The sequence below is a fragment of the Sipha flava genome, unplaced genomic scaffold (assembly GCF_003268045.1).
Source record: "Sipha flava isolate LNK unplaced genomic scaffold, YSA_version1 3_pilon_pilon, whole genome shotgun sequence".
Lineage (NCBI taxonomy): Eukaryota > Metazoa > Arthropoda > Insecta > Hemiptera > Aphididae > Sipha > Sipha flava.
In genome coordinates, this window is record NW_020273108.1 from 1460083 (window position 1) to 1532171 (window position 72089).

Below are 72089 nucleotides of genomic sequence, written 5' to 3' on the forward strand. Positions count from 1 at the left end.
GTTAGTGAATACATATTTAACCGAAAACTGTCAAATATTTTTCTATTTATAAACAGAAAAAAATCAAGATATACGCTTTGAATCGAAATCGAGTAATATATAAATAGATGCAAAATAAAATGTTAACATAAAAAAACATAAAAACGATAATTTGGTACATCATATTACGTACGAACTATAATATGTATGTATTATGTATATAATGTGTGTATTATTCATATATTTCAACTCCAAAACGAGATTTTATTAAATTATTTAAAAGCAATAATCATAATAACTGGTAAAAATAAAAGTATAATATTTATAAATCAGTCACCAAACCCGGATTAAGGGGGGGGGGCAGAGAGGACCATGGCCCCGGGCACACAACGGATGTCAAACAATAATAGGCCCCTGGTGGATAGTAGGTTATTTTCGTTTTATAATTCTTTTTTTTAGCTTATATAAAAAACAAGTATAAAATAGTATATAGTTTTATGATTTTGTATTCAGAGAGTAATGTTTTAGAAATAATTAATAACGATGATATAATTAAAGGGTTTGCTTCCCAAAAAAAAGAAAAAATTATTTATACAAATAACATTTTCATTTTTTGTATTAAAAAAAAACAAGAAATAAATGTATAAATTGGAATATAATATTTTTGTCTGAAATATTATTATTGTGTGTGGGTCATCAATATTTTGATTATGGTTTTGAGCCCCTAAAATTGTTTGGCCCCGGACCCCAAATTATCATAATCTGGGCTTGTCAGTCACATTGTTATTTTCATATTATATATTATATTGCAACCACTAAATTCATAAAAATTGTTCTACCATTAAAATAATTCGTATAATTTTCTGACGTCTCGATTGTACTAGGTACACTTCAAATAATATTCCATGGGTTCTCGATTCTAGGTGTGTCTTTAATGTTTAAAAACCCACAATTAATAGTCAACATCTTATAATTTATATTGTAATAGATGAACTAAGGATCGTTATTTTAATACAAAAACAGGTACAATCACGTACATATTAATATATCTACACCACATAATATGGAACATTACAAAACTTATTTTGTAAAATGTATTTTTTTCTACCAGATTATATACTCGTTTACTCAAAAAAAAACCTAATTTACGCATGTTTTCCTTCTGAAGTATTAACACATACTTATACTATGAAATACTTAATCCGGTATATCAAACCCGTAGTGTCACAATCACAGTAAGTATAATTAACTAGATTGTCGGTTAACATAAAATTGTGCTGTTTCTTATATTTTTTTTTTTAATTTTAAATTACAACAGAGCTATTTATTTCCCTAAAAGCACACGAAGTTTGATTCTTACCTACAATACTGAAACTTAAATATATAACATTACCATTGAATGTTCAATGTCCAAACTTGAAGTAACGTTAATGAAATAATCATTAAATATATTACAAATCTCAAAATTAGATTCACTAATAATACCATCTGTATTTATAATCTTATTTAATTTATATATATTTTTATTTGGTTTTCCTATGATATCATTTATAATATTCCAAATTTTAAATAAAACGATTCTCAAATTTAACTTGTCTTTCACAATAAGAAAATTGGTCTATTATATACAACCTTTATGAATTTTCTTATCATGCAATAATATTGTTTTGGTTGTGCATTTTAATTTATTTTAAAAAATAACACCCTCACTAGTCACTACAACAATAATTATATTTAACAAACAGTAATTTTTATATGTTATATTTAATAAATAACAAAAAATTTAAATAATAATCATTTAGCATTTTTGTTGTTCACCTAGACTGTAAAGTATAATATAATAAAATAAAATATTAAGTTATAGTTAATGCATAGATTACGTATGATTACGTATGATTTAATCTATTGTGAAAGTATGTAAGTAGAAACAAGTTGAGACAGTACAAATGTGTTGAAAAAAAACTGCGTACTGTCGTAGTGATGTACTAACTATATTATTAATATTATTATTATTATTATTATGCCGAGGCACAACAGCATAGCCTGGTTATGTTTTAGTAGAGTGCGCTCTGCAAGTGCTATCGATTATAAATTGTTCACTGCGCGTGCGTACGTCAAGTACGACAAAATTATAAACATTAAATCTTATTTCCTTCAAAAATTACTCAATAGTTAAAATATTTTTGATCTGAAAAACGACACCGATTCAAAAAAGTAATAACTATATACTGACGTTGAGTATTTTATTCGTATTTTGATAAGTAAAAAAAAAATATTCATGAAAAATCGATTTTCGTCTTAGAGTTAAATTAGAACCCTAATAATTAAAAAAATAAATTGTATATAAAAAATCGGCCAACGTAGGTATACCAAACAACATGTCTAGAATTTAAAGTTATAGATTCCTAACTAAATAACATAGGTAAACCAGTAGACAGGAACTCAAATGGCCAAATTTCAATTTTTAAACGCAATTTACTGACAAAAAATACACCAAAAGTTTTTTAAATAATTTTTAGTTTTATCTTTTACCTAGTTTTAACTATATGCAAACATAATTCGACAATAAATTAAAAAAAAAAAAATTATTAGATATTCCCCCTTGAGTAAATGGATGTTAAATGAGATGCTGAATATCACCATAAAAATATCATTGTGCAGTTACCTAGTATAAAATTCAAAGATGTTATATTATATGTATATATTAATCAACATCATCTACTTTGTCTATTCGTATAAATAACAATTATTAATGCCATTATTTAACTTCAGATTACAGCGTGAAATTGTTTTACACATAAAGCTATGTGCAAGTGTACGACAACGTGCTTACCCCTACTACCACACCTATTGGAAACTGCTGTTCTTAATGTACATCTTTGAGCGTGAAAGCACATTAATAATTGTTATTTTTTTTGACACGTGCCGCTGTGATTATTTTAAAAACAACAGCGTGTGTTCAACAAGTTCAGGAAGGAGGCCACCAGCTACCGCATAGGGGATCTATTCGCTATATCAAGAGGACACAGTTTCTACCAACCTCAAAGCTGTGCTGAAAGTTTTTAGGACCTTATAGGGTAATTGGACGTGAAGGTAATGAGCGTTATAAGGTACTCAAAATTGGAGCATAGGACGATCCCGAGCAAAGTTACTCCTGTGTAGAATATATGAAACTGTGGTGTTCCATCGATCAAGAACAATGTGAGGAGTCAAGCGAAGAAGATGCAGCTTCCGAGGCGGAAGCAGCTCAAGGTGGGAGAATGTGGGATGGTATCACTGACGATATCAAACCGGACCAAGGAAATGTGGTGACCAGTCTGATAAACACCAGTGATGTTTCGATGACTGACGGGTAACGAGCGAATGCGTTGTTGTTGTGGTTAGTTTGTAATTCGTTGTTATTTGTCAGTTATGTTAAAATATACTAAGTCTATTCGAGTTACGTTATTATTTTACATTAATCCCATTTACATACATAAGAAGATAATTTTATACTTGATTAACTGAATCTGAGTTTCATTATATGTATTCAGAGGCGAAGTGGGAACAAAATTCAGGCCGGGAAATTTAAATTTATCCAGGCCACCTACTCTTTACCAACTAAATCACCAAACATTTTTTTCTTCCTATGCTCGAATAATACATTTCTATTTGCTTATTTCAATAGAATTATAAAAATACATTTAATTTTATTTATAATAATATTTATACTTTCAATATAATAAAACTATAAAAATATTTCAATCACTATTTTGCTATTTCGTTTAACTTATAATATGTTACATTAATATTGGTACCACTAATACAGAAAAAATTTAATTAGTATAGTTGAAACTTGAAATAAACGCAATATTAATAATTATATATATATATTGTGTTTTAATGGTTCAGGTGTAGTTATTAGTAACAAATGTATTTATAATAAAGAAACAAATTAATTATAATTTATAATAAACAATACCTATAATAAATTATTAAAAATTATATAATAAGAAATATTTATACATTTATAACAATAATTTAGATAGAAGCTTAGATTTTTCACCAACTGCATTTATTATAGTATTGTTATCTATTTCGATCAGAATTGTATTCTTAATGGCCATCAGCATAAAATACTTAAGTCTTCAAGGTTGAAAATGACCTTTCACAAGCCACTTGAGTAACGGAGAGGGTTAAAATGTATTGATAGCTATAGTTAATGTAGGGTAAGCATTTGCAAATAAATTATATTTAACTAATACAATATAACAACATATTACACAATTTTTACAAGACTTATTACAAGGTTTCATTACATCCATAATTTCTAGGTCTTCATTTTCAGAGTCACTTATATATGTTCATTATAGTCCTCATCAATAGATTTTTTTTTACAAAATCAAAAGTTCACGTGTTAAATACGATTTACTATGAACATAATATTACAATTTAAGGCTAAATTTTTTTATTTTTTATATACCTAATATAAAATAATCTCAAAATCTATCCTAAAATTCCTAACCTATCAATTCATCATGTGTATCTCACTCAACTCCAGTATCAGCTCTTTTTTAAATTAAAAATGATCCCTACCATATATAGAACATTTTTCATATTACAGTGATAAGTGGGGGGCTTCACCCCACACTGAATACTAACTCTTATCAACTTTTTATAAAAAAAAACCTTTATACGAAAAATTGACAAATTGCGCGCGACTAACTAATGATTTCACGTAATAAAATAATATAGGTATAGATTATTTTAAATCCCTTCGACAAAGTAAATTATATTGTATTTCTAAATTGGACATATTTTTCAAGTTAATAGCACATTTTATATTTTCTAATGCACGATTAGTGTCCTACTACACCTTACAATAAAGCCTGCTATACAGTAAATGTTTATAAATTTTATAAATACTTATAAAAATTTGTATTTAAGTGGTTTTCAATTTATCCTTGGCTGGCTTATTCAAAAATATTTAAGGGCACTTTTTGTCTATACTGTGTTTTATTTCAGACGCATGTAGCTCATGGAGGTTTTCAAGGACAGTTTATAAATAAGCCTTTCCAACGTTATCAAAAGTTTTTAAAAAAAGCAAACAACTATTCAAAAACTCAATGGCATATTGAATCTTCTATACGTTTCAATGATTTTATAACTTTGATGAGTAAAAATTCTAGTGTACATCAGATGATAAATACAAACTACAAAAATAAAATTGATGCAAATAGCAATCAATTAATACCTATATTATAATCATTATATTTTTGTGCATTACATAATTTACCAATTAGGGGAAAGACGGATGATTCAGTTGTTTTTAATAAGTTATTACAATTCAGAATTGATGCCTGGCATAATATTTTAAAAGATCATTTGGAAAATGCCCCTAAAAATGTAACTTATACTTCTCACCGTACTTAAAATGAGATGTTAGAATTGATGTCAACATTAAAATCTATTATAACACAAGAAATTAATGAAGCTTCTTGTTTTTCTATTATTGCTGATGAAACAGTAGGTATAAGTGGTATTGAACAGCTATACATTTGTATACAATTTTTAAAAGATAAAAATTTGTATGAAGAATTTATTGGGTTTAAAAGAATTTGATGCCGAGTTAATTTCTAAAACAATATTAGTAGCATGTAGTCACATGAAATTAGATTTAAACGAATGCGTAGGTCAAGGCTATGATGGGTGTGCCACTATGGTTGGATGTATAAATGGAGTACAAAAGAGAATTAAGAATATTTATCCTAGAGCCCATTTTTTTCATTGCGCTAGTTATCGCCTTAATTTAATTATCAATGATTTAAATGTCATGCCCGAAGTTTGAAATTGTATTACTAAAGTAAAGGACACAATAATATTTTTCAAAGAAAGTGTAGTTTGCATGAATGTAATTAATAGTAGTAATTGTAAGTTAACCAAACTGTGTGAAACTAGATTTATAGAGAAGCATAAGAGTGTAAGACAATTTAATGAAAAGTTTATTGTTATTGTAGAAGGTTTAGAAGAAATGTCAACATCAAAATATTTGAACAGTAAAACGAAGCCTTGAAATTCTAAATGCAATTACTACTCCAAATTCTGTTATTTTATTATCAATTATAACAAAGTATTCTGCCAAATTTGAATTTATATCTACTATTCTTCAAGATGTAAATATTAATTTACAAGAAGCCACAAAACGCATTCGAGAGCTTTTACAATTTGTAAAAATTGATAGATGTAACAGTGAGTATCAATTTAATTTAATATTCAAAAAAGCAGAAGAAATTGCAATTAAAATTGATCTAGAGTTACAAATACCACGAAGAGCTATCAAACAAACACAACAAGATAATTATCCAAGTAATAATATTAATGACTTTTTTTAGACAATCTTTATTTACTCCCTACTTAAATCCCATAATAATTTCAATCAGTGATAGATTATCTGATGAAAATTTAAAATAATTTTCGTTATTTAATTTACACAAAAAAAAAATAATAATAAAAATTAATATTTTGAAGATCTATTCTTGATAATTTTGAAGAAGAAGCAATAACTTGGTATGAAATATAGCTAAGAAAACCATGTGATCCAAATACACAAATAATTGATTTATTAGAAGAATCTAAATATTATCCTGCTGTAAATACTGCTTTACAAATAGCAATTACATTACCAGCAACTTCCAGTTCAGTTGAAAGAACCTTTAGGTACCTAACATATTATAAATCATATTTTGTATTAATTATTTAATTTTAACTATAATTATTATCTATTTTAGTGCTTTGCATCATATCAAAACATGGGTAAGATCTATAATGTCTAATATGAAGTTAAGCAAACTGGCTCTATTTCACATTCACAAAAATAGATTTGACGATACATATTTTTTGAAAAACAAAAAACCGATGTTATGAATCATTTTGGTCTAAATGTCAGACGTTTATCATTACTATTTGATTCATAATTCATACAATATTATTAATAATTTATAATACATATACATTGTATTATAATTTATACTATTATATATTTTTTTGCAATAAATTTGGAGTTATGTTCATTATGTGGATTGTGTATATAATAATGTAAATATGCGACTGTGTAAATATATAACATAAATTTCATTTTGCACTCACTGAGTTGATTTTCTGCGGGCGCCCCCGCGTGTATGTATTATATAGAAATAAGTACATATTATAATACTTCAAATACAAATTATTCATTATTTACCTTTGAGAATTCGAGATAATTATTATAAGTTTTTATTCAATATAACTCTTGTTAACACTATCTTATATAGAAGTTGATACAGTTAACACTACATTAATGTTTTTAAATTTATCCCTCATTTCAACATATGTATATTGTAACAAATTAATACAGGAACTCGATAACATTCTCTTCTCCATCCTACCATCTTTTCCAGATATAATCTTATTTCTAAATCCCCGTTTTCCAACTGTTTTCTCACTCATTATTCCTTCCAAATTTGGTGCTGGAATTCTAGAATTAGCTGGAAGGTTTTCTTATATAATCATAAGAAAAACTGTAACACAAATTTACATAAATGTTCCATTTTTAAGTACCAATATCAAAGAAAAAAAAAATAATATACCTAAAAGTCAAATATGTATAAGTCTTCAGAATATAGTTAACAAACAAATTGTTTCCACATGTCTAAATGTCTGTATAAAATAATAATGAAAAATAGTACAACTCAATAATAAATATAACAGTTACTTTAAATTCACAAATTTGTATTTCAATACATCGTTTTAGTAAATTACAAGAACTATAAATTAATATTAATAACTTCAACGAATATATATATATAAACGTATAAAGCTATGGCATTTATGAATATATATATATATATATATAATATCAGTATTAATATAACTATTAACACATTTATGTAGGAGGAAATATAGCATACATACATTTCTAAACTAAAAGAATTTAATGATATTTATATAGTGGAGATTCATATTTATACTAAGATTAAAATATTTTTGATTATACAATGTAATTGTTTATCGTCATCCATAAAAAAAAAAAAAAAATACATTTCAAACAAGCTTGTCTTTTACAAATATTTAAATAGGTAACTACAATAATGGTTAATTTTATATTTGTATACAGACTAAGTAATTTTTTTCATGGCAATTAGAATTTAAATTAATTTTCATTATCAAACATTAAAAATTAAGAATTCACATATTATTGATATATACAAGAATTTGAAATAATTTTTTTTTTAAGAAAATAGTTTATGGTTTTTTGATTATGGGTTTCAAAAATTGTATATAAAAAAAACCACACTCATTTTTATCATGGTAAAAAATTAAAAATGGAGACAAATAATATTGATTTGTTGCAAGTGTTGATATAATTTACAAAAAAAAAAAAAATGTAACTATATGAAAATATAATTATGATAGAAACAACTAAACAAATTACAGCACAATATTTTGTAGTAAATATTAGATAATAACATAATAATTTTTATAAAATACTTAGAAAATATAATTGGTTGCTGATGATATATTTAGTTATTTCTATTAGGTGTATTAAAATTATACAATTTGAAAAAGAAAAATAATTGTTATTTTACTTACAATATTTTTATAAAATAACTAAGAACAGATTTAATATTTATATAGTCTTTCATTATTACATTATTTCTATTAAGAATATTATTATGAAACGTATGTAATTTCAACAATACAAAAAGGAACATTAAAAATTTAGTTTTTTAAACAAATTTATTTGTTGATTATTTTTTAACCATATTTTAATCCTATACATTTAATTTATGAATAGTGTAAATGAAGAAATAATGAGAATAACTTAATAATTTATAAATATGATCAGTCATTAAACAATAATATTTATCAATCATAATAGGAACAATATTATTAGTTGGGTTAAATTGACCTATATAGTGGATTATTTAATAGAATACAAATGTATTAATTTAGTCAAAGTTACGAATTAGGATAATTATATCAGAAATTTATCAAACAAAATTTTAATTAAAAAATATTTAAATTAGTAACTTTAAATTTAATTGCAAGTTGTGTAAGTGTTATAAATACATACAATCAATTTATATATATGAAGTCTTATTTCAATAAATTTAAATTTACACATGGTTGCAATTATTTTATTTTGAGAAAATCAGTGTTTATAATCAATGATAAATATTGCATAATTATAATAGACAGTTAAAAAAAAAGATAATTGATAATTAATAATTTTGTTATTAAATAAATATAGTTAAAGGGCACATTATATATTAAAAATATAAAGTAGTAATTTGTATGATAGAAATTATAATTATGTATCCATAGTTTATAAAATATATTATTTTGATTTTTCTACATGAAATTAATAAATATATATAACACACAATTATCCCAATATAAGTTATATTTGAAATAATATTATTTTGAATGTGTATCATATATATTTATATGTATAGATTAATAGTAAGAAAAGTTAAATATATTATGATTATAATGTTTGTTAATAAGTATAGTTAATTTATTTAAAAAATATTTTAAAAGTAATTTTTACAGACAATTGACAAATACAATAATTTAATAATACATTATAACTAATAAATAATACTATTTCATAAATTAGTAACATTAGTAACTAATTTAACTATTTTCGTTTTGTTAAACTAACCAGCAACTACTAACATTTTATAATTCATCTTTAAATATGTAGTGTCCTTCGCTGTCTGGAGAAATAAAATATTTATAACCCTCCAATATTTCATTGAAACTCAGCGTACCATCTCTATTTTTATCAGCCTTAAATAATAAATTTTCTGCTTCACTTTCTGCTGACATGCTGCAAAAAAAAAAAAAAAAAAAAAAAACGGTCTTAATATGGCTATATCATTCAATTAAATTAAATAAATTAAATTAAGATTGTTAATAATTTGAAATTTTATCTTTTAAGTATAGTTAATTTCTAAATCATTGTTTTTGTTCTACTTAGGTATAAATTAAATTTTATTTATTTCATATTTCTATAATTTATTGTTTTATATTACGATAAAATTATTGAAACAAAATGAATAGTAAATTTTTATCAACTTTTACCATACAATAGTGTAAAAACAGCAAGTATTATAAAAATAATTATTATATAATTGTATAATTATATTGTATATATATAAATATATTTATATTTATATTGTATTATATTATATTATATTTATATTGTATAATTATTATAAAAAATAAATGTGAACAAACATGTACTTATTCATTGGTAAAAACCATTGATATACTTCTTCTTCATCTAATACTCCATTTTTATCTGTATCAAGTTCAAGTGTAAATTTATAATTTTCTTGTTCCATCTCTTCTTCAGTAAGACCTTTTTCTAATTGAAAATATTTAATAATTTTAATGTTAAGGACTATGTCATAAAATATGTATTTATATTAAAATATATCTTACTCCTATAGTCAAGAAACTCATCAAATGTAATTTTTCCATCTTTATTGGAATCATATTGTCTCATCACACCAACCATTACTGCTGGTTTCATTTGAGGGTAATCTTCAGGTGTATAATAATATCGAAATTCTAATTGATTTAACTTTCCATCGTTGTCAATATCAGCAGCATAAAATAATGTTCTATCGTCCCTAAACTGCATTTAAATAATTGTTGTTAATAATTACAAATTATATTTATTAAAACATATAATATTTTACTAATCAAGTTGAAAAAACTTAGTTCAAGTATTTTTTTTTTTTTTTTAATGTAAAAATTTTTAAAGTGCATATCTAAATTATTGTACATAAAGTTTAAAATAATTACTTCAAGCTCCATATAAGCATCGCCCAAATATTCGTCCCATGTAATGAAGCCATTTTCATCAAGATCACTAGTTTCAAATTCGGAATCGGATTCACTAGCTGATAATTTTCTAATACAACAATATTATATTTTAATACATAATATTTATGTTTGAAAATTAAAAAATAAAATGTTTGGATTATAATTTATACTAATTTTTATTTGTATTTATTAAGAATTCATATTTATTTATTTATTTATTATTAAGAGGCGCATAATTTATATTTATATTTACATAAATGATTTAATCTACAAATAATCAATTGATAAACTTATTTAATTATTCTTTAATTATATTTGAATAAACAATGAAATATTTATCAGCAGAATTAAAATGAAAATTAATCAACCCTATGGGTATTACAATTTTAAGAATGAACGAAAATTAATTTTACATAATTATTTCTTAGTAATATATGAAACAAACATTATTTTATAATTATAAATTAATTATAAATTTTCAAATATTTCATTTATAGATTCTTTCGCAAAAAACACAATTATTATGTATACAAATTATAAAGTATTACAAGGCCTTTTGTCATAAATGGTGTTAATGTATTAAGTTATTAGTTTTCTATTAAATTGTTTATATATATTTGTTATATATTATTTGTTATATATAATTGTTTATATAATTGTTTATATTAACTGATACACAAATTATTTGCAACAAGTGTAATTTAACAAAGTAATTTACTACAATTATGTACCATATGTACTATATAGTATATTCAGTATTGTTAACTATTATTGAACTACGAACATAAAATATTTGTTTCATTTTGAAACCCATCAATTAAAATCATACATTTTATTTGTAATTATAACATTAAAAATATGTGCTAAAAATATGTATTAAAAATTTACTTAAAGTTAGAATAGATATTGTGTAAGTAAAGTATTTAAACATTTATTATTTGGACTTAATATTCAATTCAGTTCAAAGAAGCAAATATTTATTTTAATTGTACAAAATCCTATATGTTTTATAATATAAATATTTTTATGGATCAACTTAAAATATAATTAGTATTTATGTATAAGTAAAATAATATGTTATTTACTATTAAAGAAGCAATTGTTGTAAAGATTTTAAACACAACTTTATGATAGCAAAAAAATTTAAATTTTATTTATTCTAGTATATATTACCTATAACTTTCCATTAGTTTATCAGTTAGTTCTTTTTTATCAATATATCCATCTTTATTATGATCCATTTTTTCAAGAATATTAAATATGCGAGCCTTTATTTTAGAAGGTTCTGAATGCTTGATAGAGTCAATGTCATTGCTATCACCTGAAAAATATGTAGAAAATTATTTGCATTTGTTAAAATATCAATTTTCCACAGCATCAAAATAAATACGTATACAGTTTGTACAATGTACATGTATGCATATTAATGACATTATATACAAGATAATTTTTAAATAATAATTATACCATTCTGACGGGTCGATACTCTAATTGTGAAATACATTACGGTGGTCAGTATTCCAGATCGTTTGATTTCTACTGAATTCATCATCGAGAGTGTAAATAAGCAAAAAGTAACGGAAAAAATTGAAATGACTCGGATATTTAGGGGAGAAAGCATACACACTAGTTTCAGCAAATGTCACTCACTCAATATGCCGGCGTAACCAGGGTCGGTCCGGTGGTCGTGTGGAGTGACGCCTCTGAACCTAGATATGATCAGGTGCTCCTCGACTTCTCGATTGATGTCCGACAGGACGGCGGCTAACAGTGCGTCGGAGATCGCGAACAGAACGAGAGCGGTGCCGGCAAAACGCCTCATGCTGGAGCAGGTGCGACGGATCGTTGTCGACGCGAGAAAATCGTAAAAACCAACGAGACGGCTGGTGGTCAGAATCGGCGGCTGTCGACGAAGAGGGGGGATGCGGAGAAGAACGTCACGAGCGTCCGAGAACGGGGGAATCAATGCAGCTACAGCACTGTGCAAACGGAATGCAAACGCTACGGGGACGTTATCGGATCGATAGCACGGCGCCGGGACGCGAACGGTTTCGGACGACGCTCGGAACACTGATAACGGTGATAAGACCACGATGTGATAAGGGCATGCGCGGACCAACGGGCCAGCAGCGGCCATCGAAACACAGACTCTAGTAGTTGTATAGAATTTCGTGTAACGAAAGCCGAGCACGCGTGCCCGCACTGTCTCGGAAAAACTTCGTCAACTACTGCCAACTGCCGCCGTTCCTCCGCCTCTCCCTCACACGACCGAGCGAGCGGGCGCGCGCGCACGCACCGGCGCCCGCACGACGGTCGATAATAACGACGGCTGTGTCCCGGGCACCACAGTTCGTTCGCTGCCACCGTTCTCCGCGTCCGTACGCGTTTTGTGCCATCACTTTACCCGGCCGCGGGTCGCCATCGCCGTGCACACACACACACCGCAGCTCCCTTGTCTCCATAGTTTCCGGACGACGTGTTCAACGTCCAGCCGTCGCCGTCACGCACGCGCCGCCGCGTCCCTCACGGTACCGATCGTCGTTCGCACCGCCGTGCACGTACACGGCCGACAGTGTCTCTCCTGATCGCGTCTCGCACGCTCTACCCGTCCGTATCTCACCAGCCGCGTCCAGTCGTCCCTCTTTCTTCTCGTCACCCGTGCCGTCGTCGTCCAGCTCAACAAGATGTGCAAGCCAATCGATGCGGAGAAGCGCGTGTTAGCCGCCGAGACGTTCCTTCGCTCGTTCTACGGGTCCAGGGTAAGCATCGCGACCGTCCGCCGCGAACGGCCCGTCGTCCATGTACGGCCGGTCGTCCGCGAACGGCAACAATGGCGTCGTCACCGTCGGGACGCCATTTTTGTTCGCCGACCCGACCGCGTTCTCGTTCACTTGCTGTGACCGTTCTCATCGGTTTTCGCGTTTTCCCTTTTCTGGCACTCATCTCCCGTTCGTCTCGTTCCGTTTTTACTTCGCGTCCGCAACCGCATCGTTGCCGACTTAAAAGTTGACTGGTTCGTATAGCGTGGTTTACACGATCCGCCATGTCTCAACGGCACAACTGTTTTTTAGGTTAACATACAGTTTTTAGTTCATTTGCTAACCTAAAGAGTCTCGTCTGTTTTTCCATCATTTTTTTTGGTTACTTCCACTACAAATGATTTTGCTGCTCTAACAGACAAGTTTCCGAATATTTTACTTTGGTAAAATATTTTTGTAATTTGCATCTCCAACATTATAGACAATAGAGTTGTTCGGGACCTCTCGCGTATTAGATTTCCGTTATTCGCCGTCGAAAACAATCGAAGTTGACGACATTGTATCAATAAAATTAGCATTGGGTCGTCGCGATCTTTCGCATCTTGCAAACCTAACCATTTTCGTATAAACAAATTAAAACGACCTGTTGTCGAGCGTGGAAAACCGTACATTAACACTGCACATAAGAATATTTCTGTTATATTATCAATTTAAATTATTATATTATATTGTTATTAGTTTAGCCTGATTATCGTTCAATTAAAATTATACTTAATCCAAATGTAAGGATAAACTTATGATCTCTTTTTTAAAACACAATTTATATCATATATTTTATTAATGGTAATAAATATATTTCAGCTTATCTCACATAGTGTGATACGTTTCAAAACGCCAGTGAATATCAGTGAAATCAAAATTCTTTCGCCATCAAATTACCTGACCAATTCAAATGGAGGAATTATACTTGGGTAATAACTTAACACTAATATAAATTATAATAAAATGTGTACTTCAATTTTATTGTTTGTTCTACTGCTAGATTAGTTGTAAAAGTACGGATTAAAATTTATTAAATTACAGTTAATTTAACCTGATTTATTGTTACAGTAATGAATTTTTTTTATTTTTAGAGCTACAGAGCCAAATGAATTTTCTGTTCAATTTTTTTGCAATAATGTTTATCGCCAAAGCAGATTTGAGAACTTGGGTATTTTGGAGTACTCTGAAAATACTAATACAAAACTTCTATGCAACAATAATGTTAGTATTAAATATGGTTTTAAGTTATTTTCTAATAATGTTGTTATCATTAATAAATATATTTTATAGGTTTGGGCTGACAGATTGGTTATTTGCGGTAGATTCTTGGCTATAACTGTGGTTGTTTCTGGAACACCTGAAAATCCTGATGCTACTTCTGTCCAAAGAAGAGATAGAAGAATTAATTTGCCATTTCCTGATGCAGCTGGTGGAACAAATGAAATTCTGACTTTACCAGATGATTACTTTATGCATCCAAGTATTCAAGATATACTTGTAGAGTTACAGTCCGATTCTGAATCAGCTGCAGAAGATTCTCGTGAATCTCAGGAGTCCCAAGAATCCCATGATTCTCAAGAATCTCAGGATTCTGAGGGTTCTGAGGATTCTGATGATTCTGAGGAAACTGAGGATTCTGATGCCTCTGGGGATTCTCAGGATTCTCAGGATTCTCATGGTTCTCATGAATCTCGCGTTTCTCATGAATCTCGTGGTTCTCATAAATCTAATGGTTCTCATGATGAACTCCGTGGTGCTCATGAATCTCATGAATCTGAAGATTCATCATAGGCTCCTGAAGATTCCTGAATATTATTCCTTTTATTTTAACATAAGCATTTTATATTTTACGGATTTATAGATTTAATCAATTATTATTGCAGTTAATGGTATCATTATTAAAAGGGCAGAGTAGTCATCAGGCTTAATATTTTTTTTATTTATATATATAAAATTATATTCATGACTATTGTTTTTCAACGTCAACTAGTAAAATATTTTTTTAAGAAAGTTTATTTTATTTCATTTTTTATATAGATATTCTACACACTTCTTAAGACAATTACATTGATATGTAGTTCTTCAATTTGTTGAAATAAAATTTATTTATTTTGTCAAAAATGTTTCAGAAAAATAGTTTGCATGATATAATAAGTTATTTATTAGTTAATCATATAAATGTTTTTTTATGATTTTTTTTTTTTTTTAAGTTAATTAAATAATATTTCAATTTTTAATAAAATCAGGTACTAACTAGAAAATTTATTTCAAGTATTAAATTAATATTTAAATAAACTCCTTGACATAGTATTTATCCCTCTTCAGTCTTATAATGTGGTTGTCCATGTATCATTGCATATTTTTTCATGCTTATAACACCTTCACATCATCATGAATATGTCAGGCCAATTTAGCGAGAAGTCTAAAAATCCATTTATACTTGTAATTTCTTTGTTAGCATTTTAATGGTGTTCAAAATTATTAATAACAAACAATTTAATAATTTGTTTAATTATTATTTTTTATATAATTTCTTATATTTAAAATATTTTAGTTAAAATTTAAATTGAATTCATTTATATTTTATCAATTTTATAACCTGAGGTTTCTCTGCCCTGATTATTTTCATATTTGTATTGGTATTTATAATCACTTAAAACTTTATTTTCAATGTGAATGACAAAAACTTTTTCATTTTTAATATGTATGTGTGCGTGTGTGTGTATGTAATAGTTATATTATTAAGGCCAACATGTTTTGATAATTTCATAATTATACATATTGTCTTATTAACACGAGACATTTAATTTTAATTTATATAATTTAATATCTATTATAATATTATATAATTACTATATAACTATAAGTCTAAGAACAACATTACATTATATAATTTTTATGCAGACCACGCGGCCACTGAAACGTCTGTTGTTCTATATTCTCCATCACAGGAGGAACATACAGTCGCCGTGTCAAGGTTTGCTGAGTATAACTGTTGAATCTTGTTTGTTTCCGATAAATCGCTTATTCAAAACTACTGTTTCCGTTATATATATATTATATATTATTTTAAAATTATTATAATTTTTGTCAATTTTGTCACATAAGTAAATTATCTTATCATGATTTTTATGACAATTTATATTTTGATTATACATGCCATAGGTACAACCAAAACATGTAGTAAACTAAATGTCTGAAATTATTATAATTATTATTTACAATGATTAATTTAAATTTAGTGTTATGAATTTTCTTTGTAACTTTTTAGTTTAGCATAAACATTTTTAGTTTAATGGTAGTATTGGATAGAACTATAGAGTTATATTGCTTTATTTAAACAATATATTTAATTTCTATTGGAGATCACTGTTAATGCTTAATTTATTCTGTACGCCCATATGCATTTCAGCGGAAAAAAAACTTATGAAGATATATTTTATAATATGAACTTGTAGTTTTTAGAGACTTGGAGTTGAAAAAGTTAGACTACTGATAAATAAAAAATCGTAATCGGACCAATATATGTAAAATACTAAGACAATAAAAAAAACAAAAAAAAAGTGTGATACAACAATTGAATGGTTCCGCTGAATAAGGGCCTATGTCGGATTTTATCAAAAAAAAAATTTATGGAATAATGTCCTATATCATATGTAGAATGCGTTTCTATGGTTTTTAGTACTAAAAGAAGCTACGAGAACAAGTAATAAAACTTTTTGCTTCAATAATACCAATTAATATATGTTCAATGAATGAACAACTTCAACATACAAATACCTTTTTAGTACGCAATTATGAAATATATTATATATTTAATAATAAATTTAATTAACTAAAACGATCGTTTGAAAATTAAATTCTGTACATGACTTGGCAAAATTTATAATTCTAGTCAATTATTTTATAGCGTCAAATTTTCCAGATTTATGTACCTACATCTTGTTGTCTTTTATTGACAATACCAGTGACGGTTGCAAATGCAGAAAGATTTTCAAAATTTAAAATAATTAAAAACTATCTTTCGAAGTACAATGCCCCAAATTCGTTTGTCAAGTTTAGCTATATTATCAATAGAAAATAAAATTTCCAAATTAATTAACACATCAGATATAATTTCTTTCTTCAGCAAATAAGAAGTTCAGAAAAATGATTTAAGTTTATAGTCTTAATTGTTATTCATTACAACGGTAACTATTTACTGATTTTGTTGCACATCCATAACATTAAGTATTAGGGGAGACTGACTTAATATGACATACCAGGGCAACGACACTTTAATGTTTTGATAAGAAATACTGATGTTTAAGGACCAAGATACTTTCAAAAACACACAGATATGTACAAAAACATTACTTATAACCTCCTGTGAACGATAAGACATGATAGCAGCTGGCTTGTACCTTATCACAGATTGGTAATCAAAATTATATTTTGTGTGTTATCAACAATTTTTTTTATCACATTTAATATTTATTTTTTATATATTACATTTTGTTGTACTTGAAGTTTTTATATTTCAAGTTACACAAAAAAAGGTAAGCTATAATATAGTTCTATAGAAAATAAACTTATATTAGTACTTGTGCATTAAGAAACTTAAATAAAAATTGCACCATATCAGGAAAAATGTCATATTGGTATGTCATTTTGCCCTAGTTACAAACATTTTATAATATTTATATTGTTTTTAGTTAAGAATGGTATCCAATTATAGACGCAAGACCAATCGTGAAAAATATATGAGTGATGTAATATTGACAATAGAAAATAAAGAAATGGAATGGCTTCTATACGGTTTAATGTTCCACAAGCTACTCTTCGCCGTCACTGTCAAAATTAAAATAGCTTAAACATTGATTAAGAATAATGTTTTAGCATGCATTGTTTTTAAACATTTAAGATTTTGAGTGTGAATTATGTCAAAAAGACTGAGTTGTTATTATTAATTAAGTCCGAAATTTTATATGCAATTACTAACAAATAATTTTAATATTGTTTTATTGTTTTAATTTTAAATTTGTTGTAACTAATATATGATACAAATATTATAACTACAATATGTTCCTTCATTATTAGAGTGTTATAAATACTCAAGAAATTATATAACTGAACTATAAACAGGGATTAAGACTAAAGTATTTGTGTTATTTTTTAATATTCAAGATTTTTTTTTATGTATTAATAATTTTAATAATGTTTTTTTATTAATATACGTTTGTTTTAATAGCTGTTAAGTGTTGTTATTTAGCTAAGATGAGTTATCATAATGAAAAAATGTATTAAAATATTACAAAATTGAAATTATACTTATCATAAAATAGTCAAAATATATTATGATAACTTATACAAACAGTGTATGTCATTTTACCCATATTCTCGGGTAAAATGACATAGTTCATCTTTTTTTAAAAAAAGTGAATTTTTTTTTTTATTTAATAAATGTAGTATTTGACTAAAAATATGTATGTATAGTACTTGTACAAATAAGCAGATACATTTTCAGATGTTAACTAACAATACTTTTTTTTTATACATCCATTTTAAGAAATGGTATGTCGTATTAAGCCAGTCTCCCCTAAATTAATAATAAATATTTATTATTAATTAAATGATTCTGAAATAATAAGATGTATATTTACTATTTAAAAATGTATGTAATTGTATTAAAAAAAAAATTTTAAATAATTTTAATAAGGTGAATGCACCCTCACAGATATTCTTAATATTTACACCTGAATGAGGGGGGAGGGGTCCGCTGAAAAATTCGATCCCGGGCCAAAATTTTAAAGCTACGCCACTGATGTGGTGATCTTGCTGATAGGAGGGACCGTATATATATCGACAGGTAAAAGGCAAAAGGGGCTAAGTGACAATTTTACTATTTTTCAGGAGAGCAAAAACAAAATTTTCATATTTTCTTTGATGTTGGCGCTTTGGTATTTATTTAAGTATTAGGTATAAAGTTAGATTAGGTTAGGTATATATTTACATTCTATTACAAGTTATCTTGCTGGTCTGACGCTAATTACATTGAAATATTAAGTATATTTTTTATCATAACGAATTCAACTTAAACTTACCTTTTTTTGACGCTTAGCTCTATTTTTTTTATTTTTTTTTCGTGTTAGAAGTTGCTTATAAATTGTTCAGTAGACTTGTAACAATTGTGCAACGTAAGTATGTATACATAGTACGTATAAACAACTTTATTCATATAATCACTTTTATCAATATAAAAAATGGTTTAGTACTCATAAGTCATATTATTATTATTATTATTATAAAAGTTGATAACCAACAATCGTAGGGGCTAAGCGCCTTGAATTTGGCGTTTAGTCCATAACATTTTCAACAATTTCGCTTATACCTTTAAAAAAGGCGCTTGTCCCGTACTTTTATAATTGTTGTAATGGCTTTTCCCAAAAAATCTAAATACTTGTACTTACTGAATCTCTTTACTAAATGGTCAGAACAACACTAGCGTTAATGCGATCGAAAGATTTAACTGTCAGTTATGTCGATATGTCGTTACACTAATGAAAATACCACGTAACTACAGTTCGCCAATTGTTCAGGAGAGAGAAAAAACTGAATAAATATTAACAAATATTATACACCTCATATTTTTATCATGCTTAAATTTAAGTGTTGATTATTGAACATTGTTTTTAATAGTTCTTTAAATTTGGTTGCTGTTTAAAATTTAGTGTGGTTACTAGGTATTTAATATGTTTTTGTGAGATATGTGTTATTGAGCAGTGCTTTAACATGATTGAAATTTATAAATATACTAAATAATAATAATAATGTATGTATCCAATTTGGAGGGTAAATAATTTATTTTAGGCTATTGTACAGAAATACATTTTGTGGGCAAGGATATAACAAATAATTTGATACCAAATACTCATTTTATGTAAAATGTCAGAGACGTGGTATCGTCATTAGCAGTCTTGTAAAAAATACTTTTGAAAAAGTATTAAAATACTAATACTAGTATTCGAATAAAATAGTATTAAAAATACTTATAAAATACTACTATAAAAATCTATTTCACGAATACTCACTAAGTATTTGAATACAAATACAAGTATTTTTTTTTAATTTTATATTACAATTTTACATTATCTAATATATCTATCGTAGTAATATACTACGTTTATATGATAGCGTTAAAATGGTTTGAAATTTAACAGTTTTAAAATTAGTAATATTATAGTAGTATCTTATTATTTTATTACTTATTAGATTCATCAATAATAACCGAATATTATTCTTAGAAATAGGAACAATTATTACGATAGAGAATTATTATGATTATACAATTATTAAAACGAACTTTGTGGTATTTAAATACAAGTATTTACAAATTGTTAAAAATACTTTTAAAAAGTATTCAAAATACTTAAAAAATACTTCAAAAAGTATTTTAATACATGTATTCAAATACTTGTATTCGAATACTTTACAAGACTGGTCATTAGTGTAACGATATTTATGTTACGGGCAAAGTATACAATTTGGGCAATATAGATAACGGATGATATGATTTAATGAAATATGATAAATCGTAAAACATAGTTAAAATAAAGTCAAATTATTATCTGTATCTAGTTTTTTTGTTCTTATCATATTTTTACAATGGGGATGTCCGCTTGTCCACATATACGCATGTACGTGACATAATATATTACTATATTTACTGATTTATAAGTTATATTATATGAAGTAGTAGTGATTATCGTGCAGTCGACCTTTTACCTATTCTCAAAAATTAACTATTTAGTAACCGTGAATCGTTTGTATAGTGCAAATTAATTCATTCAGTGAGTACTTAACTACTTATTCGAATATGGAAAAGTTTAATGAAGATTTAAATAATTTGTTAAAAAAAAGGTTCAAATACTTCATTTTTTACCAAGTTAAAATTTGATCGATTAATTTTACATAAAAATCAATTAAAAAACAATTCAAAGGAAAAGGAACCAAATGATTATAAACTTTTAAAAAAATATGGCGTGTTAAAAGTTTCTAATGTTAATAAGTTAATTGTACCAGTATCTGAAAACAACGAAATGAAATATTATGTACATAATGAAGAGTTATTTGATGTTATACATAAGGTTCATTTATCGATTGGACATGGTGTACGAAACAGGATGGAACACGAGGTAAATACAAAAGATAAAAATATCACCAGAGATATGATTATGCTATACTTAAATAGTTGCGAATCATGTAAAAGAAAAGGAAGCACATTCAAGAAAGGATTAGTGGTGCAATCAATTATATCTACTGAGATGAATTAATCAATAATATAAATACATGTCATTATTTATTGATTTATCATATTTCATTAAATCATATCATCTGTTATCTATATTGCCTAATATACGAAGGGCATTTTATATACTGTCCGGACAATATATAAAATACCCAAATTGTATACTTTGCCCGTAACATATATATAAGTTATGCTTCATATTAATTATTCAATTATATTATAGGTCGTATAAATATATTATTTTGGTTATTAGTCAGTTTAATTGGTTTTAACGATGAAGGTATTTTTGTTTCCGTACAGGTATATCATCAGTTCAAACACAAATGATAATTAAAATTTCACAGGATATCCGTATTTTAACTTGTACAAAAGAAGAAAATAAAACACATCGTTTATAATTTTTAAACGAAAATTGATCATTTAGCCCTTCAGAGTACCATTCTTCTTTCAGGGGAAGGTTAATACTTACTATTTATAAACCACCGTGACTGCCGCGTACCAATCCACGTAGACTCGTTATCATTGCGGTATCTCGCGAGTCGCGCAATGCGTGAAGCTGGACAACACAAATGCATCATCCGCGGGACACGGCACACGCAATGTTTACACATAGTGTATTATAGAAAGTTATATTATATTTTTTTAAAACTATAATTAGGTATATAGTCCATATATGGGAGAAAAATTCAATCAGCAGGAGGGAGAGCTAAATACCCCCCCCCCCAGTGAGCATGCCTATGCATGTTTTTGTATTTCGTGTACTTGTTTGCGAATTGGAAATGATTATCACCAAGGCTCGGATTTTACAGCAATAAAAAGTACTGAAATATGCGCTATAATATGACAAAAATTTTTTTTTAAATATATCATATAATATGCCCTAAAAACATAAAAAAATTACAACAGAAAAAAGTATAATAATAAACGATTATAATTTATAAACGTAACCAAACGATACGTAGAATTGACTAACATTAAAATACGTATCCGTATGACAGATCGACAGTACATTCTACAATCTAAATAATAATAAATAAATGTAAATGAAACCAATGAGAAGTAATGAATGAATAATATTCGATATAATCGAGCTATTTAGAAATATATTACAATATCACTAATATCATATTATTTAGTATATTAATATTAAACGATGTAGTGGGTTTTTTTCTAATATATTTACAATAGATTTAATAGAATATAAATAAACGAAATTTTTTTTTCTAATTTTCATTCAATATAAACGAGATTTATGAAAAATGAAGCATCATATTATGCACATTAGCAAAAAGTAGCAACAAAACTTCAAAAAAATCTAAAATAATTAAAATATGCAATAAATAGCAATATAAAATTTAATATTTAAAGTTCCATGTACACAAAACAAATTTATAGCTTACTCTGCAATGTCTATATGTGTTCTATAATAATTAGCAAATGCTACGAAGTCCGAGCCCTGGTTATTACATTAAAATAATAATATTCAAAGTTGAGCGTTAAAAAAACAGTGGAATCTGCTAATTTATTTTAGTAGTAATATCGTTTTCAAATATGTCGACGAATATACAAAAACGAATAGCAAAAAAACAATGTTCGTTTTTTTTTCTTTTCATTGTAGTATTAAGTGAACGCATGGGCGTAACTTGGAAATTTATTAAAAGGAGACTACAGTCAATATAGTTAACTTTACATTACTTACTTGTAAATATGTATTAACATTACTTTTTGTTTTATATTAGTATATGGTGATCAATATTACTAAGTAATGAAATAAATCAAGCATAATAAAAAAACTTAAAGACATTAAAAACATAGACATTTTTAATATTTTATAACTTCTAATCAAAGACATCGCCTTACTACTTAATTAACTATATAAAATTATTCATTAATCATTATCTTACATTATCTAAGATAAGCTAAAATTAAAAATTAAGATTTAAAAAAAACTGTATAGTAGTGTAGTTGTAGCTATAACCAGCTGTTTTTTACTTATTTTAATACAAGGTATATTAAATATCAGAGAAGGCACTGTCCTCCTAATTTATTCTAGAGGGTTATTGCCCCCTTCCTCCTCATTTTACGCCTATGAGTAAGTGTTAACATGAAATTGGATTGTATTTTCGTCTTGAGAATGAAAAAAACCTATCAATTTCAAAACCATATCTATGAAGACCTATTTAATATTTCATTTAAATCTATTTAAGCCTAGGATAAATATATATTAATTTTTTTTTTTACTTTCAGACTCGTGACTTGCATAGTCCGTAGATATAAAACCTTATGATAAGGGAAATAATTTTCTTATATTTGACATGGACGGAAAATGTGAAGATACATTTTAATTGGTTTATGATTGATGTTGAGCAAAATCAAAAACTTATTGGTTTTACAATGAATTTATGTTTACTCATAAGAGTGCGAACGGGGTAGTCAGGGTAGGCATTTGTCTACTCTGTAAACCTTCCCTCCCTCACCAAAATATTCAATATCATCACAATAATAAATAACCACATTATGTTCGACTAACTCGAAACGTCCATAAACGGTAAATACATGTATTAATTAGAATATTGAAAAAATGTAATTATTAAGTTAAATAAAGTTATCTCATCCAAATTTGTTGTTAATATTTAATGTTAATGTGTTATGTATGACTACCTTGCCAGTAATGTCTGCGCACGCTTATGTACATATTTACCTTATATTAATGATAAACCAATCAAAATACAACAAACATAATCTTTTTCATAATTTTAATTTTATTGTTTTTAAAATGTATACAATACATTGTAATACATAAAAATGAATTAATTTTTTAAATCAAGTTCGAATATTTATTTAATAATGTTATTATTAAATTTAATGCAATTGCTGAACATTTTTATAACCATCTGAGTAATTATATAAGGTTTATTATAAATTATACTTAATTTATATTCACGATCGTTATAATAACTCGACATTTTATTGAAAAATTGAGAACATTTTTTAGCATATTGCATTATTAATTTTAATGTTAATTATTGTATTAATACCTTTAATTGATCATTAATAACAATAAATATAAATATTGAAGAGTAGAGTATATATATATTATATCTAAGTTCTACTTCTAAAAATATACTAACGAATGAATAGTAGATAATCTTACAACTTGCATGGGCGCGGTTAGTATTTCCAATAACGCCTATGTAAATTAGGATGTTGTTTGCAAGATTATCTTAGTATGCGTAGTATGAGTAGTCATCGCTATCGTCTTCTTCTTCATCACTCGAGTTTTCAATTACTAATTATTATATAATAATGGATAGTTACAAATAATCAAAATATTATTTTTATATTTAATTCTACTGTCAACAACCCATTTAAATTTTATACAACATTTTTTAATTTTTCTGAAGATGTATGCTCATATCCTTTCGGGTCCTCGTTTTATAGATGTAATAATATTTAATTCTGCTAATAAATAAAATTCTATTGATATTTAGTATCAATTTTCTCCTATTGAATTTGACAACACAGATGTTCAACAACCTGGTACCCATAGCATTCAAATGTTTAATGTTCATTATGAATATTTAGTCAATAAAACAAAAATATATAGAACCATGTAGTATTTGTTTCAAAATAAAGTTATACGCATTTAAAGATATTTCAATTAATTTCATGAATTTAAAGAGAAATTGGAAATGTTTTGTTAATCGATTAATTTTTATTTTTCGTTGAAAATTAATTACAGTTTTATTATAAAAATGCTGTCAAATAATCCTTATTTTGATACAAAAAAAAAAAATTATAAATGAAGAATAATAATTACAACTATCTACATTCACCACATTTATGAATTGTTCTTGAATGTTTATTGCATACTGTTTGTTACAATTCATACACGATTTTCGTGTTTTTCTGCGTTTTTTAGTTTCGCAGTTCAAACACATTTTACAACAGTCGTCAACTTTTATATATCCCGTGGAGGGTCTGATTAAGTAGTTTGTCGTTAGTAGACATGGTTTGGTTTTGGCTCCCCTACGATGTATTCGGAAAGAGAAGATTTCAGGAAGAAGTTCATAAAAAAACATATAGACATCGGACTTTTAGTATTTAGAGTTAAAGGTATTTCATAATCAATGGAATACTATACAACAGAAAAAAACATCTTCAAAATTATGATTCATCAAATATGTAAAAAAAAAATTATCTTGATTTACACGAATATTTTTCAAATAACTAACGCCAAATATTGGTTTAACCCGTTTATAAAAAGTTTTACTTTCTTGATTTCGAGGACGCAAAAGATTTCACTATTTAATTGAAAGAACTATTTTCTAGGCTATTTATTATGTTTATATACCTAGTTGTAATGAAACGTTGTCGTAAACATTTTATTTTTTATTGTATTTTCCTTCATATTCTGTATAAGAATAAAATTATTATATCATACAGTGAAAACTGTCTAAAGTGAAATCGCATGGGACCAACAAAAAATTCCGTTTTAAGCAGTTTTCCGCTTTATTCAATATAACGGAAAATTTCCGGATTATTCAATTCAAATAAATACCAAAGAATATTTTTTCAAATTTTTGTTTTAAATAATATACCTAATTCATTAAAATTTAACTAAAATATAGGTTTTAAAATTCATTAAATTCAAACTGAAATATAGGGTTTTTATTACATATTACATACTAAAGCAATTAAATATTACGTATAAACATTTAGAATTTTCAAAAATGATGAAGAGTTTTTTGTTTTGTAACGGTTGCTGCTATTTTTTCTTCCGTGTTATATTTTGGCATTTTAATATATAATATGATGAACGGAAGATAAAATTAAAGGTGTACTGTTGGTGTAAGACTATTTCACAGTTACAAAGAAGAAAGTTCGTATCGTTTTAGGCGATAATATGCATTGTATGTAAGAATATGTATAGAACAATTTGATCTTCTTTATCTATCACTATTGTAAACAATGTACATTGTACATACGCCTATCTAAATTGTATACCTTATTTTTGGTTTATAATACACACGCATGCGTCATATTTCCGGTTTATGCAAGGTTTTTACTTGCATGGGACTTACAAAATTGTTTCATTTCCGCGTTAAAAAGATTCCGTTTTATTGAGGCTCAGTGTCTACATAAAATTATAGAAACGTGCCGGGACAATAGAAAAATTCCGTATTGGATAGTTTTCCGTTTTATTCAGGATCCGCTTTAGACAGTTTTCACTGTATTATCAAAACAATGGTATGTGCTGAATACTGATACTTTTGGACAGTTAAAATCATAAAACTATTTAATTTAATTTATTTTTGAAGTATATATTATATATATATATATATATATTCAATCACGGCTTTTATGTTCATAAAAAAATTAATTTAATGCACCCAAAATTAACATTGTCCAATTAGTGCCCTAAGCTGTAGCCTACCCAGCCTATTGGTTAATTAGACCCTGGTCCCGTGGAATCTAGCTGTTTTGTTGGTACATTGGTTTCAGAAATTTGAGACGATTTAAAAAGTGATCTATAAATATTTTCAACTGCCATTTTAGTTGAAAATTATATCATAATTAGACAGATTTAAGACCGTTCTTGAATATGTGACATACACAGTTCCTCACTTAACGCAAGAATATTCGGCGTTGGCTGTTTCTTTGTGTATAATTATATTATTTTAATAATTAATTATGTAGGCTACAAGGTTAGCCACGTCAATGATATTAAAAAATATTCAAGAGGTCATCTATTTGTCTGTTATATGGTATAAAGTCTAAACATTTGATCTATCCTATCAATACCACCTTTAGTTCAGTTATAATACATTATGATTATACTAATTAATTACTAATTAATACTGTAATATATAGTAATTCGTTCATTGCTAACAAATAAAAGTACTAAAAAACAAACATAATTATAAAACCGAAATGTAGATATAAAATTGTTTTTAAGGCGTATTGGAGACGTTTAAAGTATCTGCAATCACACGGGTAATTGATTACTGAAATACAAATACTAATATAATGTACCTATATTAAAAATAAATTGCATAGTAAACGTTAATAAGGTATGAACTATACTTCATAATCGATTATTTTCGCTCGGTGACAAATATAATTTGGTAAATCACATTTACATTTAAATACATTTAAACCAAAATTCAATGATACACTCATATATCAATGGAAATAATATGGGATATACCCAGGTATCTGGTTATTTAATAACGTAGAAAATTTTGGTTGTTGACAGTACGGTTAAAATATTACCTCTGTAGCCGCCATCGCGCTCACGTTCTCTTGATATTCTTAGGTATTCATTTCTTCTATCAGGGTCCCCCGATTCAATCGATTTCAAAATGAATTCATTCAATTCCGCACAATTAGTCACAAATGATATCTCTTGTCGGCAAGTCGGACACTTAGAATTGCGTGACATCCATGTTCGTATGCACCAAGAACAAAACATATGATTGCAGCTTAGAACAGATGGCTGTAACAAAAATTTAAAAACAATTTTTACGATGAGCTTTAATTATTTTATTTGAATTTTAATAATGGGTTCATATTATTATTATCCAAGTTGTCAACATATATTTTTTCTGGGTTTGAAAAAATGCTAGGTTGTAAAAATGATTTATTTATCATTGTAATAAGTTTTTTTTTTATAAGACTCTTATATGTATATGTATTTATATATATAAATTATATATTAATTTATATAATAATATATTTATAAATTTTATAATAATTATATATTATTAATTATATTATATATAATTAATAATAATAATAAATCATTAAATTTCGCAATAGCACAAATACAACCCATAAATAATTTTTCCAGGTGTGATATCATTAATTTACAATAATTTAAGTTGTTTTTAATGCACAGTAAATATAAATGTTATATAATAAATTAATAAAGTTGTTACAACCTTGATGTAAATTTCCGTGCAAAACGTGCATCCTAAAAATTCTCCAAGTATGGGTTTAAGCCACATCCAATTTCTTAAGTCCAATTGTCTAAATTCTATTCGGAGTTTTTCAAGACTTTCTTCGACGTTACATAAGCGTTCTACTTCCGAGCGAAGTTTTTTTTCGCTCTTAGTTAACCGTGCTACTTCTAGTTCAAGCATTTCAATTTTGTATTCATAATAATCTTCATCCTTCTCCTCAAGATTTTCGTTGCCATCTTGTGTTTTCGGTTGCCTGAAATTAGATAAAACCGTTGAATAATAAAATAAATAAATTTTGTTGTACGCTCACTGATATCCATTTGTATTATTATTTGATGATGTACTAGTGCTGGCAATTTCAGTAATTTGAACTGAACTTGTTCCTGTTAAAGAGAAACACAAGTTGATTTCATGTAGGTCGTACTAAAATACTGTTGGCTAATTATAATTCAAATTAAATGTAATAATGTTATCATCAATTGCATTATTTATGTGCATTTCCATAAGGTGATTTAAAACAAATAATTCAGAGTTGCATCATAATTTGTTTCTAATGGCCAATGAGTGAATTATTTATCAAATTCATTTTTATTTACAATATCCGAAAATATTCTATGTTACATATACTTTAATGTATTAAATGTATTAAATTAATTTATAAGCATTTAATTTAAAATATGTTGGAATATTAGGAATATAAAAAAATAATGTTGGTACAGTTATAACATATGTCTCTAACCCAGCGGTTCCCAACCCATGGGCCGCGAACATAGTAGTACTGGGCCGTGAACCATATTATATTAAAATTACATATATTTTTAAAATATTAAATATGAGCAAGTGAAGATGATTCGTTTATTGAACTTTCATGTGATCAGACTCTAAAATCGTTTTTTTAAACTACACCATTATTAACATCCTAGTTGAGGGCTTGAAATCGATTTTTGATATCGATAAAAATCATTAAAAATCATTTAGAAAATCAAAATCGTTAATGGTTGGTAATGATTTTTGAAATTTTTATTGAAATTGAAAAAAGTTAAAATCGATATTTTATATCAAAATAATTTATATTTAAATAATTTTAATAATTAAAACGATTTTAAATCAAATTAATTTATAGTTCAACAGCCTACTGGTCTATTTATATTGTCAATTCGTATAAATTGCCATATATGGTAATAATATTGATTATACATAATAATAACTAGTACCTATTTTGTTTTCTTAGAATATTTACGATAAGGAATCAGCGTTCGACGAGCGATTGTTGTTTTTATACACACGATTTATTCCGTATAATATGCTATATATAGACATTTTAAGGTGTATTATGGATAAGATATTAATTTATAATACACCATTGGCTGTCACCCTTGAGTTATACTTTTAACCACGGCTATAGACAAGATATTATCTATATTATATATTATATCTATATTATCTATAGATAAGATATTAGATATTATCTAGATAATATCTTATCTATAGCTGTGCTTTTAACCAATAACATACAATCAAATAACCTAAAATAGTTTTATTTTGTAAGTTTGCAATCACTACAGCATACAAAACTATTATGTTGATGATGTACTAACATTTGAAAAATGATCATAAATTATGGATTATATTCTGTTGTGAACCCGAAATCGAAAAAAAATAAATACTGATTTCTGAGATCGAAACTGAAAAAAATAAATATCGATATTTGATATCAAAAACGAAATTGCAAAAAATAAATATCAATATTTGAAATCAAAATTGAAATTAAAAAAAAATTAATATCAATAATCAAAATTGAAATTAAAATCGAAATTTTTTATTTCGATTTCAAACCCTGTTCTAGTTAAATATTCGGCAAGACTTTCCAGCCATCTCTAAAATTACACTTAGAAACTTTATGGGCTATACAACCTGTGTGTCCGTGTGAACGAGATTTTTCTACGTTAAGTTTGTTAAAAAATAAATATAGGAATAAACTGAATTTTGAAATTGATTAAGGGCTAACACTTTTCTATTTTAATCTAGATATTGATTCTTTCGTGGGGGACAATCAAAAATCACATTAAATTGTTTAACTCTTGAATAATCTGGTTCAATGAAGATTTTTTTGATAAACAATTGTTTTTTAACAAATAAATTGCAATATTTGACGTACGTGCACATTATACATATATAACTATTGGAAATTCTCAAAGATTTTCTATGAAATTGGTGGTCAGCACTATTAAAAAGGTTGGGAACCGCTGCTATAGCCATCGATTTCAAACATTTTATAACAATTACTTCTATGAGCTGTTTATAAAAACTTTAATTTATGTTAACATTATCGGACAATATTAACCGTATCAGTTAAAACGATTTCGATAAGTACGATGATGATAATTCTATTATCAATTCAGTGAAATCAATAAAGTTGATTACAAATTGCATTATCGACAGGAATATCTGCTGAGAATGTTTTTGATGAGTCTCCGAAGAGAAATTTAACTGTTAACATATATTCATTAGTTTTTCCAACACAATAATTTTTTTGACATACCTATTCGTATATTTTAAATATGGTAGAGTTTAGAAAAATAATTATCGTGGATTTTAAATGTAAAAAAAATTTATTATATGTCAATAAGTAATCATGATTCATATAGGCATTTAAATAACTAATTGAGAAATGTTAAGTTTTACCAATTTCTGAGGCACATATAGCTGATGATGCGGTTATTTCTTGTTCAGTTTGCATGGAGCTGAAATTAAACAATATAACTCAATAATCAAACAATGAAAAATTAATCACGATATAAATAAAAATTATTTATAAAACGTACCTATTTTTACTCATATAAAATGGTTGTCTCAATCTAAGACCATTAAGAAGTCCATTAATGTGACCAGCTTGAATAAGAAATGATTCCCACAAAGAAAGTCCATGTAAAAGGAAATAAAAGTTATTTTATTAATTGATTTTATAAATAAATAGTATTGATTTATTTTAAAAATGTTGTTTTGTACCAGTAAGTAAAACCCAGTAAACACAGTACGTATAATACACTGTATTCCGTTCTCTGGTTACCTTAATAAATAGTTAGTGAAACACATTCCTATATTATAGGTAGGAGTAGCATGAAATAATATATTCGCCCAAAATACTTTCAAAAAGTTAAAACGTCAAGCTCAAAATTAGAACAATTATATTTTTGCTACGAAAAAAAAAACCTGTCCAAAAAATACACTGATATAATACTAATTTATTTTATTTAAACTCATTAAAGAACTTAATTTTACTATTAATATAACTAAGTGGGTTGTAGTGGTAAGGGGGGGGGGGTTAAGGGCACTAAAACATGATTTCGCCCAAGGCGCCAATACTTCTAGCGCCGGCTCTGTATGTACCTACTATTTTGTTATTTAATATTTACTTTGTGTCTATGGAGTGTTGTCTGTTCAACGTGTACTATGTGCTATTGCCTAAAACTACTGTACTAAATAAACTAGAAATATTGTCATAAATGTGAGTATTTAATTTTTATTTTATAGTGTTATAGTCAGTCATAGCGCTAGAACTTTCTTCCAGGGGATGAGGGGTGAAACAGATATATATCATGAATAGAGAGAGTGGATAGTAATGCGTTTATCATATTTTTCTATGAAATCCAAATTAAAGCGGAGTAGGATATAAATATGTTTCATTACTTAAAGAATTCAAATTCATCTTCTTCTTCTTAGGCTTGAAACAGACCATTTAGGTCTAATGCCGCTTCTACAATTCCTTTTCATTGCATTCTATCTACTGCCAAGTTGATGCTATAAGTAGGGTCCACTCGTGTTAAGTTTCTCTTCACCATATCAAACCATCTTTGACGTGGTCTCTCTATGGGTTTTTTCCGCTCAGATTTCCATCGAGTACTTTTCTTATAAGACATCTTTCTGCACGCCACACGCCACACGTGCCCAACTCATTCTAGTCTTTTGCTACTAAGAAATTTGCAAATGTTCAGTTTATTATAAAGTCTTTGTAAATCTTCATTTTTTCTTCTTTCGAAAACTCCTAAGTCTACATTAAACACGGGACCATAGATTCTCCTTAGTATTTTTCTTTCAAAGACTACCCTCATCACCCTTTGTGCTGGCCCATGTCTCACATACGTACGTCGCTATGGGACGCAAATAGGTTATGTATAACCTTACCTTTGTTCATCGTGACAGTAACTTCAACATGAACATCCCTTTCATTGCATAATAACTTTTGTTAGCCATCATCAGTCTGAGATTTATCTTATCATGCATATTATTTTTCTCATTAATATTCACCCCTAGATACTTTTACTTGTCCGAAAAAATATCAAATAATCAATTTAATTTCGCATATTTTACCATATTTGTTCGATTTTTACTTGTTTAATCATATTGTTATATTCACTATAATTTTAGTGCATACTTAAAGTTTTTCATAATATATTATGACAAATATTTCTAACCGATAATGTATAACAATGTATGATATTATATGATATTTTACAAAATGGGATAAACCTGCAGAGATAATTATTGATATCGTCTACTGTATACTTGGATTAATAAATACCACAAATAGAGTATTAGTGTAAATATCTATATTTCAGTTGGTGTTCTATCATTCCTTGTTCGGTCGTTTTGTTTTAAAATGAGTTTATTGTGTAAATATATATATATATATATATATTAGGGTGGTCCTTATTTATGCAGGCGGAATATTTTATTTCAAAAAGTTAACACAGTACCCCCCTTATTTGTTAAGTCATAAATATACATAACAAATAATGGGGGTACTGTGTTAACTTTTTGATGTAAAATATTCCACTTATAATAAGTCATATGTACATATTGTAAGTAAAATTTGGAAGATCTCACTCGACCCCTTCTGATGCCGCATTAGGATTGAAATATGGCAAAAGAGGGCAGTTTTCTGGTTTTTTTAAATTAATTCAGAATGTATAGGATTTAGCGTGAACATGCAAAGCACTTAATGATAGATTTTATTTATGTCTATAAAAAGTCATTCAATGCAAATTCTTCTAAGTCCATTGTTTTTTAAGAAAAATTAAAAAATATCAGAATATTGTATATATTTTTCGAAATTGGATTTTTTAAATTATATATATATATATATATATATTAGGGTGGTCCTTAATTATAGAAGAAGAAAAAAAATACTTGTATTTTCCATTTTATATATATTTATATATGATCCATTTTATTTGGTACTATAATACAATAATTTCTGAGAAATTTGGATATCATACCTCAACCTCTTCACGTGCCGCAAGAGGGTTGAAAAATTACCATAGGGGGTAGTTTTATATTTTTTCGATTTTAATTCAATAACTTATACTATTAAAATGTTAAGAACCTTTATTATAAAACACATTAATATCTATAAAAAGTATAATTATATATTTTGTCATAAATTCATTATTTTATATAAAAATTTATTTATTTGAAAAAATTATATAATTATAAATCGAAAATACAAAACATGGTGGAGAGTATTACTTATGTGTATTTATACTATAGTTTGTTCTTTTTCTTATTTTATAAATCCTAAATGATTGAAATATATATATATATTGTTACTAATAATTATGATTAGAATATATGTCACATATATTTTACCTTAAATTAAATATTATAAGCATTAAGATAAGCTCAGACGACGATAAAATTGTAAGTACAATAATACAGATAACCAATTATAATTAGAACATTGTTACTAAATAGTTTAAGAATATTCGAAATGCTAAAGTTAATTTAGATCTTGTTTTTCATTGATACAAATAAGTGCGTTTATTGAATTTTTAAGTGAAGTTGTTTAAAATGTCTAGACAACAAATTTATTTGGTTGGAACCATGAAAAATCAAATAACTGGTTCCAAGTTACCATCAAAAAGAAATTGTTTATCTGTTTTATTTTACAATATGCGATTTGTAAAATTAAATTTACACGATAGTTCACGTTTGGTAATTGAAGAATATTCAATTTTTTGGAAAAAAGCTCGAATTTCCACTCATGATTTTTCTTATTGCGTAAAAAAGTTGAAAAAATTATATGATGATTGGAGAAAAGTGGAGAAAAATCGAACAAGGGAAACAGATATACAGAATAAACTAATTTATTGAATTTCAAGATAATTTAGATAATTTATTTGATATTTCTCATGCCAACGCTCTAGATTTATTAAAAATTAAAGAAAATCAAGAAATTTTGTTAAAACAATGAAAAAAAAACGGCGTCCAGGTTGTATGCTCGGTGCAGATATAAAATTAACGGGTATTGAGAAACGAAAAGCTATTCTACAAGAAGGAGAAGATAGGCGGAAAAAAATACAGAAAATAGAAATATCAAAATCAACAAGTAATTCTATGTTATCTAATTCTAGTTCTAGTTCTGAAGATGAGGAAGTATATTATGAAGATATAGGTCATAAAATACCAGGGCCTTCAAATTCAAAAAGAGCAAAAATAAATTGTATGACATTTCGATTATCATCTGCTTTAAATAAGTGTAAATTAAGTGATAGGGATGCTGCTAATTTATTAACAGCAGTAGCAGAAAGCTTTCAAATAGATTATTCCAAATTCATAATAAATAGACCAGCTATAAAAAGATCTCGTGAACATTTTCGCAAACAAATATCCGAGAGTATAAAATCTAATTTTACTAACACACATTTAGATTATGTTGTTTTACATTGGGATTCTAAACTATTACCTGATTTAATGAGCAAAGAAAATATAAATCGTCTTCCTGTAATAGTAACGGCTCTTAACATAGAAAGACTTCTAGAAGTTCCTGCTTTATCATCGGGCACCAGAAAAGAAATTTCTTTTTCCGTACATAATCTTTTACAAGAATGGGGGTTAGTGGACAAAATTCAGGCATTTGTATTTGATATGACAGCATCAAATAGTGGTAGATTAAATGGAGCTTGTATACTTTTAGAAGAGTTATTAAATCGTGATATATTGTTTTTTGCATGTCGCCATCATATATTTAAACTTGTCTTACACGCAGTTTTTTCATACACGAAACTAACTGTCATGAATGGTCCTGATATTCCTTTATTTAAAAAATTTAAGAATAATTAAAAAAACCTAAATTTAAAAAAGTTAAAAATATATTCATCATTTTCTATCTCAAACAATAATTTAAAAGATATTACAAATGAAATTATCGTATTTTGTATAGACAAATTAAACGAACATTTTCCAAGAGGCGATTATGAAGAATTTTTAGAACGGGTCATTATATTTTTAGGAGGTTCACCACCTTATGGTATTCGATTTCATCAGCCAGGAGCCTATCATATAGCCAGATGGATGGCTAAAGCTATTTATTGCATTAAAATATTATACAGTAATCAATTCAGTATAACTATAAACGAACAAAATACACTAGAAGAAATATGTTGTTTTATAGTAAATGTTATACTCAAACATGGATTTCAGCTTCTGATACAATATATGCTCCAATAAATGATATAATATTTTTAAAAAAATTAATGAGCTACAATAACAAATTAGGAGAAGTAGTCTTGAAAAAAAGTATCAACCATTTATGGTATTCGACTGATGAATGTGTTGTTGTATTTTCCTTATTCGATGATCGTGTTGATATTAAAATGAAACTGAAAATGATCGTAAAAATTTTACAAGGCAAAGTTCTTCATGGTGAAGTAGAAGACGAAGATCCAAAGAAAAAACTAATATTGAAATTTGAGATGTGCCACAGTTTCTCAATAAAGATCTTCCATTTGATTTACTTACTAATAAATCGTGGAAAATATTTCAACATTTTTCAATTCCTGATAATTTTTTACAAGAAGATCCAAGTACATGGGAGAATATGGAAGAGTTTAAGGAAGCTAAAGAAATAATATCATATTTAAAAATAGTGAACGATGCAGCTGAAAGAGGCGTCAAATTAATGCAGGAATATAATGATAAATTCACGAAAAATGAAGACCAGAAGTAATTTACATTACAAGTAAATTAAATATTAAAAAATAATTAAGTTTAAGAAAATTTAATAATGTTTAATTTTTTCCAGGTTGTTCAAGAATATCGTAAAACATATCCAAGGTTTAGTCATGAAATTTAAAAAAAAAATTTTTATTATTAGGCAATCTGTCAATTGTTGTGTTTTTAGATTAAATTTGTTATTAATAAAATTAAAATTTAATGAATATTGTTATATAAATTAAGTGTGATAACTAACAATATCTTTTTAGAGATTTAAACCGAATTATTCACAACTTTTATAGGTATACCTACTTTTTTATATTTTTTTATAATTAATACTTTTTTTCTTAAAATATAATGGATATATGACAATAAATATAATTATACTTTTTATAGATAATAGTGTGTTCTATAATAAAGGTTCTTAACATTATTATGATAAGTGATTCGGTATTTAAATTAAATTCGAAAAACTATCAAACTACCCTCTTTAGTCATTTTTCAACCATCTTGAGGCATGGGAAAGAGTTTAGATAAGAAAACCAAATTTAACCCTAAGCATTGTCTTATGGTACCAAACAAAATGGGGGGGGGGTCCTAGGTAAAAATTTCATAAGTTGAAAAATAAGGACCACCCTAATATATATATATCAGATATTTATTTTAAAATACTGAAAAATTCGAAACTGTCAACTATTTTATATCTTACATTGTATACAATTTCTGTAAATAATAGTCAACAATTTTTAGTGGTTCAGCATATTAACTCAAACAAATATAAAAAATAAATCATATTCATCAGACAAGAAACAGCAATTTGTTTCAAACACTTCAAAAAAATCTTGAATGTTATTGCTATATTATTTATGCCTACTTATATTAATTGTTTAAATAAAGGTAATAGGTATAATATTATAATCCAGTAGCATGATAACGGGTGCGATTTATCTTATGTGATTGCGTCAGCCCTAAAAATGTATTCTGCCTATAATATTTTATGTGCTATTCTAGTATATATTATTTAACTATTTAGGCCAGGCTTGAGATTTTGTCTCCATGGTCACTGTGCATATCACTGTGTATAATAATTATAGTACCTATAGTATTTTATACTATATTTAATATTAGATATAATTTATTGGGAATTTATAAATATGTAAAGATTTTTAGAATATAACATTGTCATAAAAGCAATTATTAAAATACTTATTTAAAATATCCATTATTCATATTAATATATGGAGAATAGTAAGTTCCTACATGAGAGTAGTAGGTAGTCGATTACATAAGTTAGTTCCTACAAATGTGATGTGTTCATTCCTATACGAATATAAAATGATATGTGTAAGTTCCTAAAGGGTAAAAAAAGGTGCATATGTAAGTTCCTACCTGAGGAAAAACAGGTACATATGTTAGTTTCTATACTGCGAAAAAATTACTTTATGGTTATTGCAATAAAATATTATTGTATGGATTAGGCGTATTAACACGAGTATAATCACTCTTGTTTAAACCGTCATGGGTGATGCCTACACTTAATATTGTATGACGATAGACTATCGATAAAGCTAACATGTAAATTCAATTTTTCGACACACAAAATAATGTACATCTACTAATTTTTCTTAAAAGTATTGTTCGAAACATCCGTGTGTCCGTACATATTCATCTATATATCCATCTATGATATCATACATATTACATACATCTGGTATACTAATCCTAATTTACAAATTTACCATGAGCGAAAATGTTATATAAATATTATTCAGATTGGATGAAAAAGGCAAACAACTGTTAGTTTTAAATGATTTAAAATTTTTCAAACATCATACATCTAAAAAAAATGAAAATAAAAAAATGTGGCGTTGTGTTATAAATAAGTGTAGTGCAAAAGTTTATAATGGGGGTCAAAATGCCTAGTTGATAAATACAGATAAAGCGTGTTTTAACTACAGCCATACAAGTGATGACACATTAAAACGGCAACAAATTGGTAATTCTTGCAAAAGAAAAGCTGTAGACTCTATGATTGAAAACCTGTAAAAAATAATACGAAAATAATTATCTAAATATGCTAACGAGGGACTCACCCGATTTAAAACACATATCAAGAAATATTCACAATGCAAGAATTATTGAAATTCTCAAACTTTTTCAAGCAAATAAGTATGTCAAAATAAGAACTACAAACAGTAACAAAAAAAAAAAAAAATATATCAGTAAAAAATAAGCTGAAGTAGACGATTTTACAAATTACCAAATTTTAGATTAACAACAAACAAAATCAATAAACATCATACAATTTAAAATAATGCGATTTTTATTATATTTTACAGTCGTGACTCATAATATATTTATTTATAAAATCAATATATTATTCGATTTTTATTATTTTGTCGCTTAACCTATAATATAATATAAGTATAAACACCTTTTTTTTTATCGTGTAGAAACTTATGTATATATATAATTTTTTTCGTCGTATGGGAACTAACATAGACTAACCTGTTTTTTTCTTCTGCAGGAACTAACATTTTAAAATCAAAATTATTTTCAAAAAAGACTAAAACCAGACTATATACAGCAATAATAAGACCGACGCTCACCTATGGCTGTGAAGCATGGACTACTACCAGCACAACCGAAAGAAGACTTAGGACCTTTGAAAACAGAATTTGAAGGACAATTTGTGGACCAATTTATGATAGCGTCAATTGAACCTGGAGAAGAAAATACAACAAAGAACTACAAGACGAATTGGGAATCGCATCAGTTATCAGCTTTATAAGAATGCAAAGGATCCAATGGTTAGGACACGCGATGCAGAGAAGTGAGGATGATATAAGTAGAACAATCCTAAACTGGAAACCAATGGGAAAGAGACCGCGAGGAAGACCCAGGAAAAGGTGGTTGGATGTTGTGGAAGAAGACCTTGAAAGATTGGGAGTACAAGAGTGGAGGGAAGTAGTACAGGACCGTGAAAAATGGAGAGATATTGTGATGGCGGCCAAAACTCTTAGAGATTACTAAGTGCCAGAGGAAGAAGAAGGAACTAACATTTTATTTATCTCGTGTAGGAATTAACTTACGTAGTTGCTTTTTCTCATGTAGGAACTAATATATGCACCTTTTTTTTTATCGCGAGGAACTAACATATGTATTTTTTTACCTGCTAAGTCTCGTGTAGGAACTTACATTCGCTTAATTATGAAGAAAGCCATTTCCTACTTTGTCATTGTTTCCTCGGTTAACAATGAAAATATTCAAACAGTCATTCCAAAATCATGGATAATTAATAAGGAGTCAGGAAATCCTTTAGTTAGAAATATTTATGAATGGTATTGGCCAACTGAACACGGAACTAAAAAAGTGGATAAAAAATTTGGTCAGAAAAATTTGAGTTATAGTGTGAATGAAAACATTCAAATGGGTCGACGTAAGACCAAATGTAACTGTTAAAAAAATTTGTTAAATTTAATTTGATCTTACTAATATAATATAATGTTAATTTAATTTATATATTAATGTTAATAAGTAGTTAATAACTATTTTACTTTACTATTGACAGAAACACATGCATTAACAAAGAAAAAAATATTAAATTTCTGTTACACCCGCTCAACTGAAATAAAAGAAACAGAAAAATGTAGAAAACGTAGATTACACATTTTAATTAATCTAGCAGTAATGAAAGTCTCAATAATTACTTTCAAAAATGTAATACCCATATATGTAATCTTATGATTTTTATTATTACAAATATTGCCCATAGTTAAATACTTAAATTAGTTTATTTAACATAAACATATTCAGGTAAAAAATAAATCACAAAACAAAGGTATTCTAAAGTATTGATTCAAATTATAGTGATGAAAGTGATTCATTATTTAACACCAAATTTCAAAATGTTATAGATAAAATTTCGGAACCAACAGGTATTGTAAAAATGAATACCTACTTACCTATAACTTTGTAATAATTTACCATAAATTAATATAATTTGAAAATTAATTATTTACTTTTATGTTTTTAGATTAATTAAATTTATTCTAATGTGATAAATCTGATAATGAGTTAGAGTATTTATTAAGTTCATCGACTCAAATCAGTGTTTTAACAAAGATGAAAAAACAGTAAAAAACAGTTAGTCATTAACTATTCGTGGTAATAATCCAAGTTATCTTCACTCATCAATGAATCGTTATTAAATTTAATTTTTTAATTTATTCAACAACTACTTTTAACAACTTGAATACCTAATTACTATTTGCAGATGACACTGTATGAGACATTAGTTCTTAAATTTTAATGAATATTGTTCATGTCTTAAAAAGTGATTTAGATCAAAGTTTATATAGTATTTAATTTAAATACCTACATTTTATTTTAATAAGCTATTTTATCAGTTGGAGAACAGATAAATGTATTAAAGAAAGGATATTGAAACATTGAAATTTGACGTTGCTAAAAACTATATATTGCTTATTTAATTAGAATGTTAAATAGCAAGGAATTTAATAACGAGAATAAAAGCTATTTTGATTGATAAAATTATATATTATTATATTAATTATTATATTTTAATCAAATTATTAATTTTTATTATATTTTGATTTTGATAGACTTTAAAAATATCATTAAAAAATGTTGAAGAATCAAATGATGAACAAAAAAAAAAAAAAAAATTCTAGTAAGTTTAAGAAAAATAAAACATTATTATTTTATTGAAAAATTTAATTATAACAGGCTCAAATACTTCACAAAAATGGCAAATCATTTGATTCCAAGCGGACTACTAATCAAAAAATTAATATGTTAATGAACAATAGAGTAGTTGAACTTTAAAAAAAATAGTGTCCCCAAGACTTGTTAAGCGTTATAATTATAACGTAATAATAGTAGGGAGACGCTAAAATTAGTTGGAGTACTTTGCGTCCCCCCTTAAGTCAAGCACTGGGTTAATTACTAATTAATTTTATTAAAACAATATTATAATAATTAGTAATGATTGATCAATATCGAAACTATGAAACGTATTCAAGTTCGTTTCAATATAATAATTATTATTTATTAGATAATAAGAAAAAATATTGTTACATAAATATATATAGGTATTATATTGTTAATTATTATATTATTGTATTGTTATTTTTATTATATTATTCTTATATTGTTAATATAAAAATATTGTTCAGATATTTCTTGCATGTTAGTGGTATTAAATAAAGAATAATTTTATGATTATTTATATAGTATATTTACAGCTATAGTATACGCTATATTTGTGTAGTTACACAAACTATGTATAGAAAAATATACTTTATGTAGTATACATTTTCATGTCTATATAATTTTGTTATAGATAGTGTTAAACACTTATTTCCTAACGAACCTGTACCACTCACAAGAAACCAAATAAGTGACTGGTTAAAACAAGCACCAAGGAGAAAATGATAATATTTTTTTTTTTTTAATATATAAATATGATTTGAGGAATAATTTGCTGATTATAATATAATATAGTGAGATAGTTAGCATTAATAATAACACATTTTTTTATTTAAAAGTATCTCTTCTGTTTTAATTCCTCTATGTGTATCAGACATGTAATTTTACAGGGGTGGCCAACTTTTATAGACTTGTGATCGGTTTTTGAGTATTTTTTCGACTACTGGCGTGCTGTAGTGCTAGAGGATCTCATGAAATAAATAAAACATAAATATTTAATACGTTATTATTATACACGTAGAAATAATTATTTTTAAATAAGATATGTATTTTGGTTTTAAAAGTAAAATATAATATTTTTGAGATTTTTTAAGCAATTTAAGAATACAAATTTCAAAACTTATTATTTAAACATTTGTAATTCATTATTATAAACAAAAATAGTATTGTTACTTATTCATTTATAAGTTTTAATTTATTTACATAAGTTGTAAAAATGTACAAAAATAAAATCAGTAAACCACGCCGTGAAAAATTGGGAAACCTCGTTCCCATGCTTACATAGCTATTCGATCTCAGTGTATAATTTCATTTTTCATAGTTATTTATTACTATATATTAACTTTATGAATTGTTATTAATTTAATTTATTTATGTATATAGTTTGAATGATGATATAAAAATATACAAAAAAAAAAAAAAAACAATAAAAATTTTATTTGTTTTCTGAAAAAATGAAAGATAGTCGCGATCGACCTGTTGGCCACACCTGCTATATTGTATAGATACTATATACATATATTTACACACATACATTCCTATATTAATATATAACATTAATATAATATTAGTTACATGATTGGGTTTAAACCGTTTCGCCCAGACTAGTTTAAATACATTTGAAATAAAGTTGGCAATGATTGTTTTAAATTAAATAATATTATTATTATTAGTTATTATTGAGTGTTATTTAGAGAAAATCACGAAGAGGCAACACTCTTTGTTCTCAAAAAGAAAATATAGTTTTCAGTTCACAAAAATGGTAAATTTAACAAATTTAATAAATTTAGTCCAAAATAATTATTAAAACGCATTATTAAAAAATCAAATTTACTCAAATACTCCGCAATATTTATAAAAACATCAAATTTACAAAATTTTTTTTTCGGGCAAACAGCTACAGGACCATCAAACACAATATTTATAAAAAATATTTCGGTATGCGTTTTACAAGTTTAGCTAAGTCTATACTCGATAACGACCGGATTTCTTGGGTTTGACTATATGCAGTCGATTAGACCAACACCGTCGTTATCATTTTGTTGTTATCAAAAGTAAAATTGTTACCATAAATATAATTTTATCATCAATTATAAGTTAATAATAAACTAATTACATTATTTTATTTGTTACAATGTAATATTAAGATATAAATTCAAAACTGTATTGTTAAATAATGTAGGCAGTCAAGTTGTTCTCAATATTTATTGTTTTCCCTGTATATATTTATTTATAATTTAGAAGTGCTTTATCTTTTAATATAAGAATAGGTAGATATAGGAACATTGATGCGACCTGCAGTTAAAAGTAATAGTTGAGTAACAGTAGTACTATAAAGAATTAAAAAATGTAATATAGGTGCCTAAACAAAAAATTACAATTAATTTAGTATACATTTTTACTAGTTTTACTATACATTGTTTCTTATTTGTTTGTTTCAACTAATTAAGTGATTGTTTAAAATTTAAAATTTTAAAAATGATAAAAAATTAACTTATTAAGTTTTGTTGTTATTTTGTTTATTTTATTGATTGGTTTGGAGGATGTACATTGCATAACAACTTTGGTTGATCTTTATGTGTTTGTGATTTAATTGGGTTATCATTCTAAAATTTTGAATTCTTATTTATTAATGTGCTTTGTGAATTTGTGAATTTTAAAATATGCTTTAATGTACATATTGATGTATATTTGAATTACTAGATGAAAAAAGGGTCGGAAAATGAAACTATTAATAAGTGTCTGACATACTAAAAAATGGGGCAATATATCTCAGTCGCTCTGGGGCCCAAAAAATTGTAGTTGCGACACTGGTCAAACATATTTATAATAAACTTTCTACTGCTCAAAATATATTTTCTAAAAACAAAATAAAAAATTAGAATTGCAACATATATTTCATGTAAAGAGTGAAGATGTTATATCTTAATATTATAATGTAACAAATAAAATAAAGTAATTCATTTATTATAAGTTTATAACTGATGATAAAATTATATTTATGATAACAATTTTACTTTTGATAACACAAAATGATAACGACGGTGTTGGTCTAATTGACTGTGTATAGATAGACCCGAATTTCTTATGCGTTATCACTTATTTGCTATTGATTTTATATATTATTATTTATAAATTATTTTTATTTTGACTATAATTACTATAGGTTTTATTTTCGGGATCAGAACTTGTTGTCTGTAAAGCGCTTACCTACCAAATAAGCATCATTCTTTTTATTATTCGCTAAAATATAATAATTGACTACACCACCTTTGCCAACTTAATTTTAAATTTATTTAAACTAGTCTGGGCGAAACGGATGATTTTATAACAACAAAATTTGGATGAAACGGGTACAGCCTACATGATTTGATATAGTTAATATCCATTGTATATCTACACCAGTTTAAAACAAAAAATACACATGGTAAATATTTGTATCTAAACCAGTTACCTATATATACTAAAAATAAATGGAGGAAGTATTTATATTTATTAAACGTAGAATATTCGTGAAATATCTGTCTTTTTACCTAAATATATCCTATAATTAAACTGTTCTTCAACTAAATATGCACGTATAATGTACGTAATTTTAGTTTAAAACATACGTTTAATATACGTTTTATATCCGTGTATATGTTTACTGAGAAATAATCATGGTTCTTATATGCATTTAAATAACTATTTGAGAAATTATTATTTTTACCCATATCATCTATGGCATATTTATCTGATGATTCGGTTAATTCTTGTTCTGTTTGCGTGGCACTGAAATAGAATAATAAAAAATTAATCCTAATATAAATAATAATTATTATTTATTAAACGTACTTATTTATACGAAATTGTTGTTCCAGTCCGAGACCATTCATTTTACCAGCTTGAATATGATATGATTTACACAAAGAAGTTCCATATAACAGAAAATATAAGTTATTTTGAAAATTGATTTTATGTAGAAAATATTTTTTATTTATTTTAAGAATTTTTGTTATATATCAGTAAGTATAAGTAATTATGGTTTATATAAGAATTTAAATAATCAGTTGAGAAATAATTAGTCTTACCCATTCCTGAATTGTATATTGCATCTGATGATGCGCTTAGTGCTTGTCCTATTTGCATGGCGCTGAAATCAAACAATAAAAAATCAATCAAGATATAAATAATAATTATTTATAAGACGTACCTATTTGTATTCATAGGAAATGGTTGTTTCATTATAAGACCATTCATTTGACCAGCTTGAATAAGAAATAATTCACACAAAAAAATTCCATATTAAAAGAAATACAAATTATCTTATTAATTTATATTATATAGTAAATGTTATTGATTTATTTTGTTCAAAAATAAATCTAATGAAGTTATTCAACAGTTGTACTATTTTTGAAGTTGATAACAATTATTTTTAACAATCAATTTACATTTTAAGAAGAATGAATCGATAATAAATGACATATTAAGCTATTTCGAAAAAAGTTGCTAAATACAATAGCCCAAGGATAGTATGTGGTACTACTGACGACACGAGTTGTAATATTAAAGTAAGCATATTTAGTATACATATATGTATAAGTAGTAATTTGAGATATTAAATATTTTATAATCATACTTGGATATTGAATTGGAGGTCCAAATGCTGCGTTTAGTGGCACGAACTGGGGCCTTTATAATAATAATTTTAATTTAATTAACTTTTTATTATTCATTTTTATTTTTTTAAAAATTATTGTGATTTTAATAATTAAAATTTTAATTTGTAAAACCTACCATGGAAGTCCATAGATACTATGAAAATGCATTTGCATAGATCTCGGTTGAATCATTTCATTAAAAGCTTGAGTTGAAGTTGATAAAAAAGCTTGAGTAGATGTAGATGTACCTGGAGTCATGTCCACTAAAACAAAATACAAATAGATTTTATTATTTATTTTTTAAATGTAAATTTTTTCTTATGTTTTGTAATCACCAATGATATTAACATAATAATAACAGTGAAATACAATTATTTATGTAATAATTAGTTATAAATTAAATTGTAATATATTTTAATTATCTATTGTTATAGAAAAAACCAAGACATAAAAGGTTATTAAACGTGGTTTGGAACATTTTCTTATTTGTTTTTCATAGGACTGTACGATATGATATAATGCATAAAATACATTCGAATAAAGTTCTCGACCTTTTAGATATTGCTGTTTTAAATGAATTTGAAAAGAGGAAACCAAAGGGCATGCTATACGCTTGCATTTTTAATGATATCTTGCTTTTGAAAATCGTTCTGCTTCAATTTGAAATTAATATGCATATTATTTTTTTTAATTTTATTTATTTATATTGCCTTTGTTAATAAACATTACAGCAATCTTATTAGATTAGTTAAGCATAAATATTGATAGTTAACAATTAGCTAAAAATAATTGAGTATAAATTAAATAAGGAAGCCAGAGGAATTGATGAAATTAATAATGGAATGAATAATAGGAATGAAGCGGGAGCTAAGGAGAAGATTAGAGTCGAGAGTTATATAACCAAGAGAAGATAAGAATGAGAAAAGAAGTTGTCAGCTAGAAAGAAAGGAAGGACAGTTAAATATAATGTGATTAAAATCACATATTGAATCCCCATGAGGACTAGTGCAGAGCGGAAAAGAATTAAGAGAAAGCTTGAAAGAATTATGGGGAAGGAAGCTGTGCCTAATACGGAGGCGGGTAAATACTAGAAATTGTACAGTATGTCCCATAAGCCCCGTATCACCCTTAATATCTGCGCGGGAAATCAATATATTTAAACGCGGTTTTTTTTTTTACAATACTTAGTATAGATATTCTGATTGAATGACATAAAATTCAATTTTTTTTTTAAAAAAAATTCAAAAATTCAAAAAAAAATATTTAAGCACTTAAGAATTTTCAATTTTTAAGATAGCATATTTTTTAAAACAGTTAAAAAAAAATATTAAATTTGAATAAAAATTGACCAAGTTAGAGCAAGTTATGTTTTTGAAAAATTATAATAATAGTTGTTACCTAGCAAAACATGAATTGCTCGATTTAATCAATCTCAATTGGAACGATGATTTTTTATGGCAATCTGTAAATATCTAATTATTAGTGGAGCTTTTAGGAAACATTAAAATTAAAATTCATATAATATTTTTAATCTTGATTGTTATAGAAAAAAAAATATTTTATTACATACAAACGAAAACAATGCATTAAATTTTTTTTTATAAATGTTCGAAGTGACCTACATTCTTTGTAACACAGAGCTGAAGTTTTTGGACCTAAGCGTTCTTAACATTTTTTAATGTCTCAGGTAAAATATTTTGAATATTTTGTTCAATTTTGTCACGGAGATCAGAACACGACGGATACACAAGATTTTTCAAATAACACCATAAAAAAAATCCATTGGTGTTAAGTCGGGCGACCTAGGTGGCTAACGCTTTGGATTATTGAAATGTTAAACAATTAATATTTTTGTTATAATTATTCAAAAATATAACTTGCTCTAACTTGGTCAATTTTTCATCAATTTTAATATATTTTTTTTTAACTGTTTAAAAAAATATGCTCAAGAAAATGGCTATCTAAAAAATTGAAAATTCTTAAATGTATAAAAAATTTGAATTTTTGAATTTTTGAAAAAAAAATTGAATTTTATGCCATTCAATCAGAATTTCTATACTGAGTATTGTAAAAAAACCGCATTTAAATATATTCATTTCCCGTGAAGATATTACGGGTGATACGGGACTTATGGGACATACTCTATATTATAATTAAATATTTAAATTACCTGGTACTTTATGCATTTATATTACTATGATAAATTCAAAAATTGTTATTTACTCTATTGCTTCATTATCATCGGAATAATTTTCCAAAATGCATAGAAAATAAATAAATTGTATTTTCTATATGAGTGCACCGATTTCATAATAATTTACAAAAATAAATCAATGATGCTCAGGCCATGCCTGTTAAGTAATTATTTTAGCTATATATAGACTTGGGTAAAATACATTTCAAGAGTATTTGAAATAAATACACGAACACTTGTGAAAAACAATTCAAATTATTTAGAATACTGTAAAAAAATTCTATATTTTTCTTCAAATATTTTTAAAAAAGATATACCTACTAAAGATCTGCAAGGGCCATCAACTTACGGCCCAACCCGGACCAACATTTTTTTTTCTAAAGCTCAAAAAATGTTTGTGAATAAAAGTCCAAGCCAAGCCCAAAAATCATCAAAAGCTCTTAAAAAGCCTTTTCTAATCCAAAGATATTTTTTAATAAAAAAAGCCCTGTCCAGTCCAAAATATTATGTAAAAAAAATCCCAGGTCCGGCCTGACAATCATCATAAGCTCTTAAAAAGCCCGGTCTGGTCCAGTTCAAAATATTTTGTAAAAAAAAGACTAGGCCTGGCTCGAAAATAATTCCAAGCTATTAAAAACATTTGGTTCTGTCTGAGATATATTTTTATCCCTAGAACATCATATTTAACAAATAACTATATTGTTATGGGCTACCATGTATGGTCTAAATAATTAAATAATTAAGTAATTGACTAATTGACTAATTAAGTAATTAGTAAATATATATTATAAGAATGTAATTAATTAATTGGTCTGAAGCCGAGTAATAATCGGAAGGAATGTTAATCTATATATCTAGAATATAATAAGAATATATTAAGAACAAGGGCTATCGCTGGATACTGCTAAACAACAAGTCCTATGACGTCAATTGAGCAATATAAAAGAGAGACCGAAATGACCACAATTCAGATGAGATCTAGTCACGAAACTGCAAGCAACTTCACGTCACTCTATCCTAAAATTTGTTAAACACTTTGAATGTTAAAATAAATGTAAAAAGTTAAAGTCTTATGTCTAATTAATACAATTTAAATACATATTCGACTGCTCTATTTGAAATTGAGCCGGTAGCATGTAACAATATCATAAAAATTTTTGAGAGTAATAATTGTTCATGTACAAAAATGTGATCCACCCTGTGGCGTGATTTGGAATTGGTTTTGGGGTGGAATTGGGATATAAATTTATACTATCATTCTAGTAGGGCTATGCCCCCCATACCCCCTTTAAACATTAAATCTCATATATCTCAATATTATATTAATTTATTATTATAAATTAAATGGTATAATAATGATTGTAAAAAATGTTAATTTTTAATTATTAACTTTTTCTAACTTTGTACTTACAGGTTGTTCTACAGAAATCATTGAACTAATTCTTTGTTTTTCCTAAGAAAATATCCTTGTGTTATTGATTTTTAAATTTATGGATATGGGTATGTCATAATAATTACATAGAAATAAGAAACACATAAATGTATGAAGATTTAGATTATTTCAAAAAATAGTTCAACTTTATTACGACAAATTTTTTGCTAGGTTGGTCTTGATCTGAATTAAATTTTGACAAGCTGTTTTCTTGATCAGTTTATTTAAATTTTTTTGAAAAAAAGAAATAAAAGCATTCGACTGCCTTTTCATTTTTCATTTAATAATTGAATATGTAATTTAGTAATATATTAAATTTACATTATCGCACAATAGACACACATCCACAGTTACAGAAAAAATAATATTATTTTATTACTCATTTTATTATATATAATATAAATAATAATAGACATTGGTGTTGAACTATTGCTGATCGTTTACAATCGTTTACATCGTTTACTGATAGTTAATACCAGTGTTGCCAGTTATAATTTTTTTAAAAAGCTACGAGTACTATCACAAAAGGCCGGAAATCAGCTAAAAAAAAAAAAACGATTAATAACAAACATATTAACGCAAAAATAAAAATATTAATACCATTAAAATTGTTGGCAATTTCCATTTATTTCTTTAGTAAAGCTATTAATCTTTTTATCATATTTTTCAAGTAAATAATATTATTAGAACATTAAATATAATAAATAAAGATATTAAATAATCATAATTCATAGTTTATTAAATTTTAATGTTCTGAGCAGTCCAACATTATAACAACAAACAAGGAAATAAAATAATAAGTATTAAAAATAAAAAAACAAAATTAATAGGTAATACTTAAAAAAATGTTAAAATAGTGAATTAAAGTCTTTCGAATCACAAATCTACAATCCTGAAACGAACTAAGATATACTAGTCCGAGGTGTAAAGTGATAACTATTAACTAGGTATGAATATAAATCCGATTCGTAGTAAACAACCACCACAGATAAATATAATTTGTTTTGATAACAACCATAAATATGGTTTATCATATGGAGTGATAACGAAAACGAAGGGAAAAACTCATAATATCAATGTCGTTGTGTAATATTATACTTATATACACAAACAAGTAATTAAAATATACTATATATAACTTAAATCAGAATTAAGCTAGTTAAAAACAATTAATGGCTAGAAAAAAAACTAGGAGCAAGATCGTGTATTTTTTCAGTCAGATTGAAATGAAAAAGACCAGATTTAGCCTTAAAAAGGTCAGATTTGGACTTAAAAAGGCCAACATGGCATCACTGGTTAATACCTTATACCATTGAATAGAATAATATAATGATACATTATTTGTCGACGTCGTCAAAAGCAATTTCCTAGGAAAATAAACCAAGTTTTGCTATAATGCTATAAATAGTTGAAAACAAGACCCAATATATATATAGTATAATATAGTTATTATAGTAATATGTCAACCACTGTACTTATTTCATTAATATTAATGATTATAATAAGAACTTTTAGATTATATAATAAATAATTGATAAATAACTAACATTAATATTTGTTTTAGAAAAAATTTCAATGTTTCACGTTTTTGTGAAATATTGCATGCTTTAAGCACTAAACAAGAGTGGTAAATTGTAGATTTATCAGTTATATATTATATTTTTACTCTGAGCTATACAATTTTCTTGTCATATTTTATAATTGTTGAACTATCGGAGTTTTATATTAGTAAAATAAAAAAAATCTCAACTATGATAATATCCATGTATTCTTATTTCTTATCTTAAAATATTTTAAAGCTTAGTGCTTACGGAGATTTAATTATAATTATTCTTAAAAAAAAGCGTCTGGGGGGATATATCCCCATATCCCCCCCAAAATTACGCCACTGGATCCACCCCTCCCTAAACATTATCAAATGATGCCACTGGAGTTTGATGAAAACAAACTAAATCAAACAGAAAGTACTTAAATTTCTTATTGAAAACCAAACACTTAATATGAAAAATAACCAGTAACCACATAAAGTACATCTAAAAATAATCAAAAATGTTTAAAATTTAAAATAGGAAGTGGGTTACACATTTAAATTGGAAATAATATGTCAACTTTTGTCCTGAATGGATGAATTACAATTTTTAACACTTATTAAAACCTTTATTTTTTATAAATCATAAATATTAGACTAAGTAGTAGCATTGATTAAATATACATGTATATTTAATCAATGGTAGTAAGTAGTAAGTACTAGGTAAGAGTTAAATTCAATGTTTGGATTTAAAAACTTATGTGGACACTGGGCGCTGTGCAATAAAGTGTTAAATAAATATTAAGTATACAAGTGTCAAGTAGGTACCTATACTTTAAAATGAGTAATATACATAATATAATAATATAATATTTCTAAAAATTATAATATAGGTAATCAAATAAAAAAATAATATTTAAAAGCAGTCACTGTTTATTATTCATCAATATTATTTAATCACCCATTCATTATAATCTTAAAAACAAATTGTTGTGATATCTATCACCTAGATAATTCTTTTAACAAATAATTAAAACAATAAATTGATTATTACATTATTTTTAGAAAGGTGAAATAAATCTGCATGTATAGTGTATATTTTAAAAAGCAATAGGTGCCTCAACAGTTTTTTCTTTCATGTTATTACTTTTTACATAATAAATACTGATAAATTAGTCAAGTGAAAAAAAATATAAATTTATATTAAATACGTAGGTAACATTAAAAAACTTACCTTATACTATTGATTCAAACAAACAAATGTAGGTACGCAAAATATGTTCAATGGTACACTAACGTAGAATATTAAAACTAGGCAGCTGAAACCGGCTATAGTATAGTATCCTATAATAGTGTTAACAATATCCATAGTCAAACACAATGGATTTTCTTTAAATACTAATTACCGTTTCTATTTTATATTGGTACTTGGTACTATGATACTATAGAAATAATAATCTCGCTAATAAACAAGTACCTCTACCCCGCTAATAGTATACTATATTTTGGTAGTGTTGTTACTTATTAATGACACATTTATGAATTATATATAAATAATTTTATTATACCCATTACTCAGTACCCACGTTCCACGAATAACATAATATTCGTGATTATTTATGCGTCGTAATGAGAATTTATCATTTTTATTTTAAATAACAATTATTTGTCATACAAAAAAAAATCCATATAATGTCCAAGCGCGGCCAGATGTAAAAGTCCTTAAGCCCAACCCAACCCGAAAAGTTTTACAAAAAAAAAGCTCGATTCATCCTTGGTTTTATTATTTTGAGAGTCCGGCCCGGCTCGGCCTGAAAAATTTTACCAAAAAAGCCCAGCCCGGCCCGGCCTGAAAATTTTTTCGAAAACGAAAGTCCGATCTAGCCCTCATTATTTTTTTTAAGGTCCAGTCCGGTCCAGTCTCAGTACGAGCCGGGCTTTTTGAGCACCGGGACAGACCTTGCGGGTCTTTAATACCTACATATACTCGTATATTGTTATATTATTGTTATTATTGTTATATTGTCATAATTATAGTCGTTGCTGGCTCGTTAGCCACCAATTAGGGATGGCAAAAATTTCCCTGACCTCGATATATTGGTAAACGATACATCGAAAACCAAAAATATCGATGTGCCGATATTATCGGAGGAAAAATATCGATGTCAAAATATCGATTTTTTTCGAAAAAATATCAATATATTTATATATCGATATTTTTTGTGCCATCTAGGGATAGCAAACATTTTTCTGACCTCGATATATCGAAAACCTTGAATATCGATGTGCCAATATTATCGGAGGAAAAATGTCGATGCCAAAATATCGATTTTTTTTCGAAAAGATATCGATATTTCATATGCCATCTAGGGATGGTAAAAATTTTCCTGACTTCGATATATTGAAAACCTAAAATATCGATGTGCCAATATTATCGGAGGAAAAATATCGATATTTTTTTTGCCATTCCTACCAACAATACAATATGGATAACTAAACAATATCATATATTTTCAACTGAAAAATTGTGAAATTAATTAGGAAAAGTTAAAATATTATTCAAAATACTATATGTCGAATAATTTAAAAAAAAATTATTTAAAAAAATATTTGAAATACTGAAAAATACTTTAAATACAATACTGTATCTAAAATACAACCCACGTCTGGCTATAAAAGTGGTACATACAGTTTATAATTATAATGAATAAATACATTTTTGTTTTGAAATGGAAATCTGCTACCATTAAATAAAATTTCAAAGATACCTTAGTGGAATAAGTAAAGATAAATATTCACAACCAAGCAGAAGAATGAAGTAAACCATTCATTTGACCTGTAATAATTATACCTTAAAGAATTTTCGTGAAGTTTTTTCGAAAAAAATTTAATATTATTTAAACAATTGTTTATCATGTTAAAAATTAGAGACTATTATTATATATACTTACAACACCCGGAAAGGGGTGCTTATTGTAAGATATTTATATATTTTATATCTTTAAAATTCAATAAATAATACTTACAAATAAGCGGGTGATAATTCCAGCATCTACGACCATATTTGCATGTGCCCATGGCATAAAAAGGACAGATTTTCTTTACGTTTTCTGTTTTTTTGATGAGGAGTCATATCTATAAATAAAAAATCAATTTAACTCCCTAAAGTAAAATCCCTAAGATACATAATTTAAGTAAAAACGAACGATTAGTCTATGTACCTACAATCTACCCCAAATTAATTAATTTATTTAATTAAATTAATTAATTAATATTCAGGAAATTAGTTGCAAATCATCTTAAAATTAATTTATTTTTCACTTTAGAAAAATTTGAATTCAAAAAAAAGAACAAATATTATTATATTTTATGGTGGGAAATCTCAAAATAATAATAATATTTAAAAAAGTTTGTTGCAGTTTGTTTACCATGCGATTTTAAAATAAATGTATTTCTTAAATGAAGGATAATGCAATTTAAAATGATCACGAATGCCTTTGTTGTTGCTTTTTTTTTACATTTATGACATAAAATGTATTTGTTTAATTTGTATTTTGAATGATTTTATGTGTAACTACTTGTTTTTGACATATTACGGTCGCACAAGTTCCAGGTTTTAGGCTGATGTAATAGCACATTTTTTTTCACTTTTTCCATTTTTATTGTCCACTTTTTAAATGAATAATCATCCCTCGATGCGAGGTTTATGATTTTCATACAAAGCATTAGTTGACCCGCAACTGTATCAAGATTATTATTTTGGTAGGAAACAAGAATTCCGTCTAACCTTGGGGCGGAATCGAATCCTCTCAAAAAGTGCCTCAAATTGGCACTCAAATAGCGGATCAGTCAGCAGAGCTAACTGTTAATTGTAACTATTTCTTATAAAATATTTTCATGTTTAATATAATGTACTGTAATAAAACAATCTATGAAATAACCTATGATGTATTATAATAAAATTAATTATGGAGAAGGATGTAAATCACTTTGCTTTCCGGATCCGCTCCAAAGTTCTCATACTTTTTATGGTGGAACTTTAAAACACATTTTGGAAAATACTTAAATTTTGACGACCGATACGAACTAATGATTTTCCATTAATTATGAAACTAAATTTTGATATCAACGAAAATCAACGAGTAATAAAAGTAAAAATATAGAAATACGGAAAATAATATACGATATTATAATTGTATTACACAATTAGAATAAATCTTATTTTTTCTTATATGTACTGTGATACCTGTTTTATAGTTATCTAATATTAAATACTTTATAAACAAATTACAAAAAAAGTTTAGATATTTCGGAATTTAACGTGATCCACAAAAATGTAATCGCAGTGCACAGTTTGAGAATCCCTGGTCCAATAAATAACAAGTGAAGAAAACAAAGTAATTGCAGACCTTTGGGTTTTCACAGTTTTCGGACGAATGCTTACAGGAAGTATTTATTTTATTTGTTATCTGAACATAACATTACGTCGAACAAAAAACGTCTGCACGCGAGTTTTCTTCGAACGGACAAAAATATGATAACAGAAGAAATAAAAAATAAATTTACCAGCGTCGTCGAGCTATAATAACGCGTAGTTGAAAACGTTTATACCAGTTTGTTCGCGTGAAGTTCAGTATTCGTAATAACAGTAACATTAATTATAATAATAACATAATTATAATAATTATAATTACAATAATATGTGTTCGCTTACTGTCGGATGGACGGTGCGACGACGGTGACGGCAGTACGGTAGGTGGCAGCAAGGTGAAAGCAACGTTCACGGGACGACCAATCGTCGGAGACAAGAGCTAGCGAGGTAATGAGAAGCATTCGATTCCCGGGTGAGCTCTAAGGCCCGTAAACTGGTTACCCGCCCGGGCTTCAGCACCTCGTGCGCCACGTAACCATGAGAACGGTCGGCAGCCAGCCGCCATGATGGGTGTGCGGGTGTGGGGCATGGGGTCAGCGACATAGCTGATACGCCCGGGGTCCCGGGCAATATTTGTTGCAGCGTTTCGCACCCTCTGCTGGGTGGTTGGGAGGAAAGCACGGGGATGCTGAAAAATATTTTGTTCTGCGCGGCCGAACGTTCCGATCGGAGACCTACACGCGCAGCCCTCGACTCAACCCCCTCGGTTAGAGTTTTTGCCCGGCGACATCGAACGCGCGCGGGCGCCTATACCGTTTTTATTGAATTTTGTTTCTAGCGTGTGCGGGCGCGCGCCGTGTCAATATCGTTTTGCGTCGCGCGCCCGCGCAGTACGCAAAAGTTTAGCGAATAATTTACCGATCAATAATACGGATTCGGAACGCACTTGTAGCGTGACGATTACTCCCGTCGTTTTGCCCTTCGATATTTGTTCCACTCGGTTTTGCCAACTTGCACAGAATTAGGAATCATCGCTTAGGTTGGTGCCGTTGCTTCGTACGTGCTCGCAGTGCCGCAACAAATGGTTGCATAGACGTCGCCAGAATTTTTTCCGCGGGGTGCATCAGTATACACGCTGATTCCTGAATAATGCTATTATTATTCAAGTTAACTACGTAGTAGGAATATTTTTTTCAAATTCTATGACAGTCCAACATTATTTTAGTTTTTTTCGACATAATGATAATAATAGGATGTACCCTAAATGTTATTATTTTTATTTTTAAGCAAAGGGGTGTAAGTGTACCTCCTTCACAGCACCCATGACTGAGTGTATTGCATATGTCGAATACACGGTACCAGGGCCCTAATAACAACCTATAATGGGGCCCGATGATTAAAATTGAAAAGTATGCAGAAAGAAAGAAAATAAATGAGTTTTTTTATAATGATTATAGATGAACATAATTGTAACAATAATTGATATTGTTTTGTATACATTATTGTACTTCAGCCTAATTTTTGCAGCCTGTATAACGCCGAAATAAATATAATAAAAATAATTTAGTTACGATTTATTAAATATACGGTTTCCCCGCAGCGTGCAAGACGCTGGGTGGCATTTATTTTATTTACCCACGGGCTCAAATCATGGTAGTGCGACTCTGCTTAGGTGGTTTTCAAACCCTGGAAAACATCGAACCGTATTATTTTTTTTTTTCGAAACGAAAGGTAATCGACGCACCCCGGAAAATACTAAACGTCATATGTTTTAACATTTTAATTTTCTTCCCGTTTGCTTTTCTTTCGATGGAAAACTAAGTAATTAAACACATATACATCTGAATGTTTCCATTTATTTAACTATTTCTTTATTTATAATTATAGTTTTCTTTCGTCGAATGCATTTATTTTAATTTTAATGAATATAATTTGAATATTTGCACGGAGGTATATGTGTTTTTTCGAAGATGAAATGGAGATTATTTAGATACATTATTATTTACGTTAATTCATAGATATTAATTAAAAAATAATGCGTACGGTAAGTTATAATACTTTAGTTTGACATTTGATATAGCAGAATGTATCAGTATATAAATGTATTAGTCACTATATGCATTCTAACATCCTCCGCTCGTAAGTATAAAATACTGTTAGAGTATGTAAATTAAGTGCACGAATTCAATTAAATTTAATGCGATTTATTCGTAGTTTGTATAGGTTGCTAGATACATCTCCGTGCATCTCCGTATAATGGTAATTAAATCTCAACAGCATTAGAACAGAAAATTATTGAACTTAATATATCTACATATAAAAGTCTACTCATACGAACATGTTTTAGTGTTTCTATAATATAGTTATATTATAACTTCCATAACAACTAATAAATATGCGCAGCTGACAATAAATTTCAGAGCATGCAATAAGAACCTTGAAGTTTTCAACTAATTAGTCAGAGGGAGCAGACTAGGAATTATATTCGTAAAATATCTACTGGTAGACACATTAAACATCAATTATATTAAACATTTTAATGGCATTTTACTGTAGATGCCTATTCAACGATATGTCATGTGATTATTTTTTTTTTGAATCATCGATCGTTAAAGTACCTTTTTACTATATATTACCAAAAATTTAGCGTCAAGGTGATAAGAAAATCCTATTAATAAAATATTGAAGGGTTTATACTTTAAAAATAATAAACAGTCAATTGTACACATTTATCACATTTTATTTTGAGATAATATGTAACGAATCGTGCAAAAGCTCTACCTCGAGAAAATACTGTATAATTCTTGATTCGCATTTGAATTTTCATAACAATCACACAAATTTTTCTCTTCTAACAGAAAAAAATATTTAGTTTAACTCAATATTAGATTATTGCAGAGTATATATGCAGGCAGGGCCGTATATAGGGAGGAGCTGCAGGGTGCTGTTGCCCCGGGCAACTGAATATGAGAGAATAGCTAATTTTTTTATATTATCAATATTTAATAATTTAATATTTTTAAAGTGAAACTTCTTTACAAAATAAAAAGTGTAAAAAGTGTATCTCAAAAAAAAAATATAGTTAATCACGGCGTCATGACACACACACACACATACACACGGGGCCACATTTAGGGGGGGGGGGGGCACTGGCTACAACTCTCCCAGGTGCCAGTTTTTTGGGGGTACCAAAATTTTGTGGTCGGAAATTTGCTCACTTGTGAATTATTGAACTTTTAAAATTATTTTGAAATTATTATTTTTTTTGTTTTTAATAACAGTATCATAAATTAATGATAATATATTTATAGCAATATAGCTATCAGCGATCCAGAATATTATTTATATACCTAATATTAGTTTCCAAATTTGTTGTAATAATGTCAATAAACATAAGTTATTTATAATAATACGGCGTATTATGTTCTCGCATGCGGCGTATGGTGGCGTGCCTACTACACAAAAATAACATTGATTTTAGAATATCTAAAAGGTTCATGAGAATCTATCTCCTCGTATATTTTCCGTGGGTAGGCCCCTTAGAGGAGCAGAGATTTTTTTTTTTTGCGCCGGGATGCAAAATATCTAAATACGGCACTGCACACATACTCGGTAACTATCGAGTATTGTCAATAGATCCAAAGATTTACAAACAATCTATCCTTATGTTGACATTGCACTTAGAATGTTTTTGTGCACACCAGTAACGAATTGTTCTTTAGAAAGATCTTTTTTTCGACCCGCAGAAATTTGTATTTGGTATAATAAGGCATTTTTTTGTTGCCCCATAGTGTCAAATTCCTAAATACGGCCCTGTATGCAGAGCATCCCATAAAATAAATAAAACATTTAAATATTTAATACGTTAATATTATGCGTCATGTAGAAATAACCATTTTTAATTAATATATGTTTTTGGTTTTCTTGTTATTTTGGTCGTGCATCGCCGTTCATCGACGACGACTGCGACGATAACGATATTCTATGTAGTTCTATGTATTAATAATACAATAATAATGTATAGTGTGTTGTAGTCTGCACTTGGTCAATAAATGTACAAAAATGATGTCAATAAACGAGTAATATTTTGTTAATTTATTTATTTATTTTTATTACATAATTAGGATTTTTATTTAAGTAATAGTCAAATAATTTAGGATTTTGAGCACCCTATGAAAATTGGAAAATTCAGCGACCATTATTAAAAATACATTTAAAAAATGTATGAAAAAAAGTATTTTACGAATACTCACTAAGTATTTGAAAACTAATATATTTTTATTATATATATATATATATATTGATTTAACCTTATTGACACTTGTGATATTAAAAATAGACATGAAATTACAATACCAAATTTAAATTACAACTTACTAGCAGGGCGAATGATGTACATACGATTAGATGCCTATCAATACATAGTATAGAATCATTATTCGTTGTATTTAACCTAAGTTCAAGTATTTTAAATCTGTATAATGAATATTTCTCAGAAATACTAAGCTAAAAAAACGAGTAGGTATTTATTAAAATTGGCAGCGAAGGGAAAGTATTGGGAAACTACACTCCCTTTCGCTGTTGGTTCAAACCGAAAAAAAAATAAAGGCATATATTGGAATTATTATAGCACAACTAATATCATCTCAATGACTAACAAAATTATTCTTTAGAATTATTCTATAGAATTTTTCAAAAAAATTTTTCTGGAATTTAATATAATATAACCATTACATGAATTGTTTTTATCATCTGAACTATAAAATATACCCATTCTTAGATTGGGAGTTACCCGTTTCCGCCAAAATAATATTGGTCGTTTCTGCCTTAGCCCTTTTTCGCCAAAAACGAAAAAAATACGATTCCCATTTCCGCCAAAAGCCATTTCCGCAAAAAGTTTTGAAACCATTGGTTTTAATTTTTAAGCAATATTAAATATATGCTGTATTATGTATAAAAGACAATGACATGTCATGACATTTGTAATGTATACACCGATAATCTTCAATAACGGAAGGAAGCATACACTGTATTACAGTTTATTTATAATTCGCACACAATAATTATCTGACAAATTTTATATTCTTGTATTTCGATTCAGTATCTGTTCTGTTTGTCACCAGACTAACAACACTTAATACCGTTCTTAAAATGGAATTTTTTGTAAGCAAAAGAGTTTAAACAATGTTACTTTGTGATGGTTTTAAATATGTTTTTGGGTATATGTCACAAACAAATGTAACTCGGTGGAGATGTTTCATGAAAAATTGTCGGGCCAATATTTATGAAAAAGAAAAAAGTAATACTTGTAACGAAAGGTACGTTTTCTATTTACGAGTAAAATAAATATATTTATTTAATTATTTATTTATGAAAAATGAAATTAATTTATTATTTATTATAGGTCATCATGGAGACAATTGTTCAGTCAAAAATTAGCAACGACATTGCGGAATTATCTACTTTTATTAAAATGTATAATAATAAGAACATGTAACCATTTTACATGGTTCCCGAATAGTAATTGTTGGAAACGTTTTTTCACAAAAATAAATTTTGGCGGAAACAGGAATCATACTTTTTTCGTTTTCGGTGGAAAATGGCCATGCGTTAATCAAGAAATCAGATTTTTGGCGGAAACGGGATATGCCCCTTAGATTCTATCGTGCGATTAAATGATTTTCATCGTATTTTACAAGTCCTCATAAACGTATTATTTGTATTTTGTATGGTCGAAAAAAAATCTATAGTATACATCGTATGCAGTAATTTTTATTTATATTACCATTACAATTATCTTAAAACTCAAGACGGTAAATTTGTAAATATTTTTTTTTTTTCAAAACTCAAAAATGCTAAATGGAGAAGAGAAAAAAAACATTTTGATCTATTCGATGATTGTAGCACAACTCATTCGTTGAAGATAATTGACGAAAGTATAAATTGCAATACATTATTAGAGTACGCATAACTTAGACAGCGAGAACATTTGTTGTTGATATAAAGCTTTTTTAATGTACACACCTTACACATTATTAATGTGGATAATATGTGGTTTGAACTAATAATATATAGCGTGGGAATTTATTAAAAAAAAAAAATGTTTGCTTTCAAATTCAAGTCTTACTGAAATGTATACCATCTACTAAAATCTAAACTAATCATTAACAAAATTAATATGACGCATACATATGCACGGTACCATCGAACACACATTCCAAATAGTTCAATTGAACTGCCTAAAAAATTGGATTATTAAAAAAAAAAAAAGAAAAAATTTTCATTTGTAAAATTAAATTAATTATTTACTAGAGCAATGGACAACAATTTTCTATTTAAAATGGTATATCTGTTTATAAATACTTAAAAAAAAAAATGTTTGGGTATTTAAGGGTGATAAATTAAAAGGGGTGGATGGGTCAATATAATCATTTTAACGATCGGTTTCAATTTCATTCGACGCCACTGCACGTGTACACGAAACAGGGCTGAAATACTAAGAAAACAGGTATCGTATAACAGTCAATTATTGGTATACTGGTACGTTGCCACGTTTATATAGAATAAAACGAATGAATCCTGAGTTCAGATGTGACATTTGCTGCATAGTCTTTTTATCCCATAGGTTATGTTATCTTGTTATGTTAATGAACATTAAATACATGTTCTACGATTCGAACGAAACGTGAAATGTTTTCTACCTACAGATTATTTTTTACTGTGCACAGTATTGTATCAATTACATGAACGGAGATTTAAAAGAAGAAAAAATAAATAATACTTCCATTTTAACGACGAAAAGGCAACTTATCGTCTACGGTGACCATGGTGTATCGAACAAAAAACGTAAAGTAAATGACAGCGGTCGGAAGTCACTGTCAATAAGGCTTAAAGCAATGATGGTCGAATACGCTGGATTACAACAGCAATAATGATAATGTATTGGCAATATTGACTGAGACACTGGCTGACCGAACCGCAGCACCCCGTCACCGGATAAGGCGGCGACCGATGAGGTAACAATGTTTTTTTTTGTATCGACTGTGTAATACAATTCATGCGCAAAACGACAGATATCCTTGTAATTTATAGCGTTCATTTATGTTATTTACTTTATCTAGTATGGTATGCGGGGTTCGAGATGAGACGGGTTTTCAAGTTTTTCTTTTATTTATTGTTCTAAAAACGTACCAAAAAATGTAATATTCACTAAGAGCACTCGAAATAAAACGTGTTTATTACCAAACTTTGTAAAAATTACTTAAAAAAAAAAACCCCGAATTCGGTTGAAACATGGAAATTAGATACTTTTCAAAGCGTTTATCCGTGTAATAGGTTTGATTCTTTTACCGTAGTATTATTATGAAAATGTAATAAATGAATAATCGAATGATCTGTTCGGTTAATGTTTTATTTCATTCTCAAGGTCTTGGGTCTTAGCTTCACAAAACTCCTGATGAGCACACTTTGCTATCGCGAGCAAATAATTGCCTATTTATTAATAATAGTATAAACAGCGACGAACCTTTGGGTCTACATAGTTTATAGTGAAACTTATTTGCTGATTTACAAATGGACCAAAAATTTATAATATACAACCAATAGATATCAAAACAAATCAATCTTTAAAATGTTTAAAAAAATAAAAAATTACTAATTGGCTGCTACACTATTAAAATATAGTACTTTAAATATTTTATACCTACCTTTAATCCAGCTGATTACATAATGTATTTTATTATATGTTATTAAACTATAAGTTTTTTATAATAACTATTGTTACCTAATAAAATTGTATGTTATAATTAGCTCTATTTTATAAATCTTAAACTCTTAGGTAATTAAAAATGTAAAATGTATTAATGTGAATGTATGCCTAATAATTATAATATTGTAAATCAAGAAATCATGGGCTCCTACACGATCCTGTTCAGTGTTAACCCTTTATATTTTTGATGTAATAAACGACAACCATAATAACAATACATGTATATACTGAATAGGAACAAATGGACGTAGTCGTTTGGACATGGGGAAAAATGGACATAAAAAGAAAAAAAATATATGTATATTTATAAGTTATAAAACCATTGATATTTTATGTTCATAATATAACTAATAGTATCGTATCATAATATAAAATCTTATCGAATTTTATCGTTTTGTCAATAGGTATCTTTTATATCAATATATATAGGTAATTTATTGGTTTTTACATTTTGTAATAATTATCACACTTTATCGAAACATGGTGATACACAAGACACGTTAATACACATCTATAACCATGTTAGTCGTGTACAAAGTGCATTTAAGTGTACATGTATGATGTCCAGTGGCGTACACATGAGGGGGTGGTTTGGGTGTTCAACCTCCTCCCACATTGATTTTTTAAGGTCCTTTATTAAAACTGCGAAAATAGCCAATATTTAAAATTAATATTACGACGATATAACATTCATTATACATTTACATAATATGTATATGTATAAATATAAAATATAGTAGCATTATAAAATAGATGTTACTGTTGAGAAGTGGTTTAATCTTAGATTGCCGACCGACTCGTGATTGCTTAAAACAAACCCAACTATATTTAGATTACATTGTATTTGTCTGTTATCGGGGCGTCGTCACAATAATAATGTGTACAAAAAATGTGTACCTAATTATTAATGATTTTTAACATTTTAGGTATTCCTATAGCTTCTTCGGATATTGTTATTTCTCGAGAAAATGACGTCGGCATGTTTGTGAAATTGGATAGAAATTTAACTGATAATGAAAAACATCAAGTAAAATTTTAATTGTCCACTATATTTTATTGGGTTTTAATCGTCAATTTGCTAGGTTCTTACAAACGCACGGATTCCGCCTGTAACTTATTCTTTTCCTATACTTGAATCTAATAAAGTAAGAAAATTAAAGTTTCAACATCACTGGCTAACCACATATAATTGGTTATTATACTCAGAAATAAAAGGAGGAGCATTTTGTAAATTTTGTGTGGTGTTTGCGAAATATGGTGGTGTAGGGAGTCAAAAATTAGGTTTTCTTTCATCACAGAAATTTGACAATTGGAAAAATGCTAAAGAAGTAATTTGAATAATTATTTTTATGATATAATTATAATAGAATAATGATATTTACAATATAATATTAATTATTTATTTTTAATTAATTAGGTATTCAACCATTGACATAATATCTATGTAATCATAATGTAGTATCAAAATCAAACTAAAAATGTATTTTATGTTATTTAGATTTTCATAGTTTATCTGCTGAAATCGAAGATTCTAATAAAACAGATTTTGAATCTCTCGTTTCATTCTACTTATCACCTTCTACTGTTATGTCTTTTGCCCATAGTGAACTAAAAATGTGGAAGTTAAAACTAGCTCGTTTAAACAAAAAACCATCAAATGTAATCGATGCATTAAGGCTATGTAATTCAATTATTTTCCCGAGTATTTACATGTTATTAAAAATATTATGTACACTGCCAATATCAACAGCTACCCCAGAAAGAATGTTTTCAAATTTAAAAAGAGTGAAAACTTATTTGAGAAATACAATGAAAGAGGTAAATATTTTTATATTCTATTTTTACTCTAAACTTGAAAAAATATTATTTTTATAGGACAGATTGAATGGACTGACCATGTTGTCAATATATCGTGGAATGCCCTTAACAGCCGAAGAGGTTATTGATGAGTCGGGATGAAAACCAAGAAAATTAGAAATTATTTTATAAGTTTATAATTTATAATAAAATGCATTTTTTAAGAATCTTTGTTTTCTACTAGATAATATTTATTTTTTTTTTAGAGCTTTTAGTATAAACTATTACAGCTCAGTACTAGGTAATATGGTTTTGTTTTTCTATGCCCCCCCCCCCCACTGAAAATTGCTGTGTACGCCACTGATTATGTCATTAATTAATTCAAATCGTGATGGTGAAGTTTTTTGAATGAATATTTTTGACATTAAAATTTACATATTATAATAAATATAAATAACTTTTTTATTTTATTTACTGATTTATATACTTTTTTTTTTTATGACGTCCATTTGTCCCCATGTCCAAACGGCCACGTCCAAACGGCTACGTCCATTTGTTCTAGATCGTGTATGTACAGAGTACATATATATATATATATATATATATAAATGTAGTGTAAATTTTATGATGGCTGTTGTATCTTGAAACTTGGTATTGATTTGGATGAGGATATAGAAGAGTGATAAAGAGGTATAACCGAGGTGAAAGAGCTATATAAGTTTGTTGAATAATCTGTTTTCACCCGCATTGCGTAAGAATTATGTTTTACGATTTATGATTTTAGTGATAAACGCAGACAAGTGTCCTAATAATATACGAACATCAACAACCGATCAGCGTCACATTTTTAAAAAAAACCTAATGAAACAAACCTATGTATTCGAATACATTATGTTTTTTTTTTTTTTAATGTAACTCTTTTACAAACATATTGATACAAATTGAGTATTCTCACGAATAGTTTTTTAAGTACACGTTGTTACCATCTGTATTGCAGTAGACACTGGACAGACGAGTAAAGCACTTCATTAAGGTACTTTTTTTCGAGGATTACAAAAGAATATAAAGAACGTAAAAAAAAAAAAAATTATCATTCCTAATAATGACGTCATATTGATATATTAAATCATAAGTAATTATTTATTATATACGTATACATATATCGTAAATTAATACATATACGGTGCATTCCGCTTAATGTGGGCACCTTGAGACCACCTCCGTTTTCCCACATTAAGCGGTTTCCCATATAAACCGAAATTAGTTCAAAATACAAAAATTTATAATATCACAAAAAAAAAAAATTTTTTATTTTAAACACATTCACACAATTGAAAAAAAAAAATTAAATTACTACATTTTTAAGTGTCATCAATAGGTGATTTCTTATTTAGATTATGTATACCTAATAATAAAATATAAAATTAAAAAATAAAAATTACTATTTGGATGTGGAAGGTGTATAAAACATAATTGTTAGTTGTCTAAGCTGTTTAGTGTGAATACATTTTTGATTGCCAGTTTGATTGATTTGAATTGAAGTTTTATTTTGAAATTTGAAAGTTGTTAAGTACCTGCAGGAAACGACTTCAATTAATATAAAATCGCGATTTTTTTTCTCTTAGGAAGAGACCTTTTTGAGGCATAGTGTTACATTGAAATTCACGTTAAAACTGAAATTATTGCTATCGAGTTACACAGAACGTTTGCCATCTATCGCTTTATTTATATCACTTCTCTTTTATCTATTCAACAAAATCTCATCAATGTTTAAATGGTTATGCTTTTTATTACTTTCGATTAACACAAACTCATAGAAACAACAATACTCGATTATACCAGTCATTTATAAATACATGTGTTTGATTAAATAAATATTGCCTAGCTAAACCAAACTAAATGCCCAAATAATGTGGAATTTTTTAACCTTGTTAGTATAAATTGGATTTGGGACCAGACCATTTTGCTAATACTACGTGGATGTCCATATTAACTGTGTGTGTGCAAACGTGCACACATCCGTGTGTGTATATGTATATGTATATATATGTATGATTATATCCCTCTTTCATAATGGCTATATATTTATTTGTGTTCATATACGATCCAGCAGCAATAAGTCGAAGGGGGAACACAAAATATTTAAGTTATCAGAAATTCAAGTTATTAGTATCATTCATTTATTTTCTCTTTACAACTGTAATTTATTATACTGACAACATACAATATTATATAGTAAATTGGTTCTACGACGGCGACGCAGTAAAATGATATAATACATTGTTGATGTTTTAATGATAATTGATTAATGATTCAACAAACATTTTTTTTCTAAATTTTAACTCCAATGTGAACTCAAAATAAACTCCAGGTGTGCTCGTTGTTGATTGTTCAAAATTCAACTCAAAAAATTATTATTATTGTACTCAATAATGTGTCACTACATACATGTTTAGATAAAATCCAGTTATTATTTTCAAATATGAAGAATCATTCCATAAAACCAAAAATAAATAAGATGCTTCTTACTCATATATTGAATACGATGTTCGATATTTGGAGAAAACAAGTAAATTTAATATACATTGACATTCGGCTGGGGCAACCACACGCACCCTCAATAACGAATTATTTTTATACAATCAATATATAAATATGTCGGTTCGTTTCCCTGCGGCCATTTTATATCTATGTACACAAAAGAGTATCCTGTCAGCCTGTGTCACATGAGCTTAAGGAAAATAGACCGTACGCGTAGGCGTGTATGAACGCAGCTGTGTTTGCCTTTTGATTCTACTGACTGAAACACGTTGTTATTTTTAAGGCAGGGATTTAATGATCAATATGTCGAGTCTGACCGCTGTCCGGGTCGTCAAAATGAAGGGAAAAGCGGAGGAAGTGAATTATAGTCAACATAGTTCAATGATTAAATTGCTTTTTATTAATTGAATATAATCTATTTCATTAGTTCCGAATAGTTATTTAATAATTGTATTGTAAATAAGTAAAATCCGTGATTTAATTTGTAAAATAAAATTATATTTTATCCATAGCTATATTTAAGTAATGTATTTTATTATGAGAAAAAAAACGAACGTGAGTATATAGGAATGTTGAAGCAAATTATTTAAAAACGATGTACAAGATATCAGGCTTACATAAAAGTATGTGTTTCTTTTTTCTCGTTTGAGCGATCTACTATTTTCATTAGCATCGAACTTCTACATATCATACCATATAAAATACTCTTTGAACCCCTAACAAATATATAAACATATGTGCGCTGTTTTATCTATATATTTTCCACGTGTTAACAATGGCACATATAAACCGAGTGACAAGTCGGTATAGATAGGTACTTTAAGATAAATTTGAAGTATGAAAAGAAATTAAGAAATTAATGGTCCTTTCAAAATAAATAATGACTATGAGCACATAAAAGGGACACAAAAACACACACACACACACACACACATACATAAACACATATATATTAAATAACCTTGTACTATAAAAACCCTCCATAGTTATCTAAACACAGAAATGCAGGGGGTTAGTATAGTATATTATATAGTATAGTATATTATATAGGTTGAAAAAAACATTCGAAATAACCCTATGTCGTATAATAATAATAATAATAATAAATATAAAATGTTAATACTACACTAGTACCGGGAGACAGATAGTCGCATAATTAATTTTTCGAAAAACAGGTTTTAATAAAACTTATCCCAGTCGCGTAGTGAGAATATATTTTACTCTCCGGTACTGACGCTTTAGAAAAATACCATAATGGATACTGTATATATTTATTATAAATAAAAAAATCTGTGAACTATAAAACGATCATCAGAGATTAGGCCCAATGTTTAAAAGACAAAATAAAAAATATTTAGTAAACAATTTATAAATACGACACTATATACTTCGTACATGCATAATGTGTATGTATCATACACAACAACGAATTTAAAATGTACAACCACAGGCGATAACCTTGGAGTTCAGACGAACATGTGGAATATATTAAAATGCACACGTCGAGCGACTCGTTCGAGTATTGTGCATAGCATTTTCAATGTTAAATTTAGTTAAGAATGCACACACACATTGCATGTGTGCATGTATTTAAAATTTAATTTCAAGAGTGGGTCCCCCCCGAGTGATGTAAAATGAAAATGTTTAGTGAATATTATAATTAGCTTAGATTAAATTAATTAGCCGTGTTTTATCAAAATTCCACTCCAGTGATTTAATTTATACGCCTTTGTAAAAACACGCACGCATACGCATATTCTATACTCACTTGATTACTTACACACACATGCTCCTCATCTCGTCTACCTTTTTTATTTTCTCTTTCCCTTTGTTACACGTATTTTTATGAAAATATAACACTACTCATATGATACACTGTAGATGTACTTGCGCGCGTGCGTACGCATTGTTTCTAACTTTATTATTATATTATGTTCGACGGTCGGACGTAATTATACCTATAAATTTTAATACCGACCGTCGACGAGAGACCTTTATGCTGGCACTAGATTTTAAGTGCTTTTGAACCCACGTTGCCGTTTTTAGTATAGTGTAAACTAAGAACAGTACCTATCGATAATGTAATTTCCAATCGTTTTAGGTCGTACTCAAACAAATGTACACATACATATATATATAAAATACACATATCATGTATATAATACAGGCACATATATTACCATCTTACCGAGGTTGCTGTTACAAAGAAATATAATATAATATTATAATAATACACGTAGACAACATATCGAACCCGGCATACAAGATACCGAACCTTTTTAACCTTTTTGTTTTGGAGACGTTTATTCGTTTTTTTTTTTTGTTATGTTTTACATTGGTAAAATATTGTTATTGTCACTCGGCGTCATGGTTATCGATGACCCTCTTCAACAGCAACGGGTTTACGAACAACTATTTTTTTTTTTTTTTTTTAAACACGTGTAACACATAAAATCCGTAACCCCGAAGAGATAGTATTTGACCCGTTACTGTTGTGTAGTGGAACGTTCTCGAACATTCGATAATACAGGTTAACCCGATGGTCTTCATTCCCGAGTATGTGCTCGTATGGTAATCTATAGCAATCGTCACGTCTACTACTTATTTTCCTGCTTCCATATCATTCAAACGAAAAATGTGTCGCACCGAAATGCAGAGCATTCCGCTTAAGGGGGGGGGGAATATCCTATTGAGTTGTAAGAAAATTCCATCGGAACGCGTTGCTAGTAATGAAAATCGCGCAAACCGGTACTCTAATTATTATTATTATGTACCATCAGGATTATTTCTTTACAATCGTGCCTTCTTCTATCGGCTTATCGATAAATAACAACGTGACCGCGACGCCGCATCGGCGGCAATCTTCACGTTGGATAACAATAACATAACGTGTAAAGCTACGGTTTCTAAGGTACGAAATGTCGCTATGACAAGTCGTCAACATTTGTTTATACGAAAATGTTTGCAAGACGCGACAAGTCGCTGCGACTTAACTTTGAGTCGTCGCGACCGTCGAAACTACTGCTTCGAGATTAATACCTTGCGACACATCGCAACGACTATTGATACGTTTGTAGATACAATGGCGCCAACACTGATATTCTCGGCGTCGGAAGACAAAATTCTACTTCGTGAAGTCCATAATAATACACTTCTTTACAATATTGGAGATCCAAATTATAAAAATATTATTCAAAAAGATGACATTTAATCATCATCAATTATTCTCCATCCCGATACATAAATAATCAGTGCTCGAATTGGGAAAAATGAAGTAGACTAGCTCAGTCCAACGATTTGAAAACTGCGTTCCACGTGCGCAATTATTTGACACAGACCTGTGGGGGGCTTCGTCCCTCTCCCCCTCCACCAACCTAAATATATTTTGAATACCACTTTTCAGCTAAACAAATATTCAAATTCCAAATATAATATATTTTGATAGCAATACCAACATGTTACAATAGAAAATAAAAATAAAATAATAATTAACATAGGTAATTGTAGGCGATCAGGCAGTCTCGTGAATCGAATGACATAATCATATATTTGGTTTTTGTTTTTATCTATTTTTACTCTTTAGTGCGGGCCACGGCCTTAGAAGATTAGTCTAAGGTCGTGGTGAGGGCATTTATTTTTTTCCAAAATTTCGATAACGTCGATCACCAATATTAATAACAAACCGTACAATGTATAAAGTATAATACATCGAATTCACAGACATTACTATTTATATTTTTCCAGAAATGATGACGTTATCCCTTATCATAATCAGCATATAATATAAAAATAGTTTTGATATTATAAATCGTAAAATTCATTTTCCAATTGACGTCAATTGAAATTCACATAAAAATTATTTTGGACATCAATTAGGATGAACGTGGCGTCTCTCTGTTCCGGTGAAAAAATATATTTGTGGTACGCAAAAAAAAAAAAAAATTAGTAGAGGAGCTCCGTCCCCCTGCGCACCCCTCCCCCTAATTCGAGCACTATAAATAATTAATTCATAGGTTTTCTAATGTTTGGCGATGAGGTAACTAAAATTTGTTGTTGTTATTGTTGTTGTTGTTCTTCTAATAATAATAATAGTGTAAGAAGAATGTTATTATTATAATTTAAAATATATCTATTCATTGTGATATGATATTATATTATAGTATATGAAAAATACGTGTGCACTTAAACAAGCTTAAAAACGAATT

The 72089-nt window shown here is 27.5% G+C and overlaps 4 protein-coding genes across 5 annotated transcripts; 2 read left to right on the forward strand and 2 right to left on the reverse strand.

The window, feature by feature from the left end:
• Window positions 1–9609: 9609 nt before the first annotated feature.
• LOC112688674 (calumenin-B-like) lies at window positions 9610–13011 on the reverse strand. Of its 2 annotated transcripts, none has more exons than XM_025561989.1 (6): window positions 12484–13011; window positions 12007–12154; window positions 10813–10921; window positions 10447–10642; window positions 10246–10369; window positions 9610–9829 (listed from the first exon to the last, which is right to left on the reverse strand). In XM_025561989.1, the coding sequence occupies exons 1-6, from the start codon at window positions 12968–12970 to the stop codon at window positions 9679–9681; spliced, it is 1215 nt and encodes a 404-aa protein (XP_025417774.1). In that variant the 5' UTR covers window positions 12971–13011; the 3' UTR covers window positions 9610–9678. The 2 variants fall into 2 exon arrangements, with proteins under 2 accessions (XP_025417774.1, XP_025417773.1); XM_025561988.1 differs by having other exon boundaries at window positions 10240–10369.
• Window positions 13012–13152: 141 nt separating this feature from the next.
• LOC112688675 (protein virilizer-like) lies at window positions 13153–15587 on the forward strand. Its single transcript, XM_025561990.1, has 4 exons — window positions 13153–13592; window positions 14454–14563; window positions 14726–14855; window positions 14925–15587. The coding sequence occupies exons 1-4, from the start codon at window positions 13518–13520 to the stop codon at window positions 15423–15425; spliced, it is 816 nt and encodes a 271-aa protein (XP_025417775.1). The 5' UTR covers window positions 13153–13517; the 3' UTR covers window positions 15426–15587.
• Window positions 15588–25145: 9558 nt separating this feature from the next.
• LOC112688747 (E3 ubiquitin-protein ligase RNF8-like) lies at window positions 25146–33081 on the reverse strand. The gene is made up of 7 exons (XM_025562099.1): window positions 33072–33081; window positions 31712–31778; window positions 31572–31630; window positions 29197–29269; window positions 28866–29139; window positions 28198–28420; window positions 25146–25210 (listed from the first exon to the last, which is right to left on the reverse strand). The coding sequence occupies exons 1-7, from the start codon at window positions 33079–33081 to the stop codon at window positions 25146–25148; spliced, it is 771 nt and encodes a 256-aa protein (XP_025417884.1).
• Window positions 33082–39674: 6593 nt separating this feature from the next.
• Window positions 39675–42338, forward strand: LOC112688748. The gene is made up of 3 exons (XM_025562100.1): window positions 39675–39830; window positions 41631–41714; window positions 42243–42338. The coding sequence occupies exons 1-3, from the start codon at window positions 39675–39677 to the stop codon at window positions 42336–42338; spliced, it is 336 nt and encodes a 111-aa protein (XP_025417885.1).
• The last annotated feature ends 29751 nt before the right edge of the window (window positions 42339–72089 follow it).

Excerpts from the sequence above, each read along its gene's own strand:
- LOC112688675 (XM_025561990.1), top strand. The coding sequence starts at position 13,518 with ATGTGCAAGCCAATCGATGCGGAGAAGCGCGTGTTAGCCGCCGAGACG. Across the intron at positions 14,564-14,725 it reads AATGGAGGAATTATACTTGG|AGCTACAGAGCCAAATGAAT; the intron begins GTAATAACTTAA and ends TTTTATTTTTAG. Across the intron at positions 14,856-14,924 it reads AACTTCTATGCAACAATAAT|GTTTGGGCTGACAGATTGGT; the intron begins GTTAGTATTAAA and ends TATATTTTATAG.
- LOC112688674 (XM_025561988.1), bottom strand. The coding sequence starts at position 12,970 with ATGGCCGCTGCTGGCCCGTTGGTCCGCGCATGCCCTTATCACATCGTG. Across the intron at positions 12,155-12,483 it reads TGGTTACGCCGGCATATTGA|GTGATAGCAATGACATTGAC; the intron begins GTGAGTGACATT and ends CATATTTTTCAG. Across the intron at positions 10,370-10,446 it reads TGAGTTTCTTGACTATAGGA|AAAAAGGTCTTACTGAAGAA; the intron begins GTAAGATATATT and ends ATTTTCAATTAG.
- LOC112688748 (XM_025562100.1), top strand. The coding sequence starts at position 39,675 with ATGCAAAGGATCCAATGGTTAGGACACGCGATGCAGAGAAGTGAGGAT. Across the intron at positions 39,831-41,630 it reads AAGACCTTGAAAGATTGGGA|GCTCAAATACTTCACAAAAA; the intron begins GTACAAGAGTGG and ends TAATTATAACAG. Across the intron at positions 41,715-42,242 it reads ATATGTTAATGAACAATAGA|ATAGATAGTGTTAAACACTT; the intron begins GTAGTTGAACTT and ends TATAATTTTGTT.
- LOC112688747 (XM_025562099.1), bottom strand. Across the intron at positions 31,631-31,711 it reads TTTTATATGAGTAAAAATAG|CTCCATGCAAACTGAACAAG; the intron begins GTACGTTTTATA and ends GTTTAATTTCAG. Across the intron at positions 29,140-29,196 it reads AATAATACAAATGGATATCA|GCAACCGAAAACACAAGATG; the intron begins GTGAGCGTACAA and ends ATCTAATTTCAG.